This window comes from Ceratotherium simum, chromosome 11, assembly GCF_057802395.1.
Source record: "Ceratotherium simum simum isolate JZ-2026a chromosome 11, ASM5780239v1, whole genome shotgun sequence".
In the NCBI taxonomy this organism is placed as follows: Eukaryota; Metazoa; Chordata; class Mammalia; order Perissodactyla; family Rhinocerotidae; genus Ceratotherium; species Ceratotherium simum.
In genome coordinates this window covers 17,884,468-17,956,556 of record NC_141910.1, presented here as the reverse complement: position 1 = coordinate 17,956,556, position 72,089 = coordinate 17,884,468, and the positions used below count along the sequence as shown (strand labels likewise).

The 72,089-nt window shown below is 38.5% G+C and overlaps 1 protein-coding gene, 1 long non-coding RNA gene and 1 other non-coding gene across 6 annotated transcripts; 1 reads left to right on the top strand and 2 right to left on the bottom strand.

The window, feature by feature from the left end:
- Positions 1 to 19,505: 19,505 nt before the first annotated feature.
- C1D (C1D nuclear receptor corepressor) lies at positions 19,506 to 45,887 on the bottom strand. 4 transcript variants are annotated; one of them, XM_087436648.1, is made up of 5 exons: positions 45,809 to 45,887; positions 24,452 to 24,598; positions 23,636 to 23,702; positions 23,267 to 23,322; positions 19,506 to 20,393 (listed from the first exon to the last, which is right to left on the bottom strand). In XM_087436648.1, exons 2-5 carry the CDS (start codon positions 24,587 to 24,589, stop codon positions 20,229 to 20,231), a joined length of 426 nt encoding a protein of 141 aa, XP_087292774.1. In that variant the 5' UTR covers positions 24,590 to 24,598; positions 45,809 to 45,887; the 3' UTR covers positions 19,506 to 20,228. The 4 variants fall into 4 exon arrangements, with proteins under 4 accessions (XP_087292774.1, XP_004435664.1, XP_087292775.1 ...); XM_004435607.3 differs by lacking the exon at positions 45,809 to 45,887 and adding an exon at positions 38,581 to 38,813; XM_087436649.1 differs by lacking the exon at positions 45,809 to 45,887 and adding an exon at positions 34,099 to 34,261.
- Positions 45,888 to 51,742: 5,855 nt separating this feature from the next.
- On the top strand, positions 51,743 to 71,775 carry LOC147915934 (uncharacterized). Its single transcript, XR_015553556.1, has 3 exons — positions 51,743 to 51,929; positions 54,370 to 54,574; positions 70,254 to 71,775. It is a non-coding gene; the product is annotated as an uncharacterized LOC147915934 (long non-coding RNA).
- On the bottom strand, positions 58,355 to 58,461 carry LOC147915935 (U6 spliceosomal RNA). Its single transcript, XR_015553709.1, has one exon. It is a non-coding gene; the product is annotated as a U6 spliceosomal RNA (small nuclear RNA).
- Positions 71,776 to 72,089: the final 314 nt, after the last annotated feature.

The following is a 72,089-nucleotide window of genomic DNA, read 5'->3' as shown; positions in this document are numbered from 1 at the left end:
GGGCTGAAGCTGCAGACTCGTTGGGGTTGTGTCAAACATATGGGGCAGACAACCTGAAAAGCCTCCCACTGACCAAAGATGGAACAACTGGAACCTCAAAAACAATAAATTGAAACACAATAAAAGTGAAAAATCCAGTGTTGATAATGATACTTTTTTAAAAAATTAGTCACCATTTGAGAATGCTAGAGAATCAACTCATTATTCTGAAGTCCGGCAAACAAAGGAAAAGAATCCAGTATTTATTCTGCCTTGCTGGTATGAACTATGCTGCAGAGTAACAATAGTTGATGAGGGAAAATTCCTCTTTGGGAGAAGAGTTCCACCTAATAAATAAATAAGAAATGATAGAATTAGAATATCACCATTTTGCAACCCCTAATGAAATAATGGATGTGGGCAGTTACCACCAATGGCTGCTAAAACCAGTAAGTAAACAGCTGATCAATCTTAATGTCACGAAAAATAGAAACAGATGTTATGTGCCTCCTCTTGGGTGCCATTGGAAGTGTACACCACCAGCGATGAAGTGTTCTTGCAAAAAAAAAAAAATTGAAGCCAAATCTCATCAAGCCTCATCTAGACCTATTGCTATTTTACAGGTAATGGAAGAGGTGGAGGAATATATTAAACCACATCATGGAGGAAAAGAGAAACTGTACACCAGTTAGCTTGATGAATTATAAGAAAATAAGAGGGGAAATTTGAAAACTTTCTATATATTTGATGATTTTGAGTAGTGTAAATTTTTTTAGATGTAACAATTGTATTGTGCTTATGCTTAAAAAAGATTCCTACTGAAGTATTTACAGATGAAATGATATAATGTCTAATTGTAATTCAAAACAATCCATTGTGGGAGAGAGGAGAGGTAATAGAGGATATAAGACCTGCCATATGCTGACAACTGTGGAAGTTACATCTCTAGTTGATATTATATGTATACACAGAGAGAGAGGCGAGTGGAAGGTAGGGGGGAGACTGCCTGGCAATTGAATCTATACGTCTTTGCTAGTCAGTGTGGTTCAAGGACCAGCAGCATCGGCATCACCTGCCAGCTTGTTAGAAGCGCAGAATCTCAGGCCACACGCCAGACCCCCTCAAGCAGAAACCACATTGAACAAGATCCCTTGGTAATTTGTGTGCACAGTAAAGTTTGAGAAGTACTTTTGTAGATCACTTTGCAGAGAATTATTATCCTCCAATCCTTGAACTGCTATACTACTCCATTTATTTAGGTCTACCCTAATGACTCTCAATCATTTTTTATAGTTTTCTGCAGAGAGATCATATTAGTCAGCATGGGCTGCCATAACAAAATACCACAATCCAGGTGGCTTAACAACAGAATTTTATTTTCTCACAGCTCTGGAAGCTGGAAGCCCAAGATCAAGGTGTTAGCCAACTCAGTTCTTGGTGAGGGTCTCTTCCTGGCTTGCAGATGGTCACTTTGTCCTCACATGGCCCCTCCTCTGAGAATGAGCAGAGAGAGCCAGCGAGCCAGAGAGCTCTCTGGTGTCTCTTTTTATAAGGACACTAATCCTATCGGATCAAGGCCCCACCCTTATAACTTCATTTAACCTTAATTCCTTCCTTAGAGGACCCACCTTCAAACACAGTCACACGGGGAGTTAGGGTTTCAACATATGAATTTTGGGGACACACAAACATTCAATCCATAACAGAGGGCTTGCACCAAGTTTTTTGCATTTATTTCTAGGTAGTTGATATTTTTAACTGATTTATAAATTATGATCATTTATCTATAAATTCTTTTAAATTTTCTATATGCATAATCCTATCATCTTCAAATAAAGGCTGTTTGATTTCTTATTTCTCAGTCTGTATACCTTTTGCTTTTTTCTTATCTTGTTCCCAGACTCACAGGGGAAGCATGATGTGTGCTGTGGGCTTTTTGTAGTTACTCTTTATCAGAACGAGGAAGTTTCTGTCTATTCCTGGTTTACCAGAGATTTTATCATAGACGGATGCTGAACATCAAAAGCTTATTCTGCATCTACTGAGATGGTCTATGGGAATGCCCCCCTTTCCATTCCTGGCATTGGTTGTCTGTACCTTAGCTATTTTTTTCTTGGTCTTTATTGCTAAATACTTTATTATTAACTTTTGGCCTCATGCATTTTCTCTTTTGTATATTTTTTCCTATTTCATAGATTTCTATTATTTCTTTTTTTCTCCTTCTTTAGATATAATTTGCAAAATTTTCTAGCTTCTTGAGGTACAAGCTTAGATTATTGGCTCAGACTTTCTTCTTTTTTAATATAAGCATTTAAGCCTATAATTTTCCTTCTAAGTATTATATTAGCTGCATTCCATAAGTTTTGGTATCACACATCTGCATTCAGTTCAAAATGTTTTCTGATTTTCATTGTGATTTCTTCTTCATCTCATGGATTATTTAGAAGTATAATTTCCAAATATATGGGGATTTCTCAGTAATCTTTCTCTAGTTAATTATCTAGTTACTTTTTAAGTTTGTGTTGTGATCAGAGAATATATTCTGTTTAATTTCAAGTATTTGAAATTTGCTTTATGGCCCATAGTCAATTAAAAAATTGCTCCAAGTGTGTTTGAAAAGAATTCTACAGGTGTTCAGTGCGATATTCTATATGTCAATTAAGTCAAGTTTATTAATTATGTGACTCAAGATTTCCACACCTTTACAATTGCTTTTCTGCTTGTTCTCTCAATTACTGAGAGGTGTGTTAACATCTCCAACTAAGAGTGTCAGTTTCGCTATTACTTTTAGTTTCCATCCATTTTCGCTTTATCTATTTGAGATGACATTATTAGATACAAAAGTAGAATTGTTCCATCTTCCTAGTACCTCCAATGCTTTACTTGTTCCTCAAGCATTTTAGTGACTGATTCTTTGATAAAGTCTACTGTCTTACTCAGTGCTTTTCACTTGTCCTGTCCTTTCCATGGTTCTTTTTCTCTTCTTTCCTTTCAGATTTGATTGAAAAAAATATGTTTTATTATTCCAGCTCCTTTCCCATTAGTTGAGAAGTTATGTGCTCATTTAGTGGTGACTCTAGATAGCAACACATATCCTTTGATTTATCAAAATCTAATACTGATTGCTACTTTTACCCTTAATGGACAAAAGACCTCAGAACACTTTAATTCCACGTATCTGCCCTTAACTTACACACCATTTGTCATGTATTTTATACAGTTTAATTAATTAATTAGTTTATTTATTTCCCCACAGGACATTATTATTACTGTTTTATACAATTAGTATTCACTTAGATTTACCCATACACTTTCTTTTGGCGGGAAGCTCTTCATTCTTTCCAGACTTTCACCTGGATTCATTTTCCTTATGTCTAAAGAAAACCATCTGAATCTCCTTTTGTGTGAGTCTGCTAATGACAAACTCCATAAATTTAATGCTTGTCTCTAATATCTCTATCTTCATTCTTGAAGAATATTTTCAACAGGCTTAGACTTCTAAGTTGGTAATGATCTTTTTTCAGCACTTTAAAATATGATTCCACTGCCTTCTACTTTTCATCATTTCTGTCAACTATCAGTTTAATTGTTGCTTCTTTGAAGGCAATCTATCTTTTTTTAATCTAGCTCTTTTTAACCGTTGGTTTCAGTAATATTACCACGATGTGCCTAAATATATTATATTTATCCTGTTTCAAATTTGTAGGCATTCTTTGTGGCTTGATAAATTTCATCAGTTTGGGATAATTCTTATATTTAATTTGTTCAAATTTTGCTTCCACTCCATTCTCTTTCTCCTCTCCTTATGGAACTACAATTACTCATAAATTAGAGATCTTCATTTCACCTTCCATGTCTTTACCCTCTATTCTGATTTTCCATCCTTTTTGTTTCTCCACATTTCATTCTGGATATTTTCTTTAACCCATAAGGCAGTTCACTAATTCTCTCATCAGCTGTGTCAATCCACTGTTACATCCAACTAGTCATGTGTCACTTAACAACTGGGATATGTTCTGAGAAATGTGTGGTTAGGTGATTTTGTTATGCAAACATCATAGAGCGTACTTACACAAGCCCAGATGGTATAGCCTACTACACATCTAGGTTATACAGTACTAATCTCACGGGACCTCCATTGTATTTGTTGTTCGTCATTGACTGAAATCTCGTTATGCAGCACATGACTGTACTGAGATCTTCCAATTTCATCATTAAATTTTCTGTTCCCGATTTTCTATTTGGTCTTTTTTTAGCAATTTCCACATCTGCCAAATTTCTCCATCTTATCCTTTACCACCTTCACCAAAGTAAGTATGTTTATTTTACATTCTATATCTGACAATTCTTACATCTGGAGCCCTTGTGAGTTTATTTCCATTGTGTTGTTTCTGTTGGCTTTCATTCATGTCTTCTGCCTCTATGTTTTTTATTATGCCCTGAAGATTGTATTTGCAAAATTCCTTATAGAAGTAATTTGAGGCCTTGGATAATGATATTGTTTCTCCAGGAGGAATTTATATTTTCTTCATTGGGTGCCTGGAGATCCTTGCACTCTGAATCAAATTGCCATTCACCTTTCTCTGCTCCTAGAGTGCAACCTTTTGGAGGCCCAACTCAAAGTGGGGAAAGGAAGCACTAGAACTCTTTCTCAACCTTGGTGGACCCTGGACACCAATCCCCGTTGCTTTAGCTTCATGAGGCATCAAAACCATTGCATGACCACATGACTGCTCAGCCTCCTCTGCAGGAAAAGGTGAAAAGCAGCCTCAACTCCAGGATCAGCTCTCTGAGCCTTACCCTATCTCTAGACCTTGGACTTGGAATTCTTTGCTGTGTTCACTTTCTGGGATCTTCAAGCAGTTTTTGTTTGTTTGCTTGTTTTGGTCCAGCTTTTCAAACTGGACACAGCAGGAGGGACAGTCCCAGTTACTCTGTTACCATTATTAAAAGCAGAAGACAAACATAAAACATTTCTTTTCAATCTTAAATAAGAGGAGCTAGGAAAACAAAAAATTTTCTAATTCCTCCTATTTCCAAGTGGTTCCTCAATATATAAATTACTTAATCTGAAGTAACCAAATACTCATTTGACCAAAATAATGTCTTTTGAAAGTATCAATTTAGGGCCAGCCCCATGGCTTAGTGGTTAAGAGCGCGCACTCCGCTGCTGGCGGCCCGGGTTTGGATCCCGGGCATGCACCGACGCACCGCTTGTCCGGCCAGGCTGAGGCCGCATCCCACATACAGCAACTAGAAGGATGTGCAACTATGACATACAACTATCTACTGTGGCTTTGGGGGAAAAAAAATAAATAAAATTAAAAAAAAAAAAAGAAAGTATCAATTTAAACAAATGGTTCTATCAGAATGTAAATGTGACCTCCACTTCAAAATCTTAACAAAACTGCGCTTCATAGCCACAAAGTTTACCACAGTTGATATAACCATAGCGATAACTAGATACACACCCCATAGGAAAAACAACCTTGGAGTTGTTCACTGAGATTAGTTATAATAAGACAGCTTAAAGATATTCCAAAGCTTGCTGTAACTTTTGTAAAGTTCTCAAAATGCTTACAGTCCGTAAGTACATTAGCCCAAGCACCATCTAAAAATTGCCATTCCTGTCTCATGATGTATTTTCCAATTTTACTGTACTCAAATTTTAACCCTTTAAGGAAATCCAATTTAAATCAAAAAACACTGATTTTTAGAACCTCTTCAAATTAGCATTTGAGACTGAGAAATTGCTTTACAACCTTTGAAATTCACTCAACATTTAACAAACATTTGTTGAGCACCAACAATACATCAAACATATAAGTATATCGCTAGGTCCGTTTTTAAAATATGTGAGACTCTTGCTCATGTGCTTTGCTGATTTATGTGTCATATTAAACATTAGCATCTGTAACATAATCAGTGAAAAGAATATTTCCTTGTTCTCTGTATAATATGTCTTTCTAAGACAGCCTGGAAATTTAATCCAATGTCTGCATTATCTTACTCATAAAAAGGGAAAAATGCAATTGATAGTAAATGACACCAACATTCTTTTCCACTCACCCAGCAAAAATTATCACCTGTGGTTGGAATTTTTCTAAGCAAGTCTATAGCTAACTGGAACTTCAAATCTGTACAGCAGCATTGATTTGAGAAGTGGATAAGGATTGTAGAAGCAGCAAATAAGATCTCTGGCTTGCCAGAATCACAGACGCAACCCTTTTTTATAAGTGAGGAAACTGAAGTTGAGTGAGAATAAAAGAAATGTTTAATGTCCCAGCTAGCCAAATCTATGGCTATCTCCCAGGTCAATCTTTGCTGCACCACACATGAAATTGAGAGCTTTGATTCTACAACGGATATCCTGAATGTGCTTTTGTTTGTGTGTATACACAAATGAGTTAACATCATTATTTGAATGATTTGAGTTGGTAAGGTTTATTTTCTTTCTTTCTTTTTCTTTTTTTTTAATCATTTCAGACAGAATAGAGAATCACCAATTTCTTAAAAACTGTAATTACTGAGTGGGCTCTTGCTCAAGTTGGGGAAAATATTTCTTTCAAATTGTGTCAATATCTAAGAACTTCAACAGTATCTGAGATGGCTCAGATAAATTTTATGTTCTTTTTTAAGCTCCTTTTAATGGCATTGTGCATAGATAGGTTGGAAGGAATCACCCCTTCCCTCACAATGCAGCCAAGTCAGAATTGTCCCAGGAAGGACCATGGTTAGCTGACAAGATTTGCTGTCTAACTTTGAGCACATCTTTTTTATGTTTTTTTGTCTTGAGATCACAGGTTTGCTTTGCAAAAGTAAGATAAGAGCAAGAAGAAAGTAATGGATGTTGAAGACTGGTCTCTTGCTTAATTTAAGCCTTTTGCAAAGTTGCTGTTCTCTACTGCAGTCTAGATCAGTGATTCTCAACCTTACATGGCCGTTCTATATCCCAAGGAGCTTCAAACAGCACTTGCCTGGGCCCCATGCTGGGAAAGTCTGATTCGTTAGGGGGGCCGCTGAGTATGGGGAATGTTTTTAAAAGCTCCAAGAGTGATACTTACATGGAGCCAGAGCTGAGAACCACTGCTCTCAATGCAGCTCTGGTGTTAAGAGGAACAATTTCCAATTGTAACAGATACAGGAGAACCCATCTATTCATTGTGGTGTGGCCTTCTTTCTCCAAATGAATTAGAGAAGTGTTGATACTTTCTCATATCATATGATGTCCTTTCCTCTGTTAGAAATTTTTAACTGCCTGATTCCTTCAAGGATGGGCCCATGTTCTCAAACAACCTAGCAAATCCTTAGCTCTCCAAACAGAGGACATGAGACTCCAGGGTCAGGTTTCAGGCAAAGAACTTGACGAGTGCAAGGTCTGAGAACTCTAACTTCCCCAAATGGCCTCTTCAACTATTAACTTAGAGACCTTGTTTGAGACAAAGAAAATAGAGAACAAACTAGAAAAGAAACTTTCCATCAAATTTGTCCAGTTTTGATGTAAAACATCATTTAATTTTAGCACTCTCGACATAACATTTTAAACAGCATTTTCTTCCAAAAACCTGACCCCTTTTCATTTGAATTTGTATAGTTGAGGGGGAACAATGGGTGCGCTTGTGCCTACTTTATAGACAGAGAAGCATATGCATAACTTCAGCGATTTATTCAAAGTCAACTGTCACTGACAGAATCAAGAAGTCAGGGGCTGGCCCAGTGGCACAAGTGGTTAAGTGCCCGCGCTCCACTTCGGCGGCCTGGGGATTGGGGGTTCGGATCCTGGGCGCGCACCGATGTACCACTTGTCATGCCATGCTGTGGTGGCATCCCATATAAAGTAGAGGAAGATGGGCAGGGATGTTAGCTCAGGGCCAATCTTCCTCAGCAAAAAAAGAGGAGGATCGGCATCAGATGTTAGCTCAGGGCTGATCTTCCTCACACACACACAAAAAAATTTAAGGGCTGGCCCTGGCTTAGCGGTTAAGTGCACGTGCTCCGCTGCTGGCGGCCCGGGTTCGGATCCCAGGCGTGCACCGACGCACTGCTTCTCTGGCCATGCTGAGGCCGCATCCCACATACAGCAACTAGAAGGATGTGCAGCTGTGACATACAACTATCTCCTGGGGCTTTGGGGAAAAATAAATAAATAAAATTATAAAAAAAAAAAAAGAATCAAGAAGTCAAAGCTGTGTTGTAATGTTCTTTCTGATGCTCTACAATTCATACAAAAAGTATCCTATTGAGATATTTACCTCAAGATAATGTTTTAAGAATCAGTGATTTAAGGCTGGATCATCAAATTCCATAAAATTTAAAATAGTCATAAAAATAATGTCTGGGACAAAATAAATCCTGAAACTTGAAAGACAGGTCTCTATAGCCTGTAAAGACAGCTACAAATTATATTTAGTTTCAGTTTTTAGTTTTACCATCACTTGCTTTCAAAACAAACTTTGTTTCATTATATTTATAACTTCCTTAATATACTGACAGTCAATACAAATAAATGAAAATCATGTGTCCAAATGATAGACATAAGGGGAAATTTATAGGTGATTATTACTGAGGAAGTGTATAGAACTTTCTTTCCTAAAAATTTTCCAAGAGGATTTACAATCCTCTGGCCCCTAAATACTCTGGACTACTAGAAAAAGCAAATTAGACTCTTTCGGCAGAGTGACTCTACATAGTTTCTAAATAAGAAATTAAATACATCTCATAAAAATCTACCTTGCATGGGTACATACAAACTTCTCCTCTCCCAGAAAAATTTGCTACAAGGGGAGGGAATGGTGAAAATAAGAATTATTTCTCTCTCTTCCTTCTCGGTTTACAGCAGACACTGATGGCCAGAGTCCAAGCCCAGGAAGGTTATCAGCTATAGTGTCAGATGGGGGTTCAGGTCTCCATACCTATAAATACTGCTGGAACATCTTATTATGTACTCTTACAGGAAAGTGAACGTTGAGGCTCTGGTGGCTGTATACCTAATTGGGGGGGTGGAAACTTTCCTATTTTCCAAAACTTCATTTCCACTAAGAGTCAAATAGTATAAGGTTCACTGATCCATATCATACGTACATCAAAAGGCAACAGTAATGTTGCCAACAAGAATTAAATTAAGAAGAGTTCAGGCCCCAAGCACAACTGGAAGGTCTCGAGCTCAACAGGGGAAGAAACACATCGTTCTTCCATGACCTCCAGGAATAAGCACCAGAATGATGCCTTGGCTTCACTTCAGCTCTCAGAACAAAAGCAGCCTTTCCATCCTGCACTTAGTATTTTGTGTAACTCATTTAGAAGTTTTCAAATAGGCTAAATATATTTTTATCTAAAAATTAAAAGATTCTTTTGAAGTATTATGTTGAAAAATGTTTGGGAGAAAGGGGAAACTGTATTTTCACTTAAACAGATTTCAAGTATCTTTACCAAAAAATAAAATAAAATAAACAAGTGTTTGTTACCTTGTCACTGCCTCATGACCATTTCACACTTTTAGTTGGAGCTATCTATCATATATAAGGTATACTCAGCTGGGAACTCAGCCACTGTCACTTTATAGAAAATGGGATGAGAAATAATGAGAAAACTCATATTACTTAATATATGCTTGCTAAGTGACTTTTAAAAAGAAAAAAGGAAACAAACTCTTCTCTATGGACAAGATCTCCAAACTCAATTTTTCTCCAAGAATATTCTTTAAAACAGGCTATCAAGAAAATGATTTCTTTCCATTGTCTCTTGACATGCAAAATCTCTGTTCACAAGTTTCTTACTAAATAAGTTTTTCTTGGTATCTGGCTTGGGTTTTTTCCTTCACTTTTATAAATAGAAAAGTAATTACATAGGAATCTTGAAAGATATTTTTGTAACTAAAAGGAGAACTTTATAATATAGCTTTGGTAATAATAAAGCATAAATTTAATTTTTTACACTTATTGTAACATACATTTAGTGATGAGATGTACTGGTTACTTGTCAAGTTTTAATCACTGTACTTTTTTCTCCCCATCACCCATGAAATCCAAATAGCTTTTACTTCATTTCTGTGTACACAAAAGCAAAACAGAGTATCTTCTATGTTCTTTTGCTGCCACCCAGTGGTTCTGATCAGTAAGTGCAATGATGACAGAGCTAACGTGGAAGGGACTGAAGCACACCTTTAAGAAAACTCAAAGCATGAAATTCCAAATTATTAAAAAAGATAAATTTTGAAGAGGGTAGTTACGTTATAAAGGATTCCTTTATGGTGCATAAAGATTCAGGGAAAACCTCCCCTAGATTGTAAACTCAAGCAAGAGTGAGAGCACTGCCCTTCACTCTTCAGTCTCAGAGGCTGGTTGGCCATCAGCATACAGCAGGGACTCAACACGCATTTACCTCAACCAACTACATATTTAAATGTTTTCATTAAAATGCTTATTATAATCAAGTGGGAAAATAAAAAGCACGATGCAAAAACTATATTTGTAGTTGAATGTAAATGGATGATAGGCTGAAAGACAGTATTTTAAATGTTAGTTAATTATCTCCTGGTGTGGGGGGACTTTTTCCTTCTCATTTTCTATAAAAAGCATATTTTACGTTGCTAGGAGGAGAGGGGAATCAATCAATTAAATCAATTAATTTAAGGAAAGAATTATTTTTGAGGAATACGCCAGGTGTATCAACAGTATGCTTCCTGAATGGTTTTAAGATGGTCTGAGCTAGAGGACAAATGTCAGACCTGATCAAAAATTCAGGATGATTTTCCCATTGCAAACACTAGCAATAGAGCACACCATCAGAAATGTGAGATAGCTCCAAATCACGCTTAAAAGTTGGTGTGCAAATCTAACACTGACACCACATAAATCAAAACTGAAACCAGCTACATAGTGTTTGAAAATTCAGTGCAAGTTTGGCCAAGCAGCAAACAGCACCCATGACTAACCCAGGGCCTCTCCTGCAAAGCCTCCTCCGTGTGCGGGTCCTCAGTCGGTGATAAGCTTAGGGTAAAAGCACAGTGTCCAGAATAGACTCGTATCCTAGCCTCATTAATTGTGTAATCTCAGACAGGCCTGACCTCTCTGAGCCTCAGTAACCTTGTAAACAGAAAATAAAAAATACCCACCTCAATCGGCTTGTATAGATCACAAATGAGACTTGGTGTCAGATGCCATAAATGCACAGACTCTCACACATGGATCATGCATGACATTACACACACATATAATTATGTGTGTGTATACAACGTGTGTATATACAATTATACACACATAAATGTACGTATAAGTATATACAATTAATTATATATACACAGAACAATTACTACTCAGAAATGAAGGAATGATTGGAGAATCTTTTGATTCAGAGTTGTAGCCATTTTTTAAATTGAATAACCTATGCTTTAGTTACAGGTACTAGTACCAAAACATAGTAAACACTGAGCCTAGGTTCCAGCTGTGAAAATGACAATCCAGTATTCACTTTATCTTGATAAAAGGCAGAAATATTTAAAACAATGGTAAAGATAGCACTAAAAACAAAACCCTAATAAATTCACTTGCGCTTCCAAACTCACAAATTAACAAGCATTTGTTTTTATAGCTGACAAAACTATATACTTGTGGAAGAGGATTTCAATACTTTGCCTTGTAAAAATTTGAACATATTGAAAATGTCTTCCAATGAGTCATGAAATTTAAGGGATTTTAAGATGCATTTTAAATTAAAGCCCAAGTTTTACTCTGAATGAAATGTTCTAGTTGCCAGCTTTTCAGGACACAGAACCTAGCTCCATTCTGACTTTATCATTAAGAAATTGAAGATTTTCTACAACTCCTTTGATCAAGTAAATAATTTTTTTTGCTTTGAACCCCTACAAAAATGTATGGCAGTATCTACAAATAAAAGCTTTAAAAACAAATTACAACACCACCAATTGCTGGTGAGGATGTGGAACAACAGGAACTCGCATTCACTGCTGGTAGGAATACAAAATGGTACAGCCACTTTGGAAAAGTTTGGCAGTTTCTTACAAAACTAAACATACTCTTACCATATGATCCAGCAATCGCACACCTTGGTTTTTACTAAACCAAAAGAGTTGAAAACTTATGTCTACACAAATATCTGCATACAGATGTTGATAGTAGCTTTATTCATAAATGCAAAAACTTGGAACCATCCAAGATGTCCTTTAGTAGGTGAATGGATAAACTGCGGTACATCCAGACAGTGGAATAGAGAAGAAATGAACTATCAAGCCATGAAAAGACGTGGAGGAAAATTAATTCATATTACTAAGTGAAAGAAGCTAATCTGGAAAGGGTACATACTGCATGATTCCAACTATATGACATTCTGGAAAAGGCAAAACTATAGAGATAGTAAAAAGATCTCCGGTTGCTAGGGGTTGGGCATGAGGATGAATAGGAAGAACAGAGGCTTTTTAGGGCAGTGAAGCTATTCTGTATGATACTGTAATGATGGATACATGTCATTATACATTTGTCAAAACCTATAGAAGATACAATACTCACACTGAACCCTAATGTAACTATGGAGTCTGGATGATAATGATGTGTCTATGTAGGTTCATGGATTGTAACAAATGTACCACTCTCTCACAGGGGAGGTGGGTAATGGGGGAGGTTATGCACACAGGGGGGCAAGTGGTATATGGGAACTCTCTGTACCTTCTACTGTGAACCTAAAATTGCTCTAAAATATGAAATTTATTAATTAATTTCTTTAAAATTACATATAAGGGGGAAGGGGAGTCACAGGCAACAAATACATCTCATACAATTTTATCTTAAGATGATTATTTCAAATGTTTCTGTAAATTTCCAGGCAGTACATAAGAATTAAGCTTAGCAAGCCAGAGTCTATGAAGATATGTATTAAGCTGTGCACAGTACCTCCCCTAAAAGGATTAAAACATACATTAACGCTATTTCCAAATGCTGCTTTTAGCATGTCTTTTCAATGTTATGTATTTAAATTATCTTAAGTTACTTAAATGCCTAGCTAAGTGAGAGCATGAAATTTAATTACAGGTATTTCCAATGTTACGTATTTAAGCAACATAACGTAGCTGGGTAACTTCAAATAACAACTTGTGCTAAAATAAAATTTTAAGTGATGTCATTAATTAAGAAAACACTATTAGGTTAGTCTTTATTAGTTTTTCTACAAATTTAAAAAATGACAGATAAAAATCTAGCAATCCAATTCCTTAAACCCTAATTTTAATTGTTCTTAGGACAAATCCAAAAATGATTTTACATTTTACTACACTCCTAACATGTATAACTTCTGATACTGAACAATCAATTTCCACTATAATCTAGTTAGACTGCAATGAGAAAACAGATCTTGAAAAAAGTTATAAGCATATTTCCTATGAATTAGCCTCCTTTCATGAAAATTAGGTACAGTAAAATCCCTTTTCCCATTCAGCATTAAGACACTCAAGCAAAAATCACACCATCCCTTACACACAACCCTACTGGTGTGGTGTCTAACCTTATCTCAAGTAACATTTAGAAGTTTCAAAAGAGCACGGAAGGCAGATTAGAAAGAGTCATTCCCAAATAAAAATTCTTATTTTCTAGCTATATCTGGACTGCAACTTGTCTAAAATCAAAAATAAAAATAAACTGGGCCCAAATGTAGGAAATTATTAAATGCCTATGACATTTTTATATATAGGTATTTTTAGACAATGAAATATACAGTACTACACTTAAGCATTCTTATATTATTTCCCTGTCACTGAAGTATTTTATTTATTGCCTAACATTTCAAAAACTAAATAACTAGCACTCACTGGATTATCTGACTGTCCTGCTATTTCTGTGAACAAATGTCGTTGCTGATCAGAGCTTTTTTTCTCATTTCTTTTTACCAAAGAAATCATGTACATGACAAAACAAAACAGAAAAACCTGTGCTAGCACTTCACCTCTGCTCATGTGAGGGATTATCACTTTTAATCATTTCTATCTAACTCTAGGATTACCTTTATAATGCATACCTGCATTGCTATTTTTCACTGGACCTCATCTACTGACTCCCCATCCTAAAAATGAACATTTAATTTATACTACTCCCTCCTCTTACTCCTTCCAGTTTCTGATGGAAAAATTAAAAAGAATAATATACCTATTACCTAATATACCTATTAACTGAAATAAACTTAAAACCGTATTCATCCAACAGTGTTGTTTGTGTAGCATCTGGATTTCTCCCCAGATAAGGATGCCCTCTTCTGTTCTCCCCATTTCTAACTCACTTCTATTATACCTTTACTTTTACATTGTCAAGATTGATTTCGTTTACATTCTCATCTTCTATGTTTAATCTACTGGTTGATTCTAAAAGCTGAAAACCAGTAAGCAATATTTATAATAGTAAAACAATTAAACTGAGCCCAAATCATTAAGAGTAAAAATCCACTTCAGAATTCTCTAGTACTCAACTTCAAAGAAAGAAAACCAAATAGCACACTATACAGCTAAGAATTTGAAAAAAAAAAATTTTTTTTTTAAATTCTATCCAGATGAATTCAATATGAGATTTTAAGGTATGTACTCATCCAAGAGCACAAATTACGTACAATTTGTGTAAGATGTGTAAGTATTTATTTTCATTATTTGAACTTGACTGCTGCATTATATTAGGAAAAGACCACATGGCACATAATAATAGGCTTGGTGAAAATCTCCTCTCCATGGAAACTCGACAGGGTGTTCTTTCCTTCAGGGAAATGAGTTTCTTCAAATCAAGGTAACAAAGTTTAAAAGATGGCACACTCAATCATATAACTGACAATGTCTGCTAGAAAGGTCTGAACATTTTGGCTTCAGAAAGAGTATAACAGAGGCCGGCCCTGTGGCTTAGTGGTTAAGTGCGGGTGCTCCACTGCTGGCGGCCCGGGTTCGGATCCCGGGCGCGCACCGACGCACAGTTTCTCCGGCCATGCTGAGGCCACATCCCACATACAACAACTAAAAGGATGTGCAGCTATGACACACAACTATCTACTGGGGCTTTGGGGGAAAAAGAAATAAATAAATTAAATAAAAGACCTGGTTCTAATTTGAAAAAAAAAAGAAAGAAAGAGTATAACAGACCTTTGACATTTCAAGGTCTAAGTCTTGAGATCTTTGCCCAAATTCAAAAATATTCCTGGATAAGTTTACACAGGTTCCTGGTCTTCAGAATTACATTTTCATCTTGTGTCATAGTTTCTCACACTTTCACATCCAAGCTATTAATCTTTTTAATTCCTCTCATCTAATGACCATTGTATTAGTTTGCCACGGCTGCCATAAGAAAGTACCACAAACTGGGTGGCTTACACAACAGAAATGTATTGTCTCAAAGTTCTGCAGGCTAGAAGTCCAAAATCACAGTGTTGGCAAGGTTGGTTCCCTCTGAGGGCTGTGAGAGACAGACTCTGTTCTATGCTTCTAACCTAGCTTCTGGTGGTTTTCTGGCAATCTCTGGCATTCTTTGGCTTATAGAAGCATTACCACCATCTCTGCCTTTATCTTCACGTGGTGTTCTCCCTGTATATGTGTCTATGTTCAAATTTCCCCTTTTTATAAGGACACCTGTCATACTGGATTAGGGCCCACTCTATGACCTCATCTTCACTAACTACAGCTGCAACAACCCTATTTCTAAATAGGGTTACATTATGAGGTTTTGAGAGTTAGGACTTCAACATACACATTTTGGGGGAACACAGTTCAACCCATAGCAGCCATTTTTCAAATGATAAAGTTTGACATTTTCCTATCACTACATACTGTTTGGACAACTGCTGAATTTCCCATGCCTAAAACGGAAGCTGGGACACAGGAGGAGCTCAATAAATATTAGTTGAATGAATGAGTGAATAAAAGAATGAGACTGCAAGTGAGGAAAAAAACTGTGGATGCTGAGAGGTTAGCTAGGCTAAATCACTAGCTGAGTAATGCCTTCCTGAATGGAATTTAGCAGGAATAAACACTGTGTCTTGGCAAAACTGCAAAACATTATATACCCTATGGACCTCTAAGGTCATTCACACATAGTCAAAATCACAAATATTAAAACTCGCAAATGTCAAAACCCAGCAACTATTATACATACTTGTAATAATGATTTCTTTCTTAAGGAAAAAATAATAGAGAAGAAAATATCAGAAATAGGGTAGCAAATGATTTCAGTTTAAGTAAGTCAAGGAATGCGTTATTAGAGACAGCAAAGGTCACTAAATAAAACAATATCAGCCAGACACATTACAGCATGGTCTGCAGGCAATCCACTGCTATAGCACTAAATCACAGGTGATTCTTTATTATACTTATTCTTTTGTTATTTTAATAACTAAACTTCTTTGGATAAGGTCCAAGATGAATTATACACTATAGCAAATTGTGTAATAACAAGCCTCTGTTCTTTTTACAGTAACATTTTTCAACATAGCCTCTCAATAGATAAACACCCACATAACAAGGAATTGAAGGTATTCTTTTCTATTTCTCCTAATCATCTCATTCAAATCATATCACCATGAATTTCCTGGGTACTTGGCTTTAAAATACTGTATTACTATAAACTTTAAATTCAAGCCCTGGATAGGTCTACATTCATTTCAGCAGAAGCATCTCGAAATGTTGAATTATCATCTTCAATTTCCTTCAGTCATTTATCGTAGCTGCCAAACTGAAATGGTGCGCCTTAAAGGCAACACTAAACTGAAAGCAAATAGTAAAAAAGAGTCTCTTAAATGTTTCATTTATAAAGCTTATTTTTCCTACCATCAAATTTTCTATACTGTCTGAAATATATCACTTTACAAAATTGACATCTTGCATGCAGTTATACCGCCATGATACATTTGCCAAACTTCAAGATTTGTGGGGGGAGTGGGGGACTAGCATCTTTTCTCAACCTTTTATTAACAGATGAGTTATACAGAGCTAGGTTGGTTTTGGTTTTTGGCTTTTGGAGGGGGGGACAGAATTAAAATTAAACTTCAATTGCCCATAGATATCACTATAGCTATCCCCTTTTCTAGATAGCTTTACTAATCTTCCTGGCTATATTAAAAATTATGCCATAAAATAAGCACTTTAAAAAGGTAGATTAAGTCAGAAGGTGGCTCGTCTAGGACAGCTCACTCTGATAGAAAAACAAATCTGCAAACCAAAAACATTCAAAGCATTTTCTTGAAATCTTGCTCACAAGCAATATAATAGCAAATTAATCAAGTAGAACAAATATACAGAATTCTATTATAAAGTCCTGTATATTTTCCCCCTAACATAATTGTAAATGACACCTATAAAATGCTAATATATAAAATAAACAAAATATGGTTTGTATTTCCAAAACTGAAGAGTTTTAGACCAGGATATAGGGAAAAGGAAGTATTTTTATTAGTAAAGTACACTCAGATCACATTTATATAAAAGGGGTTGCTACCAAGGTCACTCAGTAAAAAAGCCACTGAATTTATCTGAGCCAGTTTACTAACTATGCTATGAAGGAGAAAATGAGAAGCCAGGGCTTCCTGTTCTTCCCTTTATATACCAACTTAGCTATTACATGAGGGTCACAATCACCTTTCAAATCCTTCTCAGTTAATGTCACTTTGTAAAGCCAGAATTTCTGATAATTTATTGCATAAAATTATAGTTTAACTGTATCATAAACTGAGTGATTACTAAAGCATCTTTTTCTCCAATGACCTACTTAAGAAAAAAGTATCTATATTCACTACATTGTCCATTTTTGAAGGATTTCCTACATTTCTAGTCAATTTTAAAAGCCTTATTTAGAAATAATACCAATCTATTTCTAATAGCTAAGTAGAACAATTTTTTAATCTGCAAGGTATCTTAAAAACCAATCAACTTGACATAACCTCCTAATTCCAGGAATATAAACCATAATTCAAGCTTCAATTTTCCTCTTAACATACTCTACTTTACTAAAATGAATTCCCATCCTGCAACTATGAACAAAAAGAAATTGTACTTAAAATAATATTAAAAGACAAAATCTCATTATTTAGTATTAGATTAATAGTCTATCATTCCCATCTTAAAAATATCTATAGCCATAACCTCTCCAACTTGTTAATTCCCAAAGAGATTAATAAAAGATGTAATTAACATCTAAACTTAGAGCAGACTGTCACTGGGAACAAACTATGCTAACAATAACCATTCCATAGTCAAATAGATCAACCCATCACCCCTTATGGTTCTGACTAAGGTTAATAAGCACAATTTGTCATAAATTTTCCAGTAACTCTAAAAACTGAATTGCATGAAAAGACTACTTTTTTCATAACACTATAAAAATAGAATCAAGGCTGGAGTGGTCTTATTTGTTACCTAGCACAGTATTTGGCAATGTAAATGTCATTAAATATTTGTGAAATGAATACCTAACAAACAAATAAGCAACCCAATGCACTACTACCATTCAGCCCCTTATTATGTGCTACATAATAAGTAGTTAAAATTATACATAATAAAATGGAATATGCTCAAACTGTTTTTTATTTCTACTAATAAACACTGAAAGAATTATTCACCTAAGAATCTTCAATTTAAGAAAATGTAGAGTAGGACTTTCACAAACCAATAATTTGGCTAATGATTTTCTGCAACTGTATGACATTTTTCATTTAACTCTTTTTTGTGAAATTAGAAAATATACAGAAATGCAAGTTATAAGTTTCTTTGCAATAAATAACACAGGGCCACATGTACACTACACTTGATCTTAACATTTCTTTTTCTCATAAAGAAGTTACTTTAAAAAAGCTGGAAATGTGAGAGGATGAAGGTGAAAAAAGGAATGAAATAACTATAAATGTTCTTCCACTTCAAAAACCACCTGACATCTGAGCCAGAAGACTTGCTGCATCTATCAGTGACTTCCTCTTCATGTGTAATAGAAAGAGTTCAACATGCTTTACAAAATCCATTATATTTTAAGACCGTTTCCAATATCTGCTACCATAAATCAAGAAATCCATTTATTCAAGGTTACTTATAGAGAATTAATCACACAGAAAATTTTAACAACTTCTTTTTCAAAAATTAAAGTACTTTAACTGTACTTGGCATTCCTACACATAATGATGTAGATTCAAAGACTGAAAGCATTAAGGGCATATAATTAAAATTCATGGGCTTAGACATAAAAAAAAAATTTTTTTTAATATGTAGAATTCTCTGTAATTTTATTCCAGAAAAATAAATCAGAATATAAATACAATGTAATCTCCTTTGGATTTCTCCTCTGCTTAAGGGACATTATATAACATAGAAAGTTGTTCCAAAACACTTGTATATACTTGCTATAGTCACAAAAACATGTATCAAAAAATATGAAAAAGTGAGACCAAGAGAACTGTGGGCACTATGCATCAGGAACAGAAAATCAAGAATTTCTCTATTCCTTGTGATTTCTAAAACCTATCTTCTTAATTTCAAGGGCAAATTTACTCAAAAGAGAAAAATAAACAGGTAAGCTACACAACATTTATAGCCTTTATTGATAGGGTATAGCCATTATGCTGAAATTCAGCCATGAATATACAACCTCCCATCAATACACAACCCCATTTCCCATCTAAAGTTAATTGAGAATATATTTTACTTTAAATGGGACATAGAAGAAAAGTGCCAAGAATTAAAGTATAACCTGAAAGTTTTAATTTCACACTTCAAATATCAAAAAAAGCAATAATTCCCAAAATCATGAAAACATGATGAACTGCACAGAAAAAAATGGACATTTAAGTCATTTCATTCTTTCTTAATATTATATAGTGAAAACCGATGTATTTATAATTTCAGCTTTCAGATAGCATACTTCATAAAGTCATTTATTCAAGATAGACAAATGTTTACAAAGAACATTTAACTTAAATTTCATAGTTGCTTATAAAATGGTACTTGAAAGACTGACCTATACAAGGAAATAAGAGTCTTGTGAAGAGAGATGGTAAACTATAAATATAAAATACACCACAATGTTAAAAACCTCACAGTAATCACAGGATAATCAATAAAGATAACAATCTTTCTGGAGAAAAAAAGTATTTAGCATTAGAATTTAAAATGTAAACTTTATATACGAATTCAATACGGAATACATTTAAACCCTGCATTGCCACAGAATCATCATTTTGTGATAAACAATAAAAATGATGTACTTTTTGAATATACATACATCAAAACCAAAAGGTTAATTTTTACTTTTTCCTTTATTGGCAACTTTGGATGCATTTTTAGGTTTTGGTTCCCAGAGGGCATTTTTTACAAATCTTGAAGCTGCACCTCTGTCCAGCTTGCCAGCCTTTTTCTTGTCTGTTATTTCCTTGACTCTGTTCATGTACACTCTGATTCTTTCCTGAAAGATAAAAAAAGAAGAAAGGCAATAGATTTACTAAGCTGTTCCCTACCACTGAGTTTTACGACACTACACCTCAGTTAAACTCAACAGATATGTATTTACTGCCTATTGAGTGGCGCTGGTAAGTGCAAGTGAACAGGGTAAACACGCTCCCTGCTCTCCCGGAGTTCACAGTCTGGGGGAGTTCAGACATTAAAAAGTCATTGCAGAAGCATTCTGAGTGTTTCAAAAGAGGAAGAACTAGACTAAGACATCACTACAGAGAGAAACACTGAATTGTTTATATGTGGTTATACATTTTTTAATGTAGCATTAACCTAAATTCACATATTAACTCTTATGTATCTGAAGTCTATAATCTAAAACAGGGCTCTCATATACTTGCAACATACAAACCAAACCCTTGAAATTTTTCTAAACAGGAAACGGAAGAGGCAGTAGTTAACTATTTTTTTATGTTACCTTTTAGTGTCCCAATTAAAATAAGCAGAATGAAAACACAAGATCTTTCATTCAATTTCATAGTTTTGATTGATAAGCACATGATACTTTCTAATGAAATATACAGTTCTAATCAGACTTTACAAGGTGAGAAACTAATAGGCTGTCACACCACTTGGAATCTTCTGAGACCATTAATCAGAATAAAGGGCTATTCTATACATCAATTGGAGAAATAAAGGTGATGAGGGCCGTAAAACAGGAGAGCAAATGATTGATCACTGCTTAAAAGCAAGTTTCATTAAAATAATCAAAATAGTTACATAAACATACACAGAAAAATGCAGAACCTTAGACTTTAACAGTAAGAGTGAAAACTCTGTTCAAAACCCTCTCATAGCTACCTATTTATTTCTCTTAGAGTAAAAGCCAAAGTCCTCTCTATACACTCCCATCCAGCCCTGCCTGAATGACCTCCCCTCGAATACCCACCCAGCCACTCCCTCTCTTCCTTCCAGTCGGCTCAATGTTAACCTGGTTAACAGGCCCTGCCTTAACCATTTAAAATGGGAATCCTACCCAAGTGCTCCAATCCCCCTTCCCCTTCTTCTTTTTTCCCATAGCATGTAACTTTCTAACATACTATATATTCATATATATTTATTATTTGTTTGTTTGTTTTATTATAATGTTTGTCTCCCTCCACTGGATAATCTGGCTTCCACCACAAAGACAGGGATATTTATCAGCTTTATTCACTGAGGAATCATCTCACCTGGAAATAATGCCTGGCTCCCAGTAGGCAGTCAAATATTTGTTGAATGAATAAACTGACTATTTTCAATGCCTTTCCTCATTCATGACATATATGGCAAATAGGTTTCCTCTCACACACTAACTCCGTGATCAATAAGCAATGTCTGACACAAGGTCAGAAAACCGGAATAGGAGGCCAGCCCTGCAGCCTAGTGGTTAAGTTGGCGTGCTCTGCTTTGGCAGCCCCGGTTAGCAGGTTCAGATCCCGAGCACGGGCCTACACCACTCATCAGCCACGCTGTGGTAGCAACCCACATACAAAATAGAGCAAGACTGGCACAGATGTTAGCTCAGGGCAAATGTTCCTCAGCAAAAAAGAAAAAAATAAAGAAAAGGGGAATAGGTTTATGTTATTTATTTGCCAACCCTTGTCCAGAATATGAATGTACTGCTCTATAAAGTGGGTTCTGAGGGAGAAAGAAGACAGATGATTTTATCCTCTTCCAACGACAGAATCAAGTATTAAAATACTCCAAATAACTTTGTGTTAAAGAAAAAAAGAGGAATTTTATGAATGTAAAGTTCATTATTAGAAAGTTGAAAACAGATGACACAGTGCATACTTCTTAGGATTTAAAGCCAGTTATCACTGGTCAAATCAAGATCTGTGTATCATATTGCTTTATATTTTTGCTTTAAGTCTTTTTCACAATTTCTGAACTTAAAAATAAATTTATTTTTCCCTCAAGAACTTTAAAAGAAGAAAATGTCTTGGTCCACAAGTTAAAAAAATGAAGACAACAGATCTGGTTTACTCATTTTTTTTTAAATAAATGACCAAGTACTTTACTAAGTTGTAAATAACATACGTATCAACCACCATAAGACTTGAGAACAATAATACAGTGTCAAGTGTATTTCACATATATTTACTTTATATTTTATAAACACAAAGAATAAATTTATTAATATTCTTATTCATAAAGCCAAGTCAAGAAGGTAACCATAAGTTTGATTTCTAATTTTTTTCTTTTAAATTGAATGATTTAATTTTTGAAGTCAGCAAAAACTCCAAGATACCAGACCTTATATACTGTACTTATACATCTAAATGGAATACAAAGACAAACCTAGAAGATTTATTACAGGTTGTAAATATGTCACTAATGCAGAATTACTGGACAGTACACATACAACTGGTGCCAAAAAAGCTTTTAGCTTTGTTGCTGAACTAGATTCTTTACTGCTGAGAAAATGAATTAATGGAAGAATTGAAAAGGTGGGGGAGAAACTTTCCCGTCTTTGCTAGTAAATCAACTAGAATATACTTTTAAGAATTGTGTAAGAGTTTAAACAAAAAAAAAAAGGCAGTTGTAGAGATGAACAGGATTTCAAGAATTTATAGGAAAAATAATATGGAAGTTATAAATAATTACTAGAATCATAACATTGTCCCATCCAGAGATTTATATAATATATGGAACACCAATTCTCTGACACAAGTAAGAAAAAGAAAAACTAAAGACATGATGAAATCTGGCTCACTTTCATAATTTCAACTCTAAATAATTTTGTTCTCCACAATTAGTGTGAGAAAGGTACTGTGACTTGAACTTCAGGCATTCTGTAACAGACAGACACGTAAAATAAAAAGAAACCCGCTGCAATCTTACCAATTCCTGCTTTACTGGATGTTCCTTAGGATTAACTCCCTGAGTTGCCAAATAAACTACAAAAGAAAGATTTCATGGAATTAAATGGTGTATATATTAATTAAGAGCATTAATTAAAGAAACTCTACTCACAAAAAAGAAGTCACACAAATAATTAATTAAATCTTAAATTATTCAATTTCTATGTAATATTAAATTTATGTGTGGCTCATGGGCATCTGGTATGCTGATTTAAAAGAAATAAATATCTGACTATTAAAATTGCCATAAAGAATAACTGTATATAAATTGCAACAATTTAAAAAATAAATCACCTTTGACACAATAAATAATTTGCTTTCTAATTAACTCCAAAGTAATAATACATACCCCAAAACATTGAATTTAATGTGTAAGCAGAAACTAAATCCACTTTCGCTTGTTCAAGTGGGTCCAACTATTAAAAAAAAAAAAGACAGAGAGAGAATATAAAGAAATACACACAAACTTTGAGCACCATCACATGGTATTTTATACTCTCACCAAGCACAATGTATCAAAGAAATGTTTTTTTCACTTCCTATAATCCAATAACCAAATGCTCTGGAAACAATTTGCAAAAAGAAGAAGTTTCGTTAACCAGTGATTTTTGCCCACAAATATTCACTTCAGGGTACCATCTTTAGTTAGACAAGGAATGTCTATAATCCAAGAAAAATTCTTTTGAATTATTTTAATTCAGGAGTTACGATCTGGGCTTTGTATGTCAAAAGTAATTTATCCATATAAACCTGGTACATGATGCATTTATGTATAAGAAGCAGGCTAAAATGCTTAGGCAATACCAAAGACAGAAGAAACATAATGAGATTTGTTTTAGACTGTCAAAGTCAATTTACTCTTTTTGTCCTATAGGGTTTCCAGAAACCCTGATAACATCATTGTAATACTTAAAAGGTCAAAGATAGAGTCTGTCAAAAAGAATGCTATGAGTGCTCCTTTTTTCCAAAACCAAGTCAAAATAAAAATATAGTTAGGAGGTATTTCCTAAGATTGGAGTTTTGTTTTGTTTTGTTCCCCTAATAATACCCAAACACTTATAAAATTGACATAAAGGGAGAAAGGGGCATATATCATTAATCTATTTCTTCTTCTGCATGTTTCATAACACAGTACTCTGTTTTAGAAATCACATTTTTAAAATACCTTCTGCAACAACTCATTTCTAGAAACAGACATCATAGTCTTCAGCATCTCATCCACAGCACCAATGGAATTCTCAAATGTTGATAAATACTCATGAATTTCTACTGGATAGTCTTCATTAATTTCTTCACCTGCCATTATGGCCAACTGGAAAAAAAAATAAATTCTTAGAATTCATATTGGAGGCAGAGATTGCTCTTTAGGCTATAAAAAAAGTCAACAGGTCATATCATGTATTCCAAAAGTGCTAAAAGAGTTAAATCCTGAAGAAAATTAAACAAATCTTCTTAGAATATAATTCTAGAACAACTACATCCAAACTTCCCCTCTTCTTAAGTTGCTTGGAGCCAAGGGGGAAGAGAACCCACCCAAGCCCACTAACGCTACACGTATCAAACCCTCAACACCTTTCAAGACTAAAGACATGACTATCAAACATGGAATATCAATTATCAAAATCCTACATTTACAAAACTTTCTGTTGAAGTTAAAGACCAAGCAAAGCAAAGAAAGTGTGATAAGTATATTGCCTAATGCTTACTGAAAAAAATGATAAGCAAACCTCTTTTTTTTTGAAAAACATATAGTTAGTCCTTCTAAATTTAGGTGCTGATCTAGCAACATAGTATATTAAACTGAAAAATTAAAATCCTAGGTCAGAAATATCTTATGATTATTTATCAGCAAAATCATTTTTCAAGCCTATATTTATATATATATATTCCTTAAGCTTCTTTAAAATATTCATAAGAAACTCAGAGTCCATAAATCACACAAAGTCTATAAGCAGAAAAGAGGAAACTTGGGAGATATAAACTATATGGTTTTCATTTAGGCTAGAGCATACCTTGACAGCCCATTCTTTTAAAATTCACATTTATATCATAATATTTAATATCTATGTGAGAAAAAGCAAAATCCACATCAATGTATTTAATATGGTATCTAAGACCAAATTTCAGAAGCAATTCCAAGCCATATGTACCATCTTTACATTTAAAAAAACTCTTTTATTAGCTGAAAATACCTCTTTCATTACACAGCTAAAGAATAGCATGGGCCGGCCCTGTGGCGTAGCGGTTAAGTGCACATGCTCCGCTGCTGGCAGCCCAGGTTCGGATCCCAGGCACGCACCGACTCACTGCTTGTCAGGCCATGCTGTGGTGGCGTCCCATATAAAGTGGAGGAAGATGGCACAGATGTTAGCCCAGGGCCAGTCTTCCTCAGCAAAAAGAGGAAGATTGGCATGGATGTTAGCTCAGGCTGATCTTCCTCACAAAAAAAAATAATAATAAAAAAAATAAAAATAAAGAAGAGCAACAACGTGCAAAATAGCAAACAGCATAGCAGAATTGAAGTTAAGAGACTTGGGCTTTCCTTCTTGCTTGATCACTGACTTTGTCACCCTAGATAAATCACTGAATCTCTCTAGGCCTCAAATACCTCATCCATGAAATAAGGCAGTTGGTCTAACGATCTGTAAAGTCTCTTATAGTTCTAAACGTTATGACTATGTCATTTAAGTTTAGAAAGTACTACTTGAATATTTAGTCATAATATATCAACATTTCTACTCAATGAGTATATTCCACTGAGACATCTGGTTTCATTTAAAGAAAAAAAAGTGAGGCCCATCTGACTATCACTATTTGCACTGTAAAGTTACTATCCAACTACTGTGCAACCAGTAATTAAACAAAGGACTATGATAAAAGAAAACCACACAGGAAAGAATTGTGACTTCCTATTTCAAAATGCTAACTGAAAATACATATTTGCCTCTCATCCCTATCAAAATTTCTCCAAAATGACAGAAGAAATACAAAAATAAGTTCACAGTAATGCTGGAAACCAAGAGGGGCACACACCCATCAGGAGACCTCAACAGTAGAAATTTTTGTAAGCTAAAGAGCAAATGGGATCAGACTGATAGGAAAGAGAGCCAAGAAGTCTGCAATCCCTTACAAACAAAAGAGAAAGAGAACCTAGGAATAACCCCGAAATGAAGGGCACTAAGAGCTGGGCCATGAGGGCTAAAAACAGCGAAACCAATCTCTAGATCTGTGCAAGGCTGGCTCCAGCATCCGCTGCCCAGATAACGGCGTAAGTACAAGGGATATGCTGCAAATATAGAGAAGACAGTATTTCTTCTCTTTATGTAGAATTTTAAACCAATAAATTTGAAAATCTAGATGAAAAAAATGAGGTGCTGAGAAAAAAATCATTACCAAAACTAACCTAAAAAATTACACAAACCAAATAGATCATTAACCACAGGGAAAAAAAAATTTTAAGTAGTCAAAGATCTCCCAAAAGGCTCCAAGCCTAGAAGATATGATAGGTAATTTCTCCCAAACCTTCAAGAAACAGTTAATTCTATGGTATTTAACTGTTTAAAAACATAGAAAAAGATCAAAAACTTAGATACCTATTTCATAACATACACAAAAATAAACTCCAGATGAATTAAAAAGGTAAATGTACGAGCATATTAAAAGATTACATAAAATATTTACATAATCCAAATAAAACCCAAATGCTATAAAAGGAAATGGCTGAAACACTTAACTAAATAAAAACTGAAAAAACACCTATATGGTAAAAGTATACCATTAAGCAAAGTTAAAAAGCAAGAAACAGCCTGGGAGAAAATATTTGCCAAGATATAACGAAGGACTAAGTAGATTATATAAGGAGTTCCTACAAAGCAACAAAAAAATTAAAATAATGAAAATATCACCCATCAGATTGGCAATAATTTTAAAGATTAGCAAAGTTCAGTGTTAGCAAGGATATACACTGAAGGTGGAACATAAATTGGTACAGAATTTTTAAACGCACATACCCTTTGACTCAGGAAATCCTCTTAAGAATCCAGCCTACAGAAATCCTCGTATATATGCATATAAATTTGTTAGAATAGACTCAAACTCTTCTCTGAATTTTCCCCATTTTCTCTTGCACCAATTTTTCCCTCTGCTGGATCAGTACCCATAAGCTTAAAACATTTTATTTCTCCATCTCAGACAAGAAACAAACATCTTGATTTCATATCCCTCTCCAGCTAAAGCCCCATTTTCTATCTCCCTTTTAGAACAACCTCCTCAGAAGAGTTGCTTATACTAAGAGTCCCAATTTCTCTCCTTCCATTTTTTCTTGAATCTACCACAATCAGGCCCCCCACTTCTCACTCAAAATTGCTCTTATCGAGGTCACCCAGACAGCCACACCGTTAAATTCAATGGTCAATTCTCAGATCTTGTCAGTTGACATCACTGACTCCCTCCTTTGATTCCCAGGGCATCACATTTTCTTGGTTTCCCTCCTACCTCCCTGGCTGCTTTCTTGGTCTCCTTTGCTGCATCCTTCTCATATCCTCAGCCTCTTAACCTTGAAGTGCCCAAGGGCTCTCCTTGATTCTCTTTTCTTCTCTAATTTACTCTCTAGGTGAGCTGTGGGCTTTAAATTGCATTAATAAACTGACGACTCTCAGGTTTGTATCCCCAGCCCTGACCTCCCCACTGAACTCCAAACGTACACTTCCAACTGCTTACTCAATACCTCTGGTTGGATGTTAACAGATTCTCAAAGGTAAAGTGCCCAAAGCCAAATTCCTAATCTTGCCTACTGCAGTCTTCCCTATCTCATTTCATGCCAACTCCAACTTTCCAATATTTCAGTACTAAAATTTCAGAGTGGTACTTGACTCTTCTCTAGCACCTTATCTTTAAAACATATTTAGAATCTAACTGCATCCTACCACCTCTACTTCTACCACCCTAGTCCAAACCAGTCCAAGTCATCATTGTGTCTTGCCTGGATTGTTGCAATAGCCTTCTAAATGGCCTCCCTGTTTCCAGCCCAATAGTTTATTACCAAGAAAGCAGAGTGATCATTCCAAACCTAAGTCAGATCATATCACACCTCTGCTCAGAAACTTCCAAAGGCTTGCCTCCTCACTCAGAGTAAAGGCAAAGTACTTACAATAGCCTAAAAAGCCCAACACAATCACTCGGACTCACTCTGCCTTCTGTGACCTCAGCTCCTCCCACTCTACTCCTTGCTCATACCATTCCAGCCACAACGGCCTCATTGCTGTTTCTCCATCACATCAGGCATGCCCCTACCTCAGGGCCTTTCTACTTCTCCCCTTCCTAGAATGCTCTCCTCCCCGTCTGCTGCCCCAACTAGCAGCCTCAGAGCTCATTATTTCACCTTCAGCCAGCTCTCTACTCAAATGTCACCTACTGGTAAATCCTTCCTGACCACCCTATTGCAAATGCACACCCCTGCCCTCACTCTGGGCATTGCCTATCTCCTTCTCTACCTTACAGTCCTCACTAGCATCTGACATTTATGTTATTCATTTATTGTCTGTCCACCTCCAAAAAGAGGTAACTACATGAGAGCAGGAATTTTTGTGTTTCGTTCACTAGCACTGTCTGGTAGTCAATAAACATTTGTTGAATAAATAACCTATAACAAAATACTGGAAATAATCTAAATATTCGTCAACAGGGAAATAATTAAATGAATTAGAGTACATCCAAGAGAATATTAAAAATAAATAAGTAAATCTTTATGTAGCAACACATAATGAGAAGTGATGAAAAAAGCCATAGAATGTTGTATATAACACATAATGTGTCTAATATACGCTATTTGTTCTAAAAAACCTGTATATGTAGACATGTAGAAAAAGGTCTGGAAGGAAACATACAAAAACTAGACATTCTCTCTGAGAAGGGGCAGGATTTAGGGAATAGGATCAAAGCAGACTCATTTTCTTAATTCTTCATTCTTCATTGTTTAAATTTTATTTCAAAAAGCATGTATTAAATTGTAATAAAAAATAAACAATCTTTAAATAAAGGCACATTTTAAGAAAGTATTTTGGCTTTTAACAAATAGTGCAAGTATAAAAAACACAAAAAGGCCTTTATTTCAATGTGAATTTTTCAACCAATTTTTCTATTAGAAAATATTTTCCCTCTCCAGAATCATGATGAGGATTTTTTCTGCAATAATTCCCGGTCCCTAAGCCCCAATAAACAAGTAGTTATTTATTGTTAAAATGGGTTAGGGTGAATACTGAAAGCAAGGCAGTAAGTAAGAATAATTACCCTCATTAAATCTGAACTGAACCACTTGCCTTTTTCCTAACTAAAAAATAAAGGCAAGGCAGACTAAAAAATAAATGTTCTTCTCTTGTCAGAAACTCCCCCCAATTCAAATGACTTCCTCTAACATTTTATAGAGACAGTTCCTGAATATTTATTCCTTCCACAGGAAAAGCTGCAAGGGGGGAGCTACAGAAACTTCCCTCTGTTCCCTTTGCTCCTCGGATCCCAGGAGGAAGCAGTGAATGGACGGTATCAGCAGCAGTAGCAAACATGTGAACACCACTGCCTATGAGCCTGGCACTGTTCTAAGCACTCCACACTCATTAACTCATCTACTCCATGCAAACAAGAAACTGAGTCACAGTGAGGTTCAATAACCTGCCCAAGATTGTAGAGGGTAAAATGTCCAAAGAACAGACAGAAGGAAAGAACTCACCTGCCCCTATCCTCACGGCCCCCACAGGTTCTGCAGGTACTCCTCACCCTTCCACCTACTCCTTCTAAAGCACCAGCTGCAGAGGTGGAGAAAGCAGAAGAGGGCCTCAGAAAATTTGCTTCTCTTCGGCCCCCAGTAAGGTCTGGCTGAGACTAAGGGACAGAGGGGAAACTCTGCCCAGTAATCCCTACAGGATGTTACTGCCACTCCTTCCCTCCTCTCACTGGTTACAGAGCCACAGCACCGAGAGGAGAAAAGGAGGGGTACACGGCATCACACAGAACTGAAGTCATCTCCCTTCCTCCTCCTCTCCATCCTCTACGTGAGGGAGGTCAGTCCAGCCAGGAACCTGGGAGTCACCCCTCACTCCTTCCTCAGCCCCTAAATCCAATCCGTCCTGTCAAAACGGCTTCCTTTGATCTCCTTACACCACAAGCTTTCCTCCATTCTCACTGACTACATTATTTCAAGAGCCTCTTCCTACTGTCAATTTTTCTCCACTCTCAACTTTAGGATGTTACAAAACATGATTTTTCTATAAACATAGTCTGGTTATGGTACACCCTTGATTAAATCCTGCAATAGTTCCCTACCACCCTGAAGATAAATTCCAACTCCATAGCATGTGGGCCCTTGCTTGTCTGACTAACCTCATCTTTCCTCACTCCCCTCTTCCAATCCTATTGCTGTAGCCATGATGGCAGATTTCCAAATGTGCCATGTCGTTCACTCTAACCTTTCACCAGTGTAGTTCTCTATACAGGAATCGCCCTTCCCGATTCACTTTGCTCAAACCCCACTTATTTTTGGAGGTAAGATCAGGTTTCACTTCATCCAACGAAGACATCTCTGAGCGCCACCCTCCCATTCTGTCTAGATAAACAAAACTGCAAACTGTCATGTCACTTAAAACACTATCTGGTAACATCTGTTGATTTACTTGACTTCCCTTTGACTACAAGGTCCTTGAGGGGGCTGTGTCATACTGACATTCTATCGCCAGTGGTTGACACACAGAATGACTATATGTCTCAATTTGCCCAGGACAGTACCAGTTTATACCTTTTGTTCCAACTTGCCATCTGCTCAGCTCCCCATTTCTCTCTCAGCAGTCCCAGTATGACCAATAAACTATACAGTCACCCTAAACAAAGTAGGTCCTCTGACCCTTACCACCACTCCTCACCCCGTTTTTTTAGAGAAGAGGAGAGTCAGGGGAGTGGCTCCTGGTACCAGCCAGCGTTCAACCAGTGCAGCACAACCAGTAGGAGATATATATGAAGAGATTTATTGCAAGAAACTGCATTATGCAATTGTAGGGGCTAGTTAAGTAATTCCGAAATATGCTGGACAGGCTGTCACAGAAGGGCATGCTGGAACTCTTAACTAAAAGCTGAAGTTGCTATCGAGAAGTGGAATTTCTTTTCTGTCAGAGAAGTCTCAGGTATACCTCTAAAGCCTTTCAACTGATTGAATCAAGCCCACCCAGATTATCTAGAATAATCTCCCTAATTTAAAGTCAACTGATTGTGGATTTTAATCTCATCTACAAATATCTTTGCAGCAACACCTAGATTGCTGTTTGACTGAATATGTGGGGGCTGCAGCCCAGCCAAGCTGACACATCAAAAAGACCACCGTACTCCTTTAAGCCTCCAGAACTATAGCAATGAAAGGTATATTCCTGGCATCAAAAGTTGTTCTGACAGCATTTTCTCACAGCAGTCTTGTTATTCTTGATTGTCAGGTTCCCAAGTAATACAACTAGACTTCAAATTCCAGATAACATATGTAGAAGAAATGACAACTTTAAAAAAAAATCACGATTTTGCAACCCCTCGTGAAATTATCAATTCACACAATGATCACCAACAGATAAAAGGATGATGGGAAAGTTCACAATGGAGGAGTGCAATGGTCACTACCAGAGCCCACGGATGGATCTTCACATCAGTAGAGTAGAACAAAAACACAGTATGAACCTCTTGATGTGAAGCACTGTGATGTACACAGCACCATCTGCGTAGCATTTCCAACTCCCCGAAAAAGTTGAATCTGAATCTAATTGAGCCTTTAGAGCTAACCTCCATTTTACAGGAAATATGGAGGACAGAGAAACAAGTTAATACCACCAGAAAGCAAAGAGACAAATCTAGAATAAGAAATACTCTACAGGACAAGTGACCGGTTTCTGTAACAAGTAAAGAGCATGAAGGAAAAATAAAGAAAAGGGAGCAGAGGTAGAGGAAGAAAAGATCAAGGGTCGATCTGAAACCAAACAGAATGTGTAGACCTTGTTTGGGTCTTGACTTAAATAAACCAAGTGTAAAAAGATATTTTTGAGAAAAGGAAATCTGAACATGGATTGAGTATTAGATGACAGTGAGAAATTATTGATAATTTTGCCAGCTATGAAAATGGCATTATAGTTATATCAGAAAATGTCCCTATCATTTAAGGACGCATACTGAAGTACACAGGGGTAAAATTACATGATCTCTTGAATGCATATTAAAAAAAGCTAGCCTTCGTGGATTAATTACACTTAGAGGGCAAAAATAATAACCTTTGTACGTTATTTCTATAGCGAAATTAGCTAACTCACAAATTAACTTTTACAATACAACTCAGTTCACAAATTGGAGGAGTACCTAAATAGAAAGTATAGTCTAGAAAACTTAGGCAACTCTATTACATCTCATTTCAATGCCAAATATAATTGCAGGTGAGGGGAGGGTAAGTTAGTGAGTGCTCACCAGATCCGTGATAGTTGCTGAACAAAGCTTACAAAAACAAGACAGAGCCTGTGGCCTCAAATGAGGTTTTTATTACTAACGTTTCCAACGAAGGCTAACATTCCAGAGTCTAATTATTTCAAGAATGTCATAAATTTCCTTTAAAAAAAAAAAATCCTGATGCCTTATACCTTTACCTGGCACTTATAAAAATGTATGCATGTGAAAATAAGTAAATAAATAAATAAACAAACCATCAAGCCAAGTCTCAAGTCAAATGAAAAATTAGGGGAAAATATTGGCAACATAAAGACAGATAAAAGGAACCTCTACGAATCAACTTAACAACAACAAAAAAAAATACCTACAATCCAGAAGAAAAATGAACAAAGAAAATCAGCAGTTCACAAATAAAGGAATCCAGATGACCAATAAGTATAAAGAAAGCTACTCAATCTTACTCATAATTAAAGAAACATAAATCGCCAAAACAAGATGCCATTTTTCATCTGTCAAACAAGCAAAAATTAAAAAGATTGATAGTACCTAATATGGGCAAAGGTGAGGAGAAACAGCCTCTTATTCACTATTAATTGGAGTGTAAACTGAGCATTTCTGTGAGACAATTTGGCACTATGCTTCAAAATTGTATATGTACAAATCCTTTGACCCAGCAATTTTACTTCTCAAAATGCATATTTTCACACAAGGTAATATTCAAGGACATCCCCTGCAACACTTAAAACACTGAAACCTTAAAGCAGGGAACAACCTACATGCCCGTTAAGAAGCACTGGTTAAATAAATTATGATATACTCATTCAATAAAATACTCTGCAGCAGTGAAAAAGTATGAATAGAGCTTATATTCCTAAGATATATTAAGCGAACAAAACTTGAACAGCAGCATATGTAACACATTCCATTTGTTTTTAAGAAAAAAGATACGCATGTGGAGGCATACTTGTCTACGCATATAAGTCTTCTTAAAGGATACAAGAGAAGCTGTTAACTGTGGTTTACTTCTGGGAAACGAAAAGCAGGAAGGTAAGGAAGCACATTTTATGTTACAGTCTGGAAATTATGCTTTTTAAACAATAATATGTGTAACATATTACAATAATATATGATCATAAGTAAATTTTCAACTATCCGAAATTTTGAAATTTACTTTATTCCCAATGATAAGGTAATACACATAGTATCAGGACCCACAAAATGGAGGCCACCTCTGTGGGCCCAGGCTAGTCACAAATCAAAATCTAAGTCAGCCGGCACTTTTGGGAACACTCACTGTCAAAGAAACCTAAAGTACACCAATCACAAACCTCCAACTCCGCTTAGCTAGCTTACCTTACCCTAGAAAACAGGCCCTGCAAGCCTTACAAGGAAGTCCCGGATCTCCTGGCCAGTCACGCCCTGTGTCTCTTCTAATACTCAACTGGCTCTTGTACAAAATCCGTCGGGAAGAGCGCTCCACTGCTTGTGAGGCCCTGGACTCCCCCAGTCCATGGACTGTTTTCCCTTGAATAAAGGACATCAAACTCGTTACTACACTGTTTTAGTTTTGTCTTTTGACTCCAAATATGTCAGATAAAATGTCTTTTCTCCTCACCTAGCAGCTACAATCAAACCTATATTCTTGGGCTGGCCCGGTGGCTTAGCGGTTAAGTGCTCTCACTCCGCTGCTGGCGGCCCGGGGTTCGGATCCCGGGCGTGCACCGACGCACCACTTCTCCGGCCATGCTGAGGCCACGTCCCACATACAGCAACTAGAAGGATGTGCAGCTGTGACATACAACTATCTACTGGGGCTTTGGGGGAAAAATAAATAAATAAATATTAAAAAAAAAACAAAAACCTATATTCTTGAGCTCTATTATATTCAAAGAACCATAGGAAGGGATTCCCTCCCCTATATCTAAATTTTCTAGACACCAAGAGGCCATTCGCTCCCTATTCTCACGGTACAAAAGCCTCTCTGGCCTCTCTTCTCTCCTTAGAAACTCCTCCTAGAGTTGCTGTGAGGACTTCTTCCCACCATTGTTTTTTGCCTGCTTTTACTCAGCTCCCATATCAAGAATGCTTTCTCAAGGAAGCATTCCCTCTTCCCTTGGATTGCCTTGTCCAGTAGTTACATGGTCTCATAGCACCATGTATTTCTCCATATCATTCTTGCAATTTTTTATTTCTGTGATTATTTGATTAATGTGCACCATCCGCACTAGACTGTAAGCCTGGTGCAGGCAAGTCTTGGCTCACTATTATATTCTAACTATCAGGAGAGCATGTCATATATACTAAATAAATATCTATTAAATAAATGAATCCTTAGTGCCCAGCATGTAATAAATCCTCAGTAAATATTATTCGTTTACACGGCATTGTGGAGTATATGCTGTGAAGAGTCAGGGATAAATAAGGGAACTGTCAGGTAACTGAGAGAGGACCTAGTTGAGGCTGGGAAGCATTAATTTGTGCCTTTCGTGAATTTCTTTAGCAGTGTTCAGCATGCCTGGAGCAAGAATGGTTACCCAGAACAAGGCTAGTGGACGCAGGAAAGGACGTACGAAAGCATCTTCATAACAGCTGACTGGGAGGTACGGCCTTGAAGGGAGAGAAGTAAGGCTTTTTCCTCAGTTTGGAATACCCTCACCCTGCACCCCTTTCCTATATTCTGGGCCTGGTGAAACCTATCAATCCTTTAAAACCCACATCAAACGCCCCCTCCTCTATAAAGGCTTCCACATCTCCCAAACAAAGGTAGTCTCTTCTTCCTCTTTGCTCCCAAGGTTCTCCAGACGTAGTTATCATCTATCTGTCAATAATAATCCTTCTCGTGGATCTTGATAAATCCAAAGGTGTCCATCCTCATTTTACTTGATCCATCAGCTATGCATTGACAAAATTGGGCACACTACTCCACTCTGAATTGCACAAACACTAGACTCTCAAAATTGTCCTTGTCCCTTGCCGGCTGTTCACTCTCATCTGCTGGTTCTTCCTCCTCTCCCCAAACCTACAACTGCCATGACTAAGGACTTAGATCTTGTACTGCTGCTCTTTACTGTTCACATTTACTCCTCTGGTGACTGGCTCAGTTTCACAATTTTAAATTGTGATTTCACAATTTTAAACTGACATCTGTTTACTGACAACTCCCAAATGTTCTTTTCCAGCAGTGACCTTCCCCTTGAACTCTAGACTTGGTAGACTCAACTGCCTACTCAACATCTCCACCTGGATGACTAACAGATATCTCAGACTTAACAGGTCATAACTGAACTCCTAATCATCCCCCACAAACCTCCTCCTCCCAGTTTTCCACTTCTCAGTTCATGGCAATTCCATTCTTCTCAAGCCCAAAACCTTGACAATTATCTTACTCTCACAACCCACATTCAATCCATAAACAAAAATCTACTGGCTTTGCTGACAAAATATATCCAAAATTGAACTGCTACTCACTACATTCACCTCTTTCTACCCTTTTAAACCAGTATCATCTCATCTGAATTATCACCCCTTCCTAATTAGTCTCCTGGCTTTCACCTATCCCACTCTCCAACAATCTATAGCCATGCACTACATAATGAAGTTTCAGTCAATGACGGACTACATATACCATGGTGGTCCCCTAAGATTAGTACCATACAGCCTAGGTGTGTAGTAGGCTATATCATCTAGGCTTGTCTAAGTACACTCTATGAAGTTTGCACGCTGATAAAATTGCCTAACAACACGTTTCTCAGAACTATCCCCACCATTAAGCAGAGCATGATGGTATTCTTAACACAGTAGCCAGAGTAATCCTGTTAGAAATCTAAATCAGATCATGTCACTCCTCTGCTCAGAACTTTCCATTGCTTATTCACCCACTAGACTATTCCTTCAAGGCAGGATTCATGTTGCATGAAATGTGTATCTCCACACGACTAACACAATGTCTTGTACATATTGGGTACTTAGTAACTATTTGTTAACTGAATAAAACCAATGAAAGTAAACTGGAACCAAATTTTGGAGAATCTTAATATCAGATTGGAGATTGGACTTACAGATAATAGGAAGATGCCACATGGATCCAAAAGAAAAATATATGATAATGTACATTCTGGCGCTGTTTCCATCCCTATGCCAAGTACAGTTACACAATTATGAACTAAATATCAGAGAATAAATCCCATGTATAATTTTTTTGGAACTAGAGAGACATCTGCAGATATTGCACCAGAATTCTCTTACTGTAAAGACTTTTTTGCACTGCATTATCTTAGAAAATAATAGTGAAACGTACACACAACAATCTCTCAATAAATATTGCTGTCTTTGGCAGACAGTCCATGTTAGTGTCGCCTATAATTCTCCCTCAGACTTACAGTAAAATCCTGAGAAAAGATAGACTTCTTCCCTTTAAAGATGTTAACCTCTAACAACAAATTTATCCCAATGTCTAATAACAAAAAAAGATATAAATTACAAAGAGGTTATTCAAGACTGAGAAGAATAATTACACCAGAGTACAATGAATTTACTTATATTGTTTAATTCAAAATGTTTTCAAAATTATAGATATGAGGCAGCAACATTACCTTCCAAAACCATGGAATTTACTTATTACAATTTTCTCATTTCTAAAATAATTGTAACAATATACAGGGCTATTGTGCAGGTTAAATAAATAATATAGGCAAAGCTACTAGAACAGTGCATGCCTCAGTTAGCACTCAATATATTATCTAGTAATATTAGTTATTATTTTACTAAAATGAAAAGGATCAAATACCCTAATCCAATGTGGACTATTTATAGAGCCATACTTGAAGGGTCAACTGCTTGGAAACAGTAGCTGAGATAACACATAGGAAGAGCCATTTGAAAAATTAAAAGCAAATATGAAAAAATTATACCACCTCTGAACTGTGATACATACAACATAGCTATCTTAAGACAGCTATAACATCTTTTGACTCTGAGAATTTTATTTTGAAAAACCATTGTTCACAATTTGTCATTATTTTATATTTCAATAAAACAATGAGTTCTATCATTTCCAAAAATCACAAACAGTTCTCTGAATTTAAACAGGGGTTATCTGGTTATTTTCGGACTCACTGTCAACATATGGTTACGTCTCCGTTCAGTCTACTGTCAGACAATCCAAATAGGTTAATAAATGGGTAGCAGACATCTCATCGGGACAGATACATCTTTACCAAGCCAAAACTGAATTGCAGCCAACGAACAGGGAGCCAAAGATATTTTCAAACACAAGTTGTAGTCACAATGAACTTTCCTGGGCCACAAAGAAAAACTACTTTCTTGAGATGACTCACTGCAGATTTCAACTGAAGGTCGAAATCAGCCTGCCATCTCAGGTGGGCTAACACTGCAGCGGCAGACCGTCTGTGATCACGTACGTGCAAGATAAACGTGGACGACATAAGCAAGTCACTCCTCTACTTTACCTTCCTCCCTAAACAAGGTTTGAAGGCAGATGAAAATTAAGTGAAGTCATGTGTCTTACTTTCTCCGCCTTCCAATATTTGAGAGGCGGAGCTAAGAAGTGAAGAAAAAGCGAGAGGCCGGACCTAGAGAGAGGTAAGGGGCCAGGGTACGCCAAAGCCGGCGAGCGGCCATGGGACGCGCGGAAGTGGGGGTCCCGCAACAAGGCCGCCCCCAGCGCCCGGGTGTGAGGGACCGAATTGGCGGAGGCGACGCAGCCCGACCCCGCTGCTGACAGTCTGCGGGGGGGATGAAAGGGGGATCCCACGACAGGAGAAGCGGATATATGCGGAACCACGAGAAAACTCAAACCCCAGCTTTGAATAATACCTCGCCGGCCTTCCACTCCTGTCTCCCGAGAAGCAGTCGGACGGCGGTGACGTCAGTGTCGCACCGGCTCTGCCCGCGGCGCCAACGGCGCTCTGTGATGACCTCACGGGCTCTCCCGGTCCCCTCGCGCCTTGACCCCCCTCCGCTGTCAAAGGCGGTATTCTGAAGTGCTCCAGGCCAATACCGTGGAAGGAGTGTGGATATCTTTTTCTAGATTTATATTCGGCCAGCACCCACCCGGAATACGAGTTGAGCGTAGTTAACCGGAAAAAGATGTCAGTTGCTAAAGCTTTGTTCCGGTTTTTACTTGCCCTGTAGCTCGTTCCAGGCCCTGGTTCTTCCTACACCCCTTTCTCCGCCTCAAAATGAGCCTCCTAGAGCAGCTTCCCAAGTGACCCGTGGCGAAGGATGATTCTTTATTTTTCCAATCTATCGCTAAGAGAGAGTTTTGTAAAATACAGTAAAAATGTTTTAGTTTAAGAGAGAGTTTTGTAAAATACATCTCTTAAACATATGTTTAAGAGGTAGTTTTGTAAAATAATGAAAAAATTACTTGAAAAATGAAAAAAGATAAAAGCCTAGATTTTTAATTATTAGTTTCAATAAACATAATTTTCATTTCAATAAATATAATCAGAACAATGTAAGAGAAAAAAGAATTACAACAACTGTACATATATTACAGCCCAAGATGGGATCTGCTGCCCGCTGCAAGATGTGCCAATAGTCAAGAGGCAAGGCGGTAGGAGACAAAGTACTTTTTATTATAGCTTGCTAGCAAGAGGGAAGATGGCCAACTAATGTCTGAAAGAACCATCTTAAGGGGGCACAAAGTCTTACAGCAGCTATATAGGCGGGTGGGTTGTTGGGGAGGGGGTTAGGAATGTTGACCCTCTGGTGTTACAGACTGGGAGTTGCCGCACCAGATGTTTCAGTTTTCATTGATGATGGCTATCAGCATAGACTCCCTGTTCAGAGGTCATCACATTCCTAAGGAACTCAAAAGAACTAATCTTGTCGAAGCTGGGAGGTACATGCACAAGCAGGGGTCATAAAATCCGCAGAGCAGTTAGATCTCCTGGAGGGTGCACATCCAGCTGGGTTCGTTAGTCAGAGGTCATTCAAAGTTACAATAGCGTTTCTTTTGTACAATATGGCTTCCCATATATCAACCTTGTCTTGAGCTGGTATTACATATGTTCATTGGAAGTGTAGTGTAAGTGACTAAGAGCATCATTTTTACATTTCTAACTTTTTATTCCACAATCATAATTTAACAAAAAGTTATGCATGAAATAATGATTGCATATATCAAATTCCCATAAAAGCACTTTGAACAAACACCATGTGTGTCAGTTTCTAACATTTTTTAAGTGGCAAATGACCTTTCTTCTGATTTGTTATCCTGATCTGGTGGGATTAAAGACAATGGTTCTGGATGAGGGTAGTGTGTATCTAAACTGTTCCTCTGTTTTGTTTTTACACTCAGAGAAACCAGTCTCACAGAGATAAGTTGATGGGAATGGAAGAAGAGTTTTCAAAGCAATTTCGGGAGCCAGCCCTGACGGCCTAGTGGTTAAAGTTCAGCGCACTCTACACCGCGGCCCAGCCTGGTTCCCTGGCAGTGCGGGACCACACTACTCATCTGTCAGTAGCCATGCTGTGGCTGCAGCTCACATAGAAGAACTAGAATGACCCACAACTAGAATATACAACTATGTACTGGGGCTTTGGGGATTAAAAAAAAAGATTGACAACAGATGTTAGGCCAGGGCCAATCTTAAAAAAAAAAGTGTTAAAAAAAGCAATTTCAGCAAGCTAAGAATATTCATTTTTAACTTTCATCTAAAATGAAACAAATGATGACATTTTCAAATTTCATCTTTAATCCATCAGTTGCCAGTTGCAACAATTTCTCCTTTAAAGCTATTTTAAAAATTATCTTTTGATGAAAGAAATGTATTCCAGATTTTATACATTGTTTGAGTCACAATTACCAAACTAAACTTAAAATATCACAAGTTGCAATGTGGTCATACTGCACATGACTAGTAGACAATTCACACAACATGGGATTCACCATGTGAGTTCAACAACATCCAAATTAATCTACACCCAACTCAAGAAAACCACTTCACTGATCTCGGTTGTTGCAGCAATGCTGAACCGCCATAAAAGTTGCTAAATGATTATTCTCAATTTCTGCACTCATCTTGTTGTTGTACAGGTAATAACAAATAGTTAATGGACTGGCACCAGTCCACAGACCATACTTTGAGTAGCACTGCCCTCGAGAGTTGGGTGGATAACCTTACCACAAAGACTGCTGAGACCTGGCAGGACTGAAACATCACCCAGAGTAACTCAGAACCTGACCTTTGTCCTGCAGCAAGGTGATAACAAGGCTTCAAGGCAAATTGTCACAGCTTTGTGTCATTTGGGTCCTCAGGAAGCAAACACTGAAATGGAGTTAGGAGTACAAGATGTTTGGAATGGGGGCATGTCTCTGAAAGCTAAAGAGGGAGGAAGCAGGATTGGGCAGAAAGCTTCAGACCGTGATGGAGATGTGACAGGGTCTCAGCCAACACAACAGTGAGCTCTGGAGCAAAGAGTGCCCCATAGAGTAGACCACAATGGGCAGAAACAGCCAAGCACTAGTACCCCCTCTATGCTTGGTCATTGGCAAGATTGTGGCTTCAACTTAAAAGCTGAGGCAGAGCCTAAAGTTGCTACTAGCTGGAGGCTGTCAGCTAACTGCACTTTTACAACTGAATGGTAAATTTTTTAAAGGGAGATCTAAGGAGCGCACCTCCTCAGCTGCCATACGCTGAACCATCCACACCACAGCAGCACCACAATCCCATGATTTGTTCAACAGATATTTACTGAGTCCTTGTTACGTGCCAGACTCTATCTACATGTTATAGGTAGAGCAGTGAAAAAAGTCCCTTCCCCTGTGAAGCTTACATTTAAATTTTAGCACTGGGAATACCTCTGCCTCTTCTTTTTCCTTCCCTTTACTCCACTTTACTCTCCCATTCTTTTCCTTCACCACACTTTTATCTCCAATAATCCCTGATTTCAACATTTAAACCTTCCTGGTTCATGCTTGAGTATTGCTCAGCCTCCTAAGGACAATGGAGAAAGAGAAGTTATCCAGTGGAATCTGAGAAAAACAAACTCATAGATACAGAGAACAGATTGATGATTACCAGAGGTGGGGGGCTAGGGGGTGGGCAAAATGGGCGAGGGTGATCAAAAGGCACAAAATTCCAGTTATATGTTCCAGGGATGTAATGTACAGCATGGTGACTATAGTAACAATACTGTATTATATATTTGAAAGTTGCTAAGAGAGTAGATCTTAAAAGTTCTTATTGGGGCTGGCCCCATGGCACAGTTGTTAAGTTCAGCACGTTCCACTTCAGCAGCCTGGGTTCATGGGTTCAGATCCCGGGCATGGACCTACACCACTCGTCAGCCATGCTGTGGCAGTGACCCACATACAAAATAGAGGAAGATTGGCACAGATGTTAGCTTAGGGTGAATCTTCCTCAGCCAAAAAAAAAAAAAAAAAAGTTCTTATCACAAGAAAAGAAATTATAGCTGTGAAGTGATGGATGTTAGCTAAATTTAGTGTACTAAAACTGATGTTAACTAAAACCACTTGGCAATATATACATATATCGAATCGTTACATTGTACACCTTACACTAATACCATGTTATATGTCAATCATATCTCAATAAAACTGGGGGCAAAAAAAAAGAAAAGTTATCCGAAACCTCAGGTCACAGGAAAAAAATGCCTGCCAATAGCATTTGAAAACCACTGCATTATGCTACCTCATGGTTTTTGTTACTCCCTTTCACAACAGAAGGCTGAATTCCCCTCATGGTGCTAGTGAATACTCCAGCCCTTGGCTGCAATGAAAAAAAAGTCGATATGTAACCACATAGCTGGCCTTGGAAATGGAAGATAAATGCACTGATCACATTCCCAGTGCAGATCAGCTCCTTCCCATTTGATTACTGTATAGTACAAATGATGGTGAGCAATGCAACAGCAGCTCTTCAGAGCAAACTAGCTGTGTAACCGTAGGCAAGTTATTTAACCTCTCTGATCCTCACTTTTCTCATTTGGAAAATAGAGACAATAATAATACCTATTTCTTAGGTACTGTGAGGACCAGATGAGTCACCGTAAGTGCTTACCACAGTGCCTTGCACAGAGTAAGCATTTAATAAACATTAATTATTAGTAACAGTAATTATCACTATGCAATATTATTGCTTAAAAAAGAGGAAATTAGAAAATTCTGATGTTGATGAAAAAAAGAAAATTTTGGTGTTGAATTTAGGAAGTTTCTTAAATCTTAGTGTTCAAGCTATGTATAACAAAATCGGGCTCCCAGTGAATATCAGAGTAAAATATTAGAATGTTTTTCTCTCTTCTGAATGATAACATAAGAAAATCACCATTTTACAGCTGATGGTGCTCAGGGCAAGCTACCCCAGGAAGCACCACTCTGGTATGTGGATTATTTCGAGCTGAAGACAATAAGGACTCAGAGAACTCAGGAAGAATATTTGAGTTTCCCCTCCCAAACTGCCTAAAGAATTTAAAACAAAAGATCTGTTTCAGGAAGGAGTTATTATCATGACTGCTATAAAGATAATGTAGGATAGAGGTTACAATAGAAAAGGCACCAACAAGCCCATCTTATCAGAAGTTCTGTCTCTCTGGCCACATGCTCTGGATGGCCCTGCGAGGAGTTACCAGACAATCATTTACAAGGGAAGTCTCCATTTGTAAAGGTATCTCCCTCTCTGTATTGGGAAGAGGGGGGATGACCTCATTTCTAGAGACTTATCAATGTGGAAGGTGAGGCCTTAAAACTGCATAATAAACCTTACTCTTGTTTACAGTGCTTTAGTGATAATCTCCTGTAACTGACACCCCCACCCCCAACATCCTCCTTGCTTTGGTTGGACATGGTATTTAAGACGAGAATTTCTGCTATTGTGTTGAGAAACGTAGTGTCCCTGCTTTCTCCCATGTATACATGTTATTAAACTTGGTATTATTTTCTCCTGCTAACCTGTCTTGTTAATTATTTGGCCAGCCATAAGAACCTTAAGGGAAAGGGCAGAGGGAGATTCCCCCTCTTCCCCCGACACAGCCATCGTAGTAAAATTGACTCAGGTGAGATTCATCAGTATTCATCAGCTAAAACAATTGGGTGAAAGTTTGATAGAGAACAGGACATTTATACCACCTTAAATCATCTCATCACAGATTATTTTTGAATTACAAAGGTAAAAATGGTAATTTTACAATGGCTAAATCTGTAGACATAGAATCAAATATTCTATGTTAGCACCACTAATGGGATGAACTGACCTCATGTGCCTCCTTTTGTGATGCAGTAAGAAAGACTACACCATCGCTTAATGCATTATTCCTGCCAAAAATATATCACCTGAATCTGATCCTCAGGAAATATCAGACACACCCAAATTAAGAGACATTCAAAAAAAAAAAAACTGTCCTAGATGGGGACATTAAAGAAACATGACAGTAAAGGCAATGTGTGATCCTGGATTGGATCCCAAATCGATGGAAAAAAACTCTATAAAAAATATTATTGAGGCAATTGGTGAAATTGTATATAGATTGCATATTGAATAATAGTATTAAATCAATGTTAAATTTTCTGAATTTGGCAATTGTACTGTGGTTATGTTAGAAAGTGTTCTTGCTCCTGGGAGATGCATGCTGAAGCATTTAGATTAGGGGTAAAGGGCAATGTTGTCTGCAATTTACACTCAAATAGTTCAGAAAAAATATTAATAGTAGTAATAATAATAGTAATTATATATGGAGAAAGATATCAAATGTGGCAAAGTGTTTGGTTGATAAGCAGTGAATCTAGGGGAAGGGTATGAGGAGTTCATTGTATTATTCTTGCTACTTGTTTATAAATTTGAAATACAAAAAAAAAAGCATGAGGAGTGGGGGTGTCAGAGAAGAAGAGAGAACCTTCTTGGACATACAGTTGTTTAGCTCTATAGGTGGTTTGCATACAAGACTTCTGGTCTTGTTTGTGACCTTGAGGACCTGGGATGAAAAAATTACCACAGGATACAATCTATGTATATGAAATATTACTTTGCAGAATATTGCCCCTTGTCACCCCATCCCCTCCCCCAATTTTGAAAAGAAAAGCACATGTCATACTAATATGAGGAATTCCAATAGCAAGTTTTGTTTCTAAATATATCGTGAATTAAAAGATAACTCTGGGGGGCCAGCCCCATGGTGCAGTGGTTAAGTTTGGCATGCTCCTCTTCAGCGGCAGGGGTTTGTGGATTAGGATCCCAGGCACAGACCTATACCACCCATCAGCCATGCTGTGGCGTTCACCCATATATAAAATAGAGGAAGATTGGCAACAGATGGTAGCTCAGGGCTAGTCTTTCTCAGCAAAAAAAAAAAAGACCAAAGCAAAAAAAGATAACTCTGAACTGGTCCAAATCACCAGTTGGAAGCATGTTCTCATTCATTAATCTCATTTATTAATCAAAAGTGACTGAATCACTCTCTCTCCTCCCTTCTCTGGCTGGATATTAGGAGTAAATAAGCAAGTGAAGGTTAGTTGACCACTCACCCCCACCGCACCCCACTCCATCTTCCAGCCTTGCAGGAGAGAGACTGATGGAGAGCAAGCTTTACTCAGACAGGCAGGAACTGATGATGGAAATCCCTGCATATATGCCCAGCCCCACGTGGGGCCCTGACTTGCTTCTTCAGAGGACAATCTGCAATCTAACTCCACCTGATTTGACTCCTCCTGTAAGAATCAGCAAAGTTCCAGAGAATGAGAATTTAGCAGCAAATTAGTCTTAGTTCAAGGGAGGTTATTAATATAGCATGACACGTTGAAGAAGAATGCCCAGATGGTGAGAATTTCTGTTTTGAAACAAAGAGTAGGAGTTTTTAGAGGATGAACAATTGATGCCAACACCATCTCAACTATTTTTCTAAATAACCTCAATAAATAGGCCACTTCCTCTTTTCCTATTTCTTTGTCTTTCTCTCTGTTTTTATTTTGTTTCATTTGTTAACAAATTTATATTTTTCCCCTCATTGTCTTTGTCCCTTCAGGCTGCTATAACAAAATACCACAAACTGGGTGGCTTATAAGCAACAGACAACTATTTCTTACAACTCTGGAGGCTGTAAGTCCGAGATCAGGGTGCCAGGATGGTCAGGTAAGGGCCTCTTCTGGTTGCTGACTTCTTGTATCCTCACTCAGGAAGGCAGAAGGGAACTCTCTCAGGCCTCTTTTATAAGGGCACTAGCGTCATCATGAGGGCTCCACCCTCGTGACCTAATCATCTCCCAAAGGTCCCAGCTCCTAATACCATCAGCTTGAGAATTAGGATTTTAGCATATGAATTTTGCGGGAAACACGTTCAGACTATAGCACTTATGTTCACCTCACTGTGCCTTATTGTCCTAAATGATTTACACTACAAAAACGGAATAAAGACAGGATTTAAAAACCTTTCTAGAATTAGTCATTTGAAAACATAATTGTGATAAGGCAATGTTTACTTAAGAAATTGATTCCTGACGTACTCCTTTAAAATCCCCTGAAACCTTGACTCATAATAACATCCTTCAAAAAAAAAATCAATATTTATAGGCATAATGAAGATAAGTATACTTATTTATTACTCAGAATGAACCCTTGCTATGAATTGCGTGTAACTGGGTGCTCTGATTTCAGAACTGCCTCCTGCCATTCCCCCATCAAGAATAACCTGAGTTTTCTGGACTGACAATTAAGGAAATAAAGGGAAAGGGCCTTGGTCCAGGACTCAAAGATCAGTCTTCCTCAACGGTCTGGGCATATGTGATTCAGTTAAGTGCTCGGAACCTGATCTGTAAAATTATGATTCCCAAACTACTAGTTATTTTTTCTAAATTTTATGACAGAAATCGAGTGCTACATTTTCAATTTAAGGCTTTAAGAATGTTTCCATATGTATTCCTTATAAGGCCAGGCTCTACTGAATTTCCCGCATTGTAAGAGACTCCTGATATGAGAAGGCTAAATAGTTGAAACAAACAGGGAGTTGATCAATGAGTGTTTGGCCGTCTCTGTGTCGGTGCCTTTTGCACTGTGACTGTTCTGTTCCTCTCATCGGGATGCGGAGTATGTTTTCCCACCCTTGATTCTGAGCTTGGCCATTTGCTTTATTTTGATCAATGGGATAATAGTGGATGTGATGCTAGAGGAGGCTTGAAAGTCTGGGCTTGCTCTGTTGTGCTTCTGCCATCACAACGACTAGCTCATTGTCCCAGGAGGAGGATGAGAGTCACATGGAGCAGAACCTGGTCACCCAGCCAAGCCCAGCCTAGACCAGCTGACTCACAGCCCAACCCCCAGATGCGTGAGTGAGCCCAGTCAATATCAGAGGTAGGCCAACTTAGCTGAACCCTTCAGGCACCTGAGAAATAAATGTAAAGTATTGTATGCCACCTCGAAATTTTGTGGCACTAGCTAACTGCCATAACATGGTAAAAATTATATGAAAGAGAAGAGGAGTTTGGCTTCTTGGAAAGTGTTCCTTCTCCTAGATATAAAGAGAGTTACTTATTGAACTAAAAAGTGTAAAAGTGCCTTCCCCCCAATATATAAGCTACATACCCACTGGGGCTCATTTCATAACATGACAAAAGTGAAATTGGTGAAATATAATATTCCTGAAATGAATGAAAAACTCCTTATTTTTTTTTATTATTATAATGCTGCATATCTGTTTGAAGGTATACATTTGTGCAACAAGAGGCAGGCAGAGAGGAATGAACATCTGACAATGAGTTATGGTCAGGGTATTCATCTGGGGGTTCTACAATGCGTCAGAACTATTTTGCTTTATTAATTTATTTTGTGTAGCTCAAAGAATGCACATGCATATTACACACAGTTCCACTGATTGTATGGACATCAAACTTAATCTTTCCATCCACAGATCCTAATTACATGTTTTTTGCAAATTTTAAGGAAGCCCCTCTAACTATCTATTGCAGTTATCTAAGCATAGTTAGTAGGATCAAAAGACTGGTTTAAGTTAAATTTGTACAAATGGGAAGTAAAATTTGATAGTAAATTGTGTAAGAAGTGGTTTGATTTGTACTCCTGGGCATTGGGAAGGAAGATGCCTGGTGAAAGGTGACAGACTCTAGAGTTGGAGGGAGGGATGTTTGAGGGGAGATTAGTTTTATGAGTGGTCAGTTTTTTGTAAAATGGCCTGTACAACCTCATAACTGTAGGAATACAGATAATTAATGTTTGGAAGGCAGGGAACCCTGTGCTTCCACTTTTCCTATACTGCACATACATAAAGAATTGAGGAAATAAAACCGCCAATGAGAATTGGCAGCCAATGAAAAAAGAAAAAAGGCCCAAGAGAGATATAAAGAAGGGGTACTGGGGCCGGCTCAGTGGTGTAGCGGTTAAGTTCTCACGCTCTGCTTCGCCTGCCCAGGGTTCACAAGTTTGGATCCCGTGCACGGACCTACTCACCGCTCATCAAGCCATGCTGTGGTGGCGTCCCACATATAAGGTGGTGGAAGATGGGCATGGATGTTAGCCCAGGGCCAATCTTCCTCAGCAAAAAGAGGAGGATTGGCAACAGATGTTAGCTCAGGGCTAATCTTCCCCACCAAAAAAAAAGAAGGGGTACAAACTATATTCAGTGACTGTTTTCCTTCCGTGGAGAATTATGTCATAAGAAAGACTCTTAGAAGCATATGACAAGAATCCCCAAGTCCCTGTCTCCCCCAGGCTGTGGCTCCACAGAAGGCAGGAATTCACGTAGGCAAACAGAAGTTCCACACAGGCCCATACCCGCTTATAATGTGAGCCCCCAAACATGCTCATGTTAATTTTTTTCAGATTATCGCAAAAGGTAAGATCACAAAAAAGTGCTAATTCTTATAGAATTCCAAGGCCCCTGAAAGTTTGTCTTTGGACCCCAAGTTGAGAAAGACTGCTTTAAGAGGGTAGCAGAGAAAAAGGAAGTGTTGTGTAGTGGTACAAAGAACATCAATAAAGTCAGAATTCCAGGCTCATAACCTTGGCACAGAATTTATTGCCTGTGTGACCTTCTGCAAATTACTTTCTCTCTCTGCGCTTCAGTTCCCTCTTCTGTAAAAGGGGATGGTAACAGTATCTTCCTTATAGGTTGTTGGCAGGATTAAAGGAGATAATCCAAGAAAAGAAGGTAAAATTGTGCCTGGCGTTTGATACTCTGCATTAGTGCTCCATATACAGCCAGTCTTACACTAGGGAGGGCAAGCTGACGAAAGAATCACGGAGCTAAGATTCCTTCCCGCTTGACAGCATTCGTTTGCATTTACCTTGTTATTTTCTTCTTTAAAGGCTTAAACGAGCTCCCGAAAACACTATTTTGGCTTTTTCTTCCTGTGGTGGAGAAATGCTCCCTTCCTATCCACACTATTCCTTAAACTCCCCTGAGGAAGCTGTGCTGTGTGCTGATGAAAGCGCCAATTCATTTCTGGTTTGACTCCATAATCGTATCGTCAACTTTACAAGATGTTAATTAAGGAATAAGAGACAATTGGGTGTGTTTTACGAGGCCGTTAGGACGTGCCCACTATGCCCAGTGAGTGAACCTCAAGGTTGAAATGCAAGTGCTTCGCGCTGCTGTGTGTTAATTGCTCAATTACACATACCTTAAAGGAGAGTTTCCTCTGGTTCCAAAGTGGGTGTTTAATAATTTGTTTTGTTCGGGGATTTTGCCCTGGAGCAGGTCCTCTGAGGCTGAAGAAATTCTGAAGTTCTATTTCCCAGCACGTTCCACGGTTTCTCTTGCTTACTCCCTCGGGGGGAGGAGTATCTTGAAGAGCTTCCCCTGCAGTCTGTGGCCTTGATTCCTGGAACCACCGAGAGGCAGGGCCATTTGTACAGGAGTGCCACCACTGCCCTCTGAGGGATCTGGAGCCTCAGAACTGATTGGGACAGAACAGACACACACAAAGAAATGCCAGAGTGTCTCATTTATTCACACAGGATCCCATCTTCACTATTTAAGTGAACAATTTTCCATTTTTCTTTGCTTCCTAGAGCATTGCTGGTTCAGATCTCATGGCTGAAGTTCACACAATTACGTGATGAATACATGGGGATTCATCATGCTATTCTCTTTTTTTTAATATAAAACAACAGAAAAATACAGTTCCAGATTAACATTTCCAATATCAGCTTCTTTTTTAAATTAGTAGTTACATAATGAAATTGAAATGTCATTTTTAAGGAGAAAGAAAGAAAGAATGGTGTAAAGTCCTTGTGACCATAAAAAATTGTGTTTGCCATTTAATAAGTATTTGGATTTGAAAACTTTTTTCACCTACCCTATATGATAGTTGTTCGGCCTTAACCCTTGCATCACACTCTCTACTCAGAATTCCTCACCATTCTTCAAGGGGCAGGAGAGGACATTCTCAGTAGGAAAGACTGCTTGACTTTGCCCTCTATCCTCCACCCCACCAGACGGGAGCCATGTTGGAAGTGTCAGTACTTAAAGCACTAATTTGAACAAAATATAAGTAGATGTTTCAGAAACATAATTTAGAAGCCGAGACTCCTCACACTACTTCTAGTTTCCTGTCTCCAAGTCATCAGTCCTTGAAGCTTAACAAACTACATAAAGAACCTACCGGCTACAGCAAGGAACCAGAATCACACAATGTGGGCTCACCTCAAGCCCTCACATAAACCTCTAAGGGCCTTATTTGTGGCATCTTATTTATTGAGCAACTACTGTAGGCAGAGTCTTCTGTTGTAAGACTCTATGTGGTAAGGGGCATGGAAATGCTTTGCAAAGTTTCTCTCTCCTCTTCTGAGGTTCCCAAAACAAGCTGATGTACCCCTTTTGGTACCACCTTTGCACCTTGTCTCCAGGAAACCTTCAGCAACATGTCCTGTTTTTCTCAGTGGTTCTGCAGAGTTCCCATCTCTTAGAGCTTTAGGGTCTAAGCCCTGCAAGTGGTTGCTTAAAAGACCTAATCATTTCATTTCTGCTTAAGAACTAAAAATCACCTAGCTAGTTATAAACCCAAACCTACTGAAACAACGGCTGGATTAAATAATCCCATTAATAGAATATCATGATGCATTTCAATATACTTAAAAAAAAAAACTGTTTTCTTTTATTTGGACTTGGAAGTCTACTGTAAAAAAAAATAACCTCAAGAAGAAAATTAATTGGACAATTGACCAGGTTCTCATGTGTTCTTATGTGTACATAAGAAATTCTTCCACTTCTGTTAAAAAATTTAAAAGTAAGTTCCTCATTGCAATGCAATCCTGACACTAACTACCCAGAGTTAGGTCAGATTTCAAGGCTAAGGACACAGTCCTCCAGAAGACTCCCCTTTCTTCAGACACCAGCCCAAACTCCAGGGTTCTTGGGCTACTGCACTTCTGACCAACAAGTTACAGATTTGGAGGTTTCCACTACCTGTTCAGGCTCAATAATTCACTAGAACAACTGACAGAACTCAGGAAAGTGTTAGACTTATGATTAGAGTTTTATTATAAAGGATCCAAATCAGGACTAGCCAAATGAAAGGACACATAGGGCAAGATCAAGGAGGGTCTCAAACTCAAACCCTCCATGTCCTCAGGACAAGTCACCCTCCAGCACGTGGATGTGTATCACCAAAAACAAGCTCAGCAGAGCTCCAGGTATCCAGAGTTTTTATTGGGGTTTCATGACATAGACGTGAGTGATTGAGTCGTTTGCCACACGACTGAGCTCAATCTCCAGTTCTCCTCCTCTCACTGGGAGTTGGGCTGATATGGCATGGCTCAAAGCCCCAACCCACTATTCACACAGTTGATCTTTCCTGCATGGCCAACCCCCATCCTGAAACTATCTAGAGGCCCACCATGAGTCACAAAATTAGCATAAACTCAGGTGGGGTCTGAAGGGCCCACCATGAATAACAATGCTCTCCTCCTTCTCTGGAAGTTCCAAATACTTAGAGGCTCCCTCACGGGAACTGGGGACAAAGGCCAGCCAAATTCTTTGTTATGTAACACTAATAAGAACTAATACACAGTTAAAATAGCATTTGGAATCCAAATTTCAAGCAATTCTGAAATTCAGAGACTTTTTCAGAGAATTCAGAGAATTTCAGAGAATTCTGAGAATCAAGAAATTCTGTCCTGAAGCTCTCTTCAGTTGACTTGGTATCGCTACTTTTAGCAACAGTGATAAGACAGCAACACCAAGACCTGGCCTCGTTAAGTAAGTTATGATTAGAAAGTACTTTTGTTTCCCAAAGTAAATGGAAAAACGAGTATATTGCTAATTATGATTGTAGTTCAGTAATTGGGCTAATTTAGAAGGGTAGGTTGGGTTATCTGACAGTTTCCACAAAAAGGGTGAATTCAGAGGAAAGCCTCTAGAGAGGCAAAGCTCACACACCCCGTAACTTGGGCTTGGAGAATAACCAGGTGAAGACTGCGAGTCAATACAGGTGTCTTCAATATAATGGGAACATGGGGTGCCCATGCTGGGAACTCAAGCCCCAATAGCCATTATCAAGCTAATTAATTTGTGATCATAAATTGCAATGACTATTTGAAGAGGTGCTGAGTCCTGCCCTCTCCCAAAGAGAGGCTGGGACCATACAGGCAAAAGGAACTTAGAAGGTGAAAAAATTATCCAGATAAACTCAAAAGTCTGTTAATGCTAACAAAATAAACCAAAATGTGGAAATTTTTATCCTGGAAATGTTTGAGCGGAGGACTTTGTAGTAATTTGTGCTATTTTGGACTTGCTCTGTGCTGTGACTTTTGCTAATTGGAAAATAAATAGCTATCCACGAAGAAGCTACCCCATTCTTTAGTAGATCTTCTGTAAAACCCCTGTCCCTAGAATAAAATATTTGCATCTGGATACAAGAAATAACAGGTTTGAAAATCCAAATTTCCAAAACTGGCTAATCTCATCAACAACATAATTAATTCTCCGTTTTCAGAAACAAAGTATTTAATGTGAAAGAAAGGCTGGGTGTTGTGTGGTTCTATTTGCTTGTTTTGCTTTGTTTTACAGGGCAAATGGTGGAAATATCTCATTGTCATTAGCAACCATCCCTGATGGGTATTTCTTCAATTCCAAATGAGGGAGGAATCTCTGTTTTTATGTTTTATGTCGACGACATATTTGTACCTTTCATATCAAGTAATAAATGGTATCTGACTATGTTATTAGTATTATTTTCACTACATTCTCCCAAACACCTGTTAGCCTCAGAAGAAAAATCTCGAAAAGATCAAGTCACAGTGAATCTCTCCAATGGTGACCAACACACACTGGCCTGGGGGCCCTTCCTCAGGATGTCTCTTCTGTTGCTTCCTTTTCACTCTCACCTTCATCAGTATCTTTGGCCCTAGCTGCAATCATCTAACAGCAATTCGGAGGAGGTGGCATACAAGTATAATGTGCAGGTGAACACAGTAGGGAATTCGATCTTCCTTCAGATTGGGTACTTCTTTTATAAACTCCTCAATTGGATTTCCAGTTCTTGAGGACAGCGACCTCTTTTCTACCTCTCTAATTTCTTTTTCAGTGGCTGGCACAGAACTTAAGCCTATCTAGTTGTTGATTGGTTAGTTGATGATTAGATTCATCTTTTTAGCTATTATTCAAAGAAAAGGCTAGGAAATGGGTAAACTGGTTAATATAAAGAAAGAAATCCACTATCGTTTTCCTCATCATGAGCAAGAATATAGTGGAAGTGTTATACTAACAAAGCTGTTAGAAGGAAGAAGTACACCTATATTATAGAAGAAAAAATATGTTCTATTCAGTTGGTACATCTAAATGTAATGTGTAGAAAGAAACAATGTATAGTTATATAAGTAATGGCATTCAGGTGAATTTTTTATTCTATTTTCAAAATATTCTGTGAAAATTTTATATTATGTTGAAATTCAGAAATACAAAGGAAAAAAACAAGGCAGATTTGGTTTTGTCCATTAAAAATGTTTTGGCTCTTTCATTAGAAAATTTTGGAATAAATAAAGTATTCCATTTAAAAATAAATGGATGGAAAAAATAGTGTCATCCTTTAGAAACTTTCCACTCTGAAAAGGGAAGTAAAATTATATTGATGAAAATAATTTTTACCATGTGTTTATTGGCAGAGCTTATGGCTATTACAGCTTCAGAAGTCTCAAAAATAGACTTTCTAAAGGCAACTGCAGCCATACTGTTTTAGATAAAGCAACCTTTCTAAACAGGCGGTATTTACTTTAAGCCCTTAGTGTAAATCCATCAGTGAATGAACAGTATAGCTGAACATTGCGTATATGCTTGTCTTTTTCTGTGTACATGTTTGCCTCAAACCAAATCAATTATGCTTACATTGTAGAACTTGGCCTAGATCAAGATAACATAATTGGCAAGGAAGAAAGGCAAAGATTCCAAAGATTTGTGGTTTAAGGAGGGGTAGAACTTGTTGAGATGACCACATTTGTAAGGCCAAATCCCATACTTTGACATTAATTTGTAAACGACTGTTATAGGTTGAATTGTGTCCCTCCAAAAGATGTTGATGTCCTAACTCTCAGTATCTGTGAATGTGACTTTATTTGATAATAAGGTCTTTGCAGTTGATCAAGTTAAGATGAGGTCATTAGGGCGGGCCCTAATCCAATATGACTCATGTCTTTACAAAAAGGAGAAAAATGGACATGGAGAGAGGCAAATACACAGGGAGAAAACCATATGAGGATGAAGGCAGAAATCAGAGTGACGCCTCTAAAACCAAGAAACGACAAAGATTGCCAGCAAACCACCAGAGGGTAGGAGAGAGGAATGGAACAGCCTTCAGAAGGAACCAACCCTGCCAACATCTTGATCTTGGACTTCTGGACTCCAGAACCGTGAGACAAATATCTGTTGTTTAAGCCACCGGGTTTGTGGTGCTTTGTTAGGACAGCCCTAGGAAACTAATGCAATAACCATGACTTTGTAGGCTACATAGGTGGCCTAAATAGGAAGTTTAGGCTTAAAACCATTGTGTGCCTGCCCACACACAAAATGTATCAAGATCTGAGAACATATTGTGAGGAACTAAGGAGGAAAGTACTTTAGGTCATAAGATTTTTTTTTCTTTTTGTTTTTTTGTTTTTTGTTTTTGTTTTGTGAGGAAGATCAGCCCTGAGCTAACATCCACGCCAATCCTCCTCTTTTTGCTGAGGAAGACTGGCCCTGAGCTAACATCCGTGCCCATCTTCCTGCACTTTATGTGGGACGCTGCCACAGCATGGCCTGACAGGCGGTGCATTGGTGCATGCCCAGGATCCCCTGGGCCGCCAGCAGCGGAGCGCGTGCACTTAACCACTACGCCACGGGGCCGGCCCCAATTTTTGTTTTAAATCAACTTTATCGAGGTATAATTTTACATACAATAAAATGCATACATTTTAATTGTGCAATTCAATGAGTTTTGACAAATGTGAGCCCATCCCAACCAAGCTATAAAACATTTCTTGGCAAGTTCACTCATGCCCCTTTCCAGTCAATCCCCTCACTGGCATCCCAGGCAACCACCACTTTTCTATCACCGTAGGTTGATATTGCCAGTTCTAGAACTTCATATAAATGGACTCGTACAAAATGTACTCTTTCCTATCTGCCTTCTTTCACGCGCATAAAGTTTTTTGATATTTATCCATATTGTTGGGTGGATCAGTGGTTGATTCCCTTTTATTGCCAAGCAGTGTTCCATTGTATGGATATACCACAATTTGTTTGTCCATTCACCTGTTGATGGGCCTCTGTGTTGTTTAAGTTTTGGGTTATTATGAATTAAAAAGCTATGAACATTCAGGTACAAGTCTTTGTGTGGACATATATTTTCATTTCTCTTCCGTAATACCTAGGAACAGGATTTCTGGGCCATACGATAAAATTTATGTTTTGTTTTGTTTTTTTTTTTTTTTATTGATGTTTTAATGGTTTCTAACATTGTGAAATTTTGGGTTGTACATTTTTGTTTGTCCATCACCACATATATGACTCCCTTCACCCCTTGTGCCCACCCCCCACCCCCACTGCCCTGGTAACCACAGTCCAGTTTTCTCTGTCCATGTGTTGGTTTATATTCCACATATGAGTGAGATCATGCAGTGTTTGTCTTTCTCTTTCTGGCTTATTTCACTTAACATAATACGCTCCAGGCCCATCCATGTTGTTGCAAATGGGACGATTTTGTCTTTTTTTATGGCTGAGTAGTATTCCATTGTATATATATACCACATTTTCTTAATCCAATCGTCAGTCGAGGGACATTTAGGTTGCTTCCACTTCTTGGCTATGGTGAATAATGCTGCAATGAACATAGGGGTGCATAAGCCTCTTTGGATTGTTGATTTCAGGTGCGTTGGATAGATTCCCAGTAGTGCGATGGCTGGATCATAGGGCATCTCTATTTTTAATTCTTTGAGGAATCTCCATACCATTTTCCATAGAGGCTGCACCAATTTGCATTCCCACCAGCTGTGTATGAGGGTTCCTGTTTCTCCACATCCTCTCCAACATTTGTTGTTTTTTGTCTTGGTGATTATAGCCATTCTAACAGGCGTGAGGTGGTATCTTAGTGTTGTTTTGATTTGCATTTCCCTGATGATTAGTGATGTTGAGCATCTTTTCATGTGCCTATTGGCCATCTGTATATCTTCCTTGGAGAAGTGTCTGTTCATTTCCTCTGCCCATTTTTGATCGGGTTGTTTGTTTTTTTGTTGTTCAATTGTGTGAGTTCTTTATATATTATGGAGATCAACCCCTTGTCAGATGTATGTTTTGCAAATATTCTCTCCCAGCTGGTTGGTTGTTTGTTCATCTTGATTCTGGTTTCATTTGTCTTATAAAAGCTCTTTAATCTGATAAAGTCCCACTTGTTTATTTTTTCTTTAGTTTCCCTAGTCTGGGTAGGCATGTCATCCGAAAAGATTCCTTTAAAACCAATGTCAAATAGTGTGTTGCCTATATTTTCTTCTATGAGTTTTATAGTTTCAGGTCTCACCTTCAGGTCTTTGATCCATTTTGAGTTAATTTTTGTGAATGGCGATAGCACATGGTCCACTTTCATTCTTTTGCATGTGGCTGTCCAGTTTTCCCAACACCATTTATTGAAGAGACTTTCCTTTCTCCATTGCATGTTCTTAGCACCTTTGTCGAAAATTAGCTGTCCGTATATGTGTGGTTTTATTTCCGGGCTTTCAATTCTGTTCCATTGATCTGTGTGTCTGTTTTTGTACCAGTACCATGCTGTTTTGATTACTATTGCTCTGTAGTATGTTTTGAAGTCAGGAATTGTGATGCCTCCTGCTTTGTTCTTTTTCTTTAGGATTTCTTTAGCTATTCGGGGTCTTTTGTTGCCCCATATAAATTTTAGTATTCTTTTTTCTATTTCTGTGAAGAATGTCATTGGGATTCTGATTGGGATTGCATTGAATCTGTAGATTGCTTTAGGTAATATAGACATTTTAACTATGTTTATTCTTCCAATCCACGTGCATGGGATATCTTTCCATTTCTTTATGTCGTCGTGGATTTCCCTCAATAATGTCTTGTAGTTCTCATTGTATAGGTCCTTCACCTCCTTGGTAAGATTTATTCCTAGGTATTTTATTCTTTTTGATGCAATTGTAAATGGTATTATCTTTTTGAGCTCTCTTTCTGTTAGTTCATTATTAGCATATAGAAATGCAACTGATTTTTGTAGATTGATTTTGTACCCTGCAACTTTGCTGTAGTTGTTGATTGTTTCTAACATTTTTCCAACAGATTCTTTAGGGTTTTCTATATATACGATCATGTCATCTGCAAATAGTGAGAGTTTCACTTCTTCGTTACCTATTTGGATTCCTTTTATTCCTTTTTCTTGCCTAATTGCTCTGGCCAAAACCTCCAGTACTATGTTGAACAGGAGTGGTGAGAGTGGGCAGCCCTGCCTCGTTCCTGTTCTCAGAGGAATGGCTTTCAGTCTTTCCCCGTTGAGTATGATGTTAGCTGTGGGTTTGTCATATATGGCCTTTATTATGTTGAGGTACTTTCCTTCTATTCCCATTTTATTGAGAGTTTTTATCATAAATGGATGTTGTATCTTGTCAAATGCCTTCTCTGCGTCTATTGAGACGATCATGTGGTTTTTATTCTTTGTTTTGTTGATGTGATGTATCACGTTGATTGATTTGCGGATGTTGAACCATCCCTGCGTCTCTGGTATAAATCCCACTTGATCATGGTGTATGATCTTTTTAATATATTGTTGTATTCGGTTTGCCAATATTTTGTTGAGGATTTTTGCATCAATGTTCATCAGCGATATTGGCCTGTAATTTTCTTTCTTTGTATTGTCTTTGTCTGGTTTTGGTATCAGGGTGATGTTGGCCTCATAGAATGATTCAGGAAGTGTTCCATCTTCCTCTATTTTTTGGAATAGTTTGAGGAGGATGGGTATTAAATCTTCTTTGAATGTTTGGTAAAATTCACTGGAGAAGCCATCTGGTCCTGGACTTTTATTTTTTGGGAGGTTTTTGATTGCTATTTCAATCTCTTTACTTGTTATTGGTCTATTCAGATTCTCCATTTCTTCTTGGTTCAATTTTGGGAGGTTGTATAAGTCTAAGAATTTATCCATTTCTTCTAGATTGTCCAAAAATATGGAACGCTTCACGAATTTGCGTGTCATCCTTGCGCAGGGGCCATGCTAATCTTCTCTGTATCGTTCCAATTTTAGTATATGTGCTGCCGAAGCGAGCACTTATGTTTATTTTTTATAACAAACTGTCAGACTGTTCAAAAGTGACCCTACCATTTTACATTCTTTCTTTCCCAACATCAAGGGTGAGCAAACTTTCTGTAAAGGGCCAGAGAATAAACATTTTAGGACTTGTGGGACACATATGGTCTCTGTCACATCTTCTTCTTCATTTTACAACCCTCTAAAAATGTAAAAATCATTCTTGGCTCAAGGGCCATGCAAAAGCAGGCCGTGGGTTGGATTTGGCCCCAACGCCAATTCTATGTCAGTCAGGATTCAACCAGAAAAGCAGAACCCCTGGGAGATACATACGTAGTTAGGGATTTGGCCTTATATAATTGTCGGAAGCCAGTTAAACATGTTGTTTTGTAAGGTTGTTGTCTCTGCAGCTGTTCCTGGAGCTTGAAGTCCACAGAACAGGAAGTCAGGAGGGCAGATGGATGTAAAGTGGGGGACGATGTATGCTAGACACCTCATGCATAAGCTTGAGACCATGAGGATGGACTGAAACCCATGTCAGTTCTTGTTGCCTCTGACCCTGGTGCTATGGGTACCCCACAGAAGCCGGGGCCTTCATCCACATCCTCGCCAGTGCTTGGTATAGTCATTATTTTTACTTTCTGCCATTCTAGGGAGTCTAACATGATATCCCACTGTGGCTTTAATTTGCTCTTCCCTGAAGACTAATGATGCTGAGTATCTTTTCATGTGCCATTGGCCATTTATAGGTCATCAGATTTTTTTCTTTTAAATAAAGCAATATGAGGTCAAGAATAGTTCTACAAATTACTTTGAAAATCTACTTAGCACTCAGCCTCTGTTATCTCATTTCTAAAATGGGGCTGATAATAGAAACTATCTATGAAGATTTAATATGATAACATCTTGGAAATGCCTTATGGACTCTTTGGGGCTATGCAACATTAGGTATTACCATCATCATCGTCATGTAATAGGTTGGTTCTAAGAAGCTCACAGACCTTCAGGCTGCTACACTAATGGTTAAGCACCTGAGCAATGCCGTCAGGTAGGCGTGGGCCAAACTCTGACTCTGCTGCCTCCCAGCTCTGTGGTCTTGGGCCAGTTCCTTAACTTCTCTCAGCTTCAGCTTCCAATATGTAAAAGATAACCTATCCCATAGGGGGGTTATTAAGTATAAATGAAATGGCATATATAACATCCCTTTATAGCCTGGCACAGAGTACATGCTCAGTCAATGGTAGCACATTTTTATGTGTATAAAATTGAAACTTCCACCATTGGGATTGTGAGAGAGATGTTTGAGAAGGGAAAGTCTCTCCCCAGACATGCTCTAGCTATCTTAGTACATATTTATTGTTGTTGTTATCATTGTTGTTTTATCTTCTATGCTTCTTTTATCCCATTCTTTCCTTCTGGGTTCAGTTTTCTTCTTCCTAAACTACATCCTTTAGAAGTTCTTTCAGTAAGGGTTTACGAATGGTACATTCTCAAAGCCCTTATTTGAAAATGTCTTTATTCTACTCTGTCATTCAAGAGTAAGGACATAGGGCCGGCCCCGTGGCTTAGCGGTTAAGTGCGCGCGCTCCGCTACTGGCAGCCCAGGTTCGGATCCCAGGCACACACCGACGCACCATTTCTCCGGCCATGCTGAGGCGGCGTCCCACATACAGCAACTAGAAGGATGTGCAACTATGACATACAACTATCTACTGGGGCTTTGGGGAAAAAAAAAAGGAGGAGGATTGGCAATAGATGTTAGCTCAGAGTCGGTCTTCCTCAGTAAAAAGAGGAGGATTAGCACGGATGTTAGCTCAGGGCTGATCTTCCTCACAAAAAAAAAAAAAAAAAGAGTGAGGACATAGGGGCCGGCCCAGTTAAGTCCGCTTGCTCCACTGCGGCGGTCCGGGGTTCGCCGGTTCAGATCCCCGGCGCGCACCAACTCACCGCTTGTCAAGCCATGCTGTGGCTGCATCCCATATAGAGTGGAGGAAGATGGGCAGGGATGTTAGCCCAGGGCCAGTCTTCCTCAGCAAAAAAGAGGAGGATTGGCAGATGTTAGCTCAGGGCCAATCTTCCTCACCAAAAAGAAAAAAATCGAGTGAGGATGTAATAAAGATCTTTTTACATTTTTATTCTATGCCACTCAGTAATTCTAAGAAGAGATTTAGCTCATTAAAAATAAATGATTCACCTTTAGGAAATCACATATATTTTAGTCAGATGACACCAGTACTTTTAAGTGTTGTTAGCAATATCATTTACACACTTTAAAATGGATCCACCAACTCAAGGTAGAAATGGATTCAGATCTATTTTAAAGAAAATAATCCATGTACAGCATGGTGACTATAGTTAACAATACTTTATCTTATATTTGAAAGTTACTAAGGAGTAAAGCTTAAAAGTTATCACAAGAAAAAAAATTGTAACTATGTGAGGTGATGGATGTTACCTAAACTTATTGTGGTAATCATTTTGCAACATATACATATATCAAATCATTATGTTGTACACCTGAAACTAATGCAATGTTATATGTCAATTATATCTCAAAAAACTGAAAAAAAAGAAAATAATCCTTGGTAAGTAAGGATTTTACTAATGACTGATAACGTGACGCATCTGCTAGAACTATTCCGCGAGTTGCATACATCCACTGCCACCAGAGGCAGCCTCAGGCAAGGTGTGGTCAGTCTCTGCAGAATGGGTGAACTTCTTAGAATACAGCCGGCCTGGTTGGAAAAGCCTATCCATGTGATAAGTCAACACGCTTGGGAAATAAAACCAGCAGGGTGGATACACAAATGCAGCGGTTCTCGATCTTGAGCGTGCATCAGAATCCCCTGGAGAGCTTGCTACAGTACAGATTGCTGCTCCCTCCCCCTCCCCCAGAGTTTAGGATTCAGCAGGTCTGGGGTGAGGAGCTGAGAATTTTCATTTCTGACAAGTTCCCAGGTGATACTGATACTGCTGGTTTGGGACCACACTTGGAGACTCATGGAACTAATGGTATTTAAGTGAACTGTGGCATTCTGTGCCACCACATTTTAACAGACATAAGTTCTTTTTGGTTTCACGACGTAGATAACTTCTCTCCTTGATATTGATTACTATTAAAAATAATGGGAGGAATGGTTTCAGAATGACACATCTTTTTGCCTGTCTCAAAAATTATTTAAAACCAGTTGTGAGACTTGAATATCAGTCTACTGTTTGGGGACACACACAGCATAGTATAACAGTCGTGAGGAAAATGACCCCTACATCTAATGTTGAATAAGTTACTGCAAATATCAGGCTGTCTTTCCCCCTTAGCCTGGTCTGAACTAAACATTCCGGGGCTATAACATAACTCAGGCCTGAAATAGGTTAAAAAAAGATGAATTAACAAACGTAAACAAATGAAAATTATTTTATTTCCCCATACCTTCTGTCCCTTGTTTTTTCCTTTCTCCTCCTGATGCATCTTTCTTTTCCTACCCTTTCTCTCTTTTCTTAATTCAAGGACTCCACTATACTAAATACTTCCAAATATTTTTCTCTTTTTCTAGGGCTGCTAAGTACTTCACATCAAGTGTAACAAGTAGGATAGACTGCTTAAAGGAATCTATTATAAACAGCTGGACTTAGTGGGTTTGAACTAAGCCCAATGTATTCTCTACGTGGCTCCAGATAATTTTCCAAGCTAATGCTATTATGATGTCAAGTGGAAATGGCTCCCCCTACTCTGCCCCATCTTATGGAATTATCACCCTCTGCCCTTATTTAATAGTGTATATAACACAAAGTTAAGTTTTATGTGCTTAGCCTGCCCCCTCATTCAAATAGGAATAGTGAAGTCGTCAGAGCAGGGCTGAGCTATGGAAAGAAATATCAATTCCTCATGTTCAAAGGAGCCCAGAAATTATGGTGATTTGCTAGCCTGAGCTCTGGGGCAGAATTTTACCTCTGTCAAAGCAAATTCATGGAAGCTTAGTTTATGCTGTGGGAGAGGAGTCATCAAACATACAACACTTTCTTTCCCTTACATATTTGATGTCTTATACAACGACTTGGTGTATTTAATTGGACTCACATCAATGTGATTTGTCAGAATCCAAACAACTAACTTTTACAGAGCCACATTTGAACCCAACCATCTCAGTTTCCTGGAGACTGAGGCGGTCTTCAGGAGACAGGACTTTCACTTTTAACATGGGACAGTCCCAGGCAAACTGGGGCAAGTTGGTCATCCTAATAAATCTAGCACATGTGGGTGCTGAGACATCCTTTCTGAAGGTAAACATCCCTTTCTACAGCACTCTTATGCCGCACCAGAAGAGATTCCATTTGTGTGAAACCCAGAGCACTTGAATAATGAGGGTACCTTCTACCCTCAGGTGGACCAACCCGAGAACTCCAGCATCACAAATATCCTCTCAGAGCAGGTGACTCCTGTCATCCTGTCACCTGTTGTAGGTACACAGCTCTCTATTTCCTCACAAAGTTTTTAACCATATTTTGGTCTACCATTGGTGCTCCTCACCAGAATTGATAGGGTCAGAACTTCAGCTGCCTCAGTTCTCTCTTGTCAGGTGAGGCTGATAATACCAACCACCACAGGTTGCTGTGTACAATAATGAGGTAATGAATGGAAGCACCCAGAATCATGCCTGGTGCACCAGTGTTCTGCAAACGTGAGTTTCACTCTCCTTTGGGTTTCTACCGATACCTATAGAGGAGAAGAAAATGAGTTCATCATAAAAGGCAACCTCTAAATGATTATTTCCTAGAGCCTAATATTTATTTTTGTCAGCCACTTTAAATGGAAACATTCTGTGAGAATTCTGCAACTAAAATCGTATAGTCAGAGGGTGCTGGTTTACTATGTTAATGGATTGTTTTCCATCCTATAGACATAATCTGAATCAGAGGCGTGATGCAGCTTTAGGCACAGAACCCCTGGGAGCACTGAGATGGTCCAGATTCTGTTTAAAGGGTTTGCCTCAAAGAGTTAGACATAAAGAAGAGACTCTCTGGGCCGGCCCGGTGGCGCAAGCGGTTAAGTGCGTGCGCTCTGCTGCGGCAGCCCGGGGTCCGCAGGTTCCGCACCCCGGGCATGCACCAACGCACCGCGTGTCAAGCCATGCTGTGGCGGCGTCCCATATAAAGTAGAGGAAGATGGGCATGGATGTCAGCCCAGGGCCAGGCTTCCTCAGCAAAAAAAGAGGAGGATTGGCAGACGTTAGCCCAGGGCCCATCTTCCTCACGAAAAACAAAGAAGAAGAGACTCTCCCTGATGCATTTACATGAACAAAAAATTGGTGCTGTGGGGTGGAATGTTTTTAAAACATTTTTCATTATGAAAAGTTTCAAACATACACAAATGCAAACAAAATAGTACAATGGAGGGAGTTGTTTTTAAATAGCTGAGGTTATAGTGCAATGCAGGGAGCAGAGTGATAAAAGGAAAACATTTGAACCATGAAGTTTGTGCCTTCAGTGATGAAGTGACAACTTAAGTAGTTGTAGGATTCTGTTCAAAGTGTTGTATGATACTCGCTTATCAGCAATGATTAGCACAAACCACAGTAAGAAATACACTTTACATCATGAACCCTACTTTACGTATGACCAAGACCAAAGCTTCGTGAAAGAATCCTTACTAGTATTTGCACTGAACTCGATTTATTCACTTACTCCTTCATTTGTTCAGTACATATTTATATGATTATAAAAAGAGGTGGAGTAACATCTGTTCAGAGAGCAGGAATATAGAAGAAAGAAGAAACACCCCATTTGTCTCATTTGATCTTGTTTCTGAAGATCTAACTAAAATTCTCCAGGGGTCACAGTTTCTTTTCTGCCACAGAACAATAGGTAGCCCACAAATCTAATATTCGTGTAGACAGTTTATTATAAAGGAACTTTTAAGTATTTGCACCACCATTTTGTGAATTGGAAAACCTAGACACATGTAGTGTAGATCCTGTGACCTACCCTTGGTCAAAATGCATAACTAAAGTCTGTGCAAGACCTCCTCCTCAGGGCAACACCCTTTCCACTCAGTGCTCCACACCGCCCTCTGGTGGTGGATTTTCTGTAGCAAAGTGCACATCCAGGCTGCTCGCCCCAAATCCTAGACAATTAAATGTATCCTTTACTTAAGCAGAGGGCAGAGGTACATGAACTTCTCTTCACCTCTGGACCAAAAATGAAAAAAGAGAAGAAAACATTTGGATGTATCTAGCTTTGGTAACTCAAATTAAATCAGAATTATTCTTCATCTACCCATCTACCACTTAGTTTATTAGTTCCTTTTTCTCTTCCTTTCTTTCTCTTTCTTTCTTTCCCTTTCTTTCTTTCTTTCTTTCTTTCTTTCTTTCTTTCCTTTCTTCAAGAAATAAACACAAAGTAGCTTATTAAAATAGCAATGACTAAGTGGTTAGGAAGAAGGAGCCCAAGTTTGATTTTGCTTTGTTTTTAACAAAATGAAAAAAAAAAATCCTAAACCCAAACCCTATAATTCAACCCAACTTGTCACTGCCCTCTGATTAAAGCATTTTTTAAAATAGCAGATAGGAAGCTGAGATCTACATTGAGATAAAGACAGTTAGCATAGACCAAAAGGAATTGTACGTCTGTCAGTTAGATTAAGTGGCAGGATGTGGGAAGGGGTGGGTCCCATATCCAGTTACTTGATGCACGAGCCCATTTGCTGAGCACAGGCACTCTAAAGGGCTAGCGCGCATGGACGGAAACCAGGGAAATTAATGGAAGGCAACCTATAATGGTTAGAGCGGTGGTGCTGATATGGATCCAAGACCACATTTCTTCTAATTAGTAATATTACTGTAATTTTTATAACTATCTTGCCCTGCCCAGGATAGTAAATTATCTTTGAAACTTTCATCTGGCATTTCTGAAGGGTCAGCATTATAAGTACTCTATATCCCACACACATAAACCTAGTAATTAGATATAGACATACTATTTCCCTAAGGCTTCCCTTTCCTTCCCTTAGAAGGAAAAATATTTAAAATCCTCCTCCCCACCAAAAAATTTCATCTAAGGCATTTTTGAGGACAAAAGGGGCAAGTAGTATAGAATAATGTCAATATCCATGGAGCCCAGTAAAGAATATTAAGTTGGTTTTAGGTGAAGTGGGATTGGCAGAAGAGAGGGTGGGAAGGAGGAATAGCTGACTTGCTAAGTAAAATGGGAAAGTCATACAATGGTTATTTTTCTGGAAGCATATGTTGCAATAGAAGAGTGTTGCCGAAGACCACAGTGAATTCCATATTTCTTTGGGAGGCCATTCGTACGTTACCATTCACAGTGAAGATGATCTTGGCTAATTGAGGCCAGGCTATAAATCAGAGAAGTTAAAATCCATGTTAAGGAAATTCTTTGCAGCTTAACATGGGGGTTACTTCCTTACTTAACATACTCACTAAAATCTAAAATTCAAGAGCTGGAAAAGACCTTTTTATGTGTGTGTGTGAGGAAGATCAGCCCTGAGCTAACACCCACGCCAATCCTCTTCTTTTTCCTGAGGAAGACTGGCCCTGAGCTAACATCTATTGCCAATCCTCCTCCTTTTTTTTCCCCTTTTTCTCCCCAAAGCCCCAGTAGATGGTTGCATGTCATAGTTGCACATCCCTCTAGTTGCTGTATGAGGGACGTGGCCTCAGCATGGCCAGACAAGCAGTGCATCACTGTGCGCCCGGATCCGAACCCCAGCTGCCAGTAGCAGAGCGCGCGCACTTAAGTACTAAGCCATGGGGCTGGTCCTGGAAAAGACTTTCTTATTTACCTTCCCCAGGCTTAACTAACCCCAGTTTAGAAATAATCAAATCAAACACCTTTTAGCTGAAACAATTCCATACTCTTGATAATCCAACAAGCCACTAGGATGAAGGGACGGAAGCACTTGCCTCTCTTAACTTGAAATTTTGACATATTGTTTATCATGGATTTTTCGCATTGATTTGGATTTTTTTAAATTTTATTTATCTTGACTACTGAGGTTTTGAGCACTCTTAAATTTTGCACCCTGAGGCAAGTGCTGCACTCACCTCTCAGTAGTCTTGGACCTGTAAACCCATTCCAATCTATCTAACTTCAGATTCAGAAATTTCTTCCTTACATCTAACCCAGAGTTTCTCAAGCTTGGCACTATTGGACATTTTGAGGCCAGATAATTCTTTGTTGTGGGGCTGTTGTGTGCACTGTGGGATGTTTAGCAGCATCCCTGGCCTCTACCCACTAGATGCCAGTATTGCCCTTTCTCCCCTTCCACCAAAAATGTCCCCAGACATTGCCAAATCACCCCCAGTTAAGAACCACTGATCTAACCAAAGTCCCTCATGCTGCAAACCACCCCATTTCTTCCCGCTGTGTCCTTAGAATAAATAGAAAGCAGCTTTTCATCATCCTCTAAATAACAACCCCATGAGATTCTTTGCTTTGTAGAGTGTGTGTTTACTTTATAATCTGATTAGAGTGATGACAATCATGTTAGCATGTCTAGACTTACCAAGGTCAGACCCCTGGCCTCTGTAAGGTTTATTCCTGCCTGATATCTGACATCTCAGTAGACCACTCGGCCATCTGAAGCAGGAGCTTCTTCCAGAAGTTCAGAGATGCCTTATAATTATATCCCCTTTGTCAAACTGCAAACTCAACTCCCTCGTTGCATTAGGCCAGAGAGATTAGTTACCCCCCCACCACATTTCACTCTATTCAAAGTGAATTTCGTCTTGGAATTTATCAATAACCTTTAAGTAAGGTATCATGTTTTCTTCCATCTCAGGAGCTAAGGCTCCAACAAGTCAGATTATATTAAATAATTCAGCAATTCAAATTCCTCTGTGATTTTAGTTTTGTAAGTGCTACAATCTTGGGAAGCCATTTTTCCTATAATGAGCAGGAAAGATATTTAGTATTTTTCTTTCTTATTATTCAAAGGCCAAATTTATTGGAAAATTTAGCCCAGAGTTAGACTTGGAAATAAAATTACACTCGGAAGGTAAAAATCCATTTCTGGATACTAGTTTTATAACAACATACTGAAAAGTCCCATAATCATCCATTCATAAATGGGTAATCATACATAGGTAATCAGGTAGATGAGTTAGAAATTGTTCCCAACAATACACAATCTGCCGCCTTCATCCTCCACTCTGTTGAAACTCCATAAAATTCTGGGTACATATGTGTTATTTTCTTCCAGGTAGAAATGATGTATGTGGAAGTCAACCACGTACATCCTTCAAGATAATGGGTTTGGATATTATACCTATCAGGGTTGTTGGCTGCAAGCAACAGAAACTAACTCTGGCTGAGGAAGCAGAAAAAAGCATTTGCTGCTGAGTTGTTAAATAGTTCAAGGAGTTTCCAACATGATTGGAACCAGTCTAGAAAAGGAGACCAGACAAGGGAAGATGAGCAGCAGGCAGACCCCACACCACCTAACCCATCTAGTGAGGTAGCCACCACCACTGCCCCCCCCACTGAACAATGGATGCTGCAGGTTGCCCAGCAGCCACAGACTCTGGACTTTGCATAGTGCTGCTCCTGCTGCCACGTCCTCAGGGCCTCTGGAGTCTCCACTGTCAACAGCTCCCAGGTCAAAGTCACTAGCAGGTGCCCCTGTTGAGTCAAGCCTGGGTCATGTGCCTGAATCCTAGCTGCAAAGGAGGCTGGGACAATGTCTGCACTTTCCAGCTTCTAAAGTGGGAGGCAGGCAGCCAAGAAAATGACAGCTGTCCATTACAGGTGTGATAAAGGGAGGTAATTAATAATAGATGAAGTCTTGGGATCTGGAGTCAGACTATCTGAATTTGAATTTATGCTCTATTATGTGGCCTTGGGCAAATTACTTAAATCCTTCATTGTTTCTATTTCCTCCCCTCTAAAATAGGCCCTTGTGAGGATTAAATAAAAACATCCATGTAAAAGTGCCTAGCACAGTATATGGTACATAGTAGGTACTTCTATATATCTAAATACGAGTGTGTATATATATATATATATATATATATATATATATATATATATATATATATATAAATGAGTCCATGTATATGCCAGCATGCAACATTGATAACAGAGAGAGAGCTTCTCTACTCCCATTCTCTTCTCCCTTTTATAAACATCTACCAAATACTGAGAGAGTACTGGCATACCCCAGACTTTTCATTTAGTTTAATGCAGGACGAGGCAACTCAATTTAACTTTGGTCTCCTCCCTTAAAGCATACGTGATCTAGTAGAGCGAGACCACTGAAGAAATAATTATAATTCAATATATGCTGTAATAGCATAAAAATGGAAATTCAGAGAGCGATAGGATTAACTTTGGGGAGCTAGAAAAATCATTATAGAAGGAACTTGACAGGGAACACCAAGAACTGATAACAAGACTTTTCTAGAGAGGAGAGAGAGGAAATTCTACCAGGCGGCTAGCAAACCGTCAGCCCAGCTGTGTAAGGGCAAGTGTGCCTGGGAATGGGGAGGAGTTCCAAAGGACAAGAGTGGGGGACTGATGGGAAGGTGAAAAAAGATGAACTGGGAAAGACAGACTGGAGGCAAATTGTCAAAACCCTCGGGGTTCCCACCAGAGTGGGGCCTTTTCCTCTGCTAACTACACGCCAGTGAGACTGCTGAGAACCGACCATTGGCCCCAGCAATGTCACATCATTGGTATCAATCTTAGGTCAGTCTTTATTCCTGGTAAGATTTTTAATCCATTATTCAGAAGTTCAGCCTCAGGGATTAAGGTTCATTTAAGCAAAACAGTGGAACAGGCAGAGCTTGTCCCAGTGCTTCCTTCTTTTGAGTCTTCCCTTCCCTCTTACCCTCCATCCCAGACCCCCAGGGCCTCTACACCAACCCAGTGCAACACTGCCAGAGGCTTCCAGCCCTCACTCGTGCTCCCAGCTCCACACCTGCCGTTCTTCCTCCCCCACTCGTCAGAGCCCCGATTTCTGTTTAATTGACAAGACTGAGAATGGGCTACGTGGATAAACCAGTCCCAATGGCTGTCCTAGTCCGCAGCGCTTCTGAGTAACGCAGTGCCCTAATAGCTGTAGAGGACTCCCCGGAAACAGCATGAACAGTTCTCCAGCCTCCACTGCTGTTAGCTCCTGGACCTACACCCCTCAACCCGTCCACCCCCACCCCTGCCACAGTTAGAACATGTGCTCTAATAAGGACAGAAGGACTTTTATAGGCCACAAAATAAGAATGTTCAAAATAGGATCGCTTCAGAAAGTCTGAGGTGAGGGGTTGCTTCCTCACTTCTCAGGAAATAGAAGCAGCTTTGGGCTGGGGACCGAATGGGCTCTTCCCTTCTGGACCTAGAGTTTGGTCTCAACTTTTCTAGTGCCATTAACCCAGGGATCTGAGCCCAGTGGCTCCAGCATCCACACGACAGGAAATGGGGGTTTGGCTCCTTGCTGTGGAGGGGTTTTAGCACACTGATTACAGAGCTAAGTGGATTTCTTTAAGGTTTTGTTTCAGCTGCCGAAAGCCCAGGGGCTTAAGGTTTGTGAGAAGCTCAAGGAAAGTCAGGGAATTGAGAAGAGAGCAGGGGAGTTGGTTTTGGCCGGGCTGGTGCTGGTGCACCTGGGATGGAGAGCGAGGAGGCCTGGAGATGCAGCCCATCCCAAGGGCTGGGGCTGAGAGGCCTTCACGAAGCAGGGCCAGCCTCTTTAGTAATCTACTCTGGTAAGACACGAGGGATGGATGAAACGGAGCAATTATACTTGAGACAGATCCATTCCTTCAGCGGCAATATATTTTCCTCACATGCTTTTCTCTTCACAGCCAGCAAATGCATGTGGAGCCAGTGACTATGAAGTCGGTCATATTGAATTTACTCAGTTTTTCTCAAGTCTTCAAGCGTGAAGCGTTGCAAACCGTCGTATGTACACTGGTGAAAGAAAGGAAGAAAAAAAAAAAGAACTCCAAGGAAAAGCCTGTGAAAGGAAAACGGCAAGATAAAGCAACACCATTTCAAATCTTAATCTCCTGAAATGGTGCCTTGAAAGCCGCACTTTCCCCGTTTCTGAGTGGGGCCCTTCAAAACTCCGTGTCAAATCATGTTATGACCTTGCTTCTTATCTGTTTGTGAGAGCTTTCAAGGGCCAGTAATTCCCCCATATGTGGCAGAAAAGTTCATAGTAGAGATTTGTGCACTTGACTAAGCTTCCCGCCTTGCTTTCTGTGGGGTGCTGGGAAGGAGGGAGATTTGTTCTCCCTTTCAGAATTAAATCATGCAACTGCCAAGGACACAGTCTAGAAGCAAACCGGAATCACTCACTTGGTCAGATAATCTACAGAACGATGACTTAATATTATACTCTCTGCTTTTGTCCAGTAAATCACACAGCGGTAGAATGTCCCTGCATTGTTTCCAAGTAATAACTAACAGACAAGACCCCTTCTATGAGGGAGGCCTTTTTCATGCCCTCTCCCCTGGCATTCTGCTTTGGCACCCCTGTCCCATCACCAGAGATGACCTGGAGTTCTGGGTGGTGGCTGGCTGCTGGGGTGACAACAGTGCCACGGGCTTGGGAAAGAAGAGTCACAGAAACCGTAACAGCTGTGGAGAGAGGGTGTCACCTGCCACGAGAAGGGTGGGGTATATCACTCACTCCATCTCCTCCTCTACCTGCCTGGTGGCACTTTGACTGTCCTGAGGCTTTAACAGGAAAAGGCAGACAGGAGAGCTCTGAAGAGCAACCTCAGGACCAGGGCTCACAAACGCCAGTGTCAGCGGGGCCAGGTAGGAAATGCCAGTGCGGGAGATGGACTAGGTGAAAGGCAATAAAGATGGTTGGGGTCTAAGAAAAGAAAAGAAAAGAAAAAAAGACATCATCTACTACATTTTTTTTTTTAAACAAAGATATCTTTCTTTAAAAAAAATAAAGATTACATTCTGGAAACAAAAACAAAATTAGGTGTTCGTGGCAAATTAATATATTTTCTTGCATTAAGCATGATACCTGTTGTTCCCTTTTTCCTTGACTGTCAAGAGGCTCAAAGCTAAATTTTGTGTTTCCTTTTGATTTTTTTGACACAGTTATCTTCTTCTCCCTCCCATCCCTTTGCTCTCCCAATGCATACACAGATACGTGTGCACGCACACACACACACACTTCATATACACACATACACATATATGATAGTTATAGTTATATTGTTATCTGTGGCTTTATTGCATTTGTCTCTTTCACTTTAAGTTGCATTGGAAATCCTTTTCACAAGTATGCAGAGTAAAAAATAAATTAATAAAATGAACGATTTCTATACTCAAGAGGCCATTTTTTCCACTTCTTTAACTGGAATGCCACACCATTAGGTGACAAGGAATCCAGACAATCTAGAAATTTCACCCCTGGTTCCTAGAGTGGTGCTGAGGACAAGACCTACAGGGCTGTGCCCATTCTTGGGTGAAAACGACCCAAATTTGCAGGATTCAGAGCCCTATTCTAACCTGTTGAAACTCTCTCTCTCTCTTATACACACACACACACACACACACACTTGATTTGCCTGGTAGTCTATAAAGATGTGACATAGATAACATAAGTATAATACTGGTTAAATATTTAAGAGGTTTTTAATTTCTTCTTATTAAGTTTTAGTATGTGCCAAAGT

Excerpts from the sequence above, each read along its gene's own strand:
- C1D (XM_087436648.1), bottom strand. The coding sequence starts at position 24,589 with ATGGCAGGTGAAGAAATTAATGAAGACTATCCAGTAGAAATTCATGAG. Across the intron at positions 23,703-24,451 it reads GAAATGAGTTGTTGCAGAAG|TTGGACCCACTTGAACAAGC; the intron begins GTATTTTAAAAA and ends TTTTTTTAATAG. Across the intron at positions 23,323-23,635 it reads ATTAAATTCAATGTTTTGGG|TTTATTTGGCAACTCAGGGA; the intron begins GTATGTATTATT and ends TTTCTTTTGTAG.